Here is a 71,277-nt window from a genome sequence, read left to right on the forward strand (position 1 = left end):
TCGGGCTAAGCCTTGCTGTTCTCGTGCCAGCGGTTTGCTTTTGCCTTTGCCTCTCCCGAAGAGGCCTTGGACGCACATTTCCATGGATTTTATTTCGGATCTTCCAGTCTCTCAGAGAATGTCTGTCATCTGGGTGGTGTGTGATCGTTTTTCCAAAATGGTCCATTTGGTGCCTTTGCCTAAGTTGCCTTCCTCCTCCGATTTGGTTTCTCTATTTTTTCAGAATGTGGTTCGCTTGCATGGCATCCCTGAAAATATTGTGTCTGACAGAGGATCCCAGTTTGTGTCCAGATTTTGGCGGATCTTTTGTGCTAAGATGGGCATTGATTTGTCTTTTTCGTCGGCCTTCCATCCTCAGACGAATGGCCAAACCGAGCGAACTAATCAGACCTTGGAAACTTATTTAAGATGTTTTGTTTCTGCTGATCAGGATGATTGCGTGACTTTTTTGCCATTGGCCGAGTTTGCCCTTAATAATCGGGCTAGTTCTGCTACTTTGGTTTCACCTTTTTTCTGCAATTCTGGTTTTCATCCTCGTTTCTCCTCGGGTCAGGTCGAGCCTTCTGACTGTCCTGGGGTGGATTCTGTGGTGGATAGGTTGCAGCAGATTTGGAACCATGTGGTGGACAATTTGAAGTTGTCACAGGAGAAGGCTCAGCGCTTTGCCAATCGCCGTCGCGGTGTGGGTCCCCGACTTCGTGTTGGGGATTTGGTATGGCTGTCTTCTCGGTATGTTCCTATGAAGGTCTCCTCTCCTAAATTCAAGCCTCGCTTCATCGGTCCTTATAAGATTTTGTAAATCCTTAACCCGGTGTCATTTCGTTTGGACCTCCCAGCGTCATTTGCCATTCATAACGTGTTCCATAGGTCTTTTTTGTGGAGGTATGTGGTGCCTGTGGTTCCTTCTGTTGAGCCCTGTCACGATTCACACCGTGACTGTCAGGATCCCTTAGCCGCTGCCCACAAGATGTCACGGATTGGGGTGACTTTAGACCAGCAGACGGCTATCACATGTGCAGGGGGCTTATCCTAGTTATTCCTCCACTGCCACAATGTGATGAAAAGAACACACACAATGCTATTGACCTCTTAGTTTACAGCAGGGGCTTATTTTAGGTATCCCACTGCTCTTCAATATACCATGAACTGCAGGGATTTGTGTATCCCGCTTACAGTTTCACTCAACACTTGCAGCTCTCTGGCGCCCCCCTCACTCTCAGGTCAGATTAGGTACTGCACCTAGGGTAATTAGTCGCCAGAAAGGCTGCCTGCTATGTACTGGCTATTGGGCGCGCTGCAGCGACGCGACAACTACTCCCACTCAGGCAGGAACAATAATTATCAAGCCGCAGTCGCTGCAATGTCACCCAAAGGCCTGTACACGGTAGTGCCGCCACCAGCTCCGATTAAACGGGGTCCGGAGCTAACCCAAACAGTAGCGTAATTCCCTTCAGAGACAGGGTACGGTTTAGAGCATGGAGAAATAACTGGCATGAAATAATATACCCATAAAGTTTATGCAGTGTTTATCAAAATATTCTACAAAGATGTTATAAATGAGACAATTGCAAATATGTACAAGGTAATTATGAAAATAAAAGGATTAAAGGAAGAAAAGATAACTCACATGTTCTTAGTTCATATCAGTTCAGGCAAACACCATGCTAGGGGGAGGGGCTCCCAAAAATCCCAATGCATGAGGTACAGCTCTTCAGGTCAGACCCACATGTTCTTCCAGCAGCAGACTGACTGCTGGAGTTCGGCCAAAACAGTTATAGCTTAGGTCGGTGACATCACCAAAAGGGCTGGCTATCCCAGACCCTCCTCTCTCTACATTCTGACTAAGTATAAGCTAAATCTTTCTAAGACTTGTAATTCCGCTGCTGAACGTATCATAATCGCACCATACCCCTCATTCATCTCGTATCATCGCCGGCATTCCAGTGAGACCAAACATGTCCCACCTGTCACGCACACTGACAGAGAAATCCCTACCTCTGTACCAGATGGAGCTAGAAACCTGTGTTTCGAGGGATGGGTAGATCCTCCGAGTGTGATTATGACGATATATTTTTGTGTTCGTATTTTAAATCGTTTGCCTAATATCTTTCAAAAACAGAACAAAGGACTTTCATGATTCTAGAATCTTCTCTAACAGTTAAAGCTGAGCACTGTCTACTATAGGAAATGCCGATCGTAAATGCCTTTCGTCAATAAAACTCTCTTCCCCCATGCACAGTGGAAAGGCAGCTCAACTCTGAAGTAAAAGAGAAGGGGGGGTTTCTTAGCCCACATCCTGGGCTGACAAGAGAAACTAAACTTATGATTTTTCATACCATATCGTGACACCTCCCCCTTTTGGCGTGCGCTATGGCGGCAGAACCTCTCGGTATGCCTCCATGCGCACCTCCGTGGGTTCACCCTGGCGGGAGAGTCCATCTGCATTCCCATGCTCCTTGCCCGCTTTGTGTTTAATGGTGAAGTCAAATTGCTGAAGGGCAAGGCTCCAGCGTAGCAACCTGCCATTGGTTCCACACATGGTGCTTAGCCAGCGCAGAGGGTTGTGGTCGGTCACCACCGTGAAGGTGCGACCGTACAAGTAGGGCTGCAAGCGCTGCAGGGCCCAGACTATGGCCAGGCACTCCTTCTCAATGGTGGAGTAGGCCACTTCCCTCGGCAAAAGTTTTCGGCTCAGGTACAACACGGGGTGCTCTTGGTCCTCCGAGTCAACCTGGCTGAGCACAGCACCAAGGCCAAACTCGCTGGCGTCGGTTTGTACCAAGAACGGTCGACTGCTTTCAACACAGGGGCGTTGCACAGTGCGGTCCTCAACGCCTGGAAGGCCCCCTCACAGCCATCTGTCCAGTTGACGATGTGGGGTAGCTTCTTCCTGGTGAGGCCCGTCAAAGGACCCGCCAGGCCACCACAGTGCTGCACGAAGCGCCTATAGTACCCTGCAGCGTCCAGGAAGGACATCACCTGTTTCTTGTTCCTGGGAGTGGGCCAGTTCACGATCACGCCCACTTTGTCAGGCTCTGGCTTTAGGGTGCTTCCACCTACCCGGTGTCCCAGGTAGTGAACCTCCCTCATGCCCATCTGGCACCCTCCCGGCTTGATAGTCAGGCCTGCTTGGTGAATGCGCCTGAGCACCTCCTCGAGATGCTGCAGGCGTTCATCCCAGAAGGGACTGAAGATGGCAATGTCATCTAAGTATGCCACAGCGTACTTCTCCAGTCCCTGAAGCAGGAGATTGACCATCCGCTGGAAAGTGGCAGGGGCATTCTTCATGCCGAAGGGCATGACCGTGGACCTGTACAGTCCAAAGGGGGTGATAAAGGCGGACTTCTCCTGCGCCTCGGGGCTCAGGGGAATCCGCCATTATCCGCGACTCAGATCCATTATTGTCAGGTATTCTGCGCCAGCTAACTTCTCAAGCAGCTCCTCGATGCGCGGCATTGGGTGCGCGTCAGAGGCTGTAATGGCGTTGAGCCCCCTGTAGTCCACGCAGAACCGGGTGGTCCGGTCCTTCTTTGGCACGAGAACCACAGGTGAGGCCCACGCGCTCTTTGACCGTCGAATCACCGATCTCCTGGCGCATAATCTGCTGCACCTGGTCAGAGATTCGATAGGGTGTTCGCCGTAGTGGGGCGTGATTCCCGGTGTCCACCTCGTGGACCGCTAACTCAGTCCTTCCAGGCCGGTTGGAGAACACGACCCGGAAGGGTTCCAGTGTGGTTTGCAACTGCAACCGCTGTGGTTCATCTAGCGAGGCGCTCACCTCCACGTCCTCAATGGACCCACGGGCCTTGGCTTGGGCCAGCATGTCCAGAAGGGTGTCTTCCTCCCCGTCTTCGGGTGCGCTGCAGACCGGTAGGACGAAAGGTTCACGTTCGTGATGAGCCTTCATCATGTTGACGTGAAAGGCCTTTCGCCCACCACGAGTGTGGTCAAGCGTGACCACATAGGTGACCGGGTTGAGCCGTTGGTGGACGACGTACGGGCCCTCCCAGGCTGCCTGAAGCTTATCCGTTGGCACAGGAACCAGCACCCACACCTTTTGACCCACGTGGTAGGTCCGCTCCCGGGCGTTCTGGTCGTACCAGTGCTTCTGATCAGCCTGAGCCCGCGTCATGTTGTCATGCACCAACCGCGTCAAGGTCCGCATCTTGTCACGGAAGTGCATGACATACTCCACTATGGACACTTCAGAAGGGTTCGGCTCCTCTTTCCAGGATTCTCTCACCAACCCAAGGGGTCCCCGGACTCGCCTGCCGTACAGGAGCTCGAAGGGGGAGAACCCCGTCGAGGCCTGCGGAACCTCTCGGTAAGCAAATAGCAGGTGTGGGAGGTACCGCTCCCAGTCGCGCCCTTGTGTCTCAACCAGCATGCGTAGCATCTATTTGAGGGTACCATTGAAGCGTTCACACAAGCCATTGGTCTGTGGGTGATACGCACTCGATACCAGGTGCTTCACCTGCATCCTCTTACAGAGAGCCTCCATTAGGTGAGACATAAATTGGGTCCCTCGATCAGTAAGCATTTCCCTGGGAAATCCTACCCGTGCAAAGATAGCCAACAGGGCATCCGCCACCTTATCTGCCCTAGTTGAAGACAGAGCTACTGCCTCTGGGTACCGGGTAGCGTAGTCTACCACAGTAAGAATAAATCGCTTTCCAGAGCTGCTGGAGACGGCCAGCGGGCCCACAATGTCCACCGCAATCCTCTGGAAAGGCTCCTCTATCACTGGCAAAGGGATCAGGGGAGCCCTAAGAGCAGGCCCCGCCTTCCCCACTCTTTGACAGGTGACACAGGAGCAGCAGTAGTTTGACACATCTGTCCCCATCTTAGCCCAATAGAAGTGTTGAGACAGCCGGGCCTTAGTTTTGCTGATCCCCAAGTGTCCAGCTAGCGGGATCTCATGGGCAATCCGCAACAACTCACCCCGGAATTGCTGCGGGACGACCAGCTGTCTTTCCCTCAACCACTCCTTTTGTGATTCTCCGGGTACTGTCTCCCGGTACAACCTTCCTCCTTCCCAGAACACCTTCTCCTTATCAGTCTCGGAGAATGACGTCCCGGCTAGGGTTGAGCGAAACGGGTCGATCATTTTCAAAAGTCGCCGACTTTTGGCTAAGTCGGCGTCTCATGAAACCCGATCCGACCCCTGTGCTTGTCGGCCATGCGGTACGCGACTTTCGCGCCAAAGTCGCGTTTCAATGACGCGAAAAGCGCCATTTCTCAGCCAATGAAGGTGAACGCAGAGTGTGGGCAGCGTGATGACATAGATCCTGGTCCCCACCATCTTAGAGAAGGGCATTGCAGTGATTGGCTTGCTGTCTGCGGCGTCACAGGGGCTATAAAGGGGCGTTCCCGCCGACCGCCATCTTACTGCTGCTGATCTGAGCTTAGGGACAGGTTGCTGCCGCTTCGTCAGAAGCAGGGAGAGCGTTAGGCAGGGTCCACTAACCACCAAACCGCTTGTGCTGCAGCGATTTCCACTGTCCAACACCACCTTCGGTGTGCAGGGACTGTGGAAGCTATTTTTTTTTTTTTTTCCCCTCAGCGCTGTAGCTCATTGGGCTGCCCTAGAAGGCTCCGTGATAGCTGTATTGCTGTGTGTACGCCACTGTGGAAACCAACTGCTTTTTTCAAAGCACATATCCTCTTGTTCCTTCCTTTCTGCACAGCTATCTTTTTTGTTTGTCCACACTTTTTATTTAATTTGTGCATCAGTCCACTCCTATTGCTGCCTGCCATACCTGGCTTACATTACTGCAGGGAGATAGTAATTGTAGGACAGTTTTTTTTTTTTTTTTGTTTTTTTTTTGTGGGAGATTAAGATTGGCATTTCTGCTACAGTGCCATCCCTGTGTGTGCCATCTCTCACTGAGTGGGCCATAGAAAGCCTATTTATTTTTTCCGTGATTTGTGTTCTAAAATCTACCTCAACACAAAAACACTACATCAATCAGTGGGAGAAAAATATTGGCCTCAGTCAGGGCTTGTGTGCCACTGCTGTGTGTGCTATCTCTCATTCAGTGGGCTATAGCAAGCCTATTTTTTTTTTTTTTTTTTAATATTATTTGGTTTCTAAAGTCTCCCTGAAAAAAAAAAAAAACCTAAAAAAACAGTGGGAGAGTAATATTGCCCTTTCAGCTTGTGTGCCAGTCTTGACTCCTGGGTGTGCCACCTCTCTCCCTCTCATTCAGTGGGCCATAGAAAGCCTATTTTTTTTTTTTTTTAATATTATTTGGTTTCTAAAGTCTCCCTGAAAAAAAAAAAAAAACCTAAAAAAACAGTGGGATAGTAATATTGCCCTTTCAGCTTGTGTGCCAGTCTTGACTCCTGGGTGTGCCACCTCTCTCCCTCTCATTCAGTGGGCCATAGAAAGCCTATTTATTTTTTTTTTTTAATATTATTTGGTTTCTAATTCTCCCTGAAAAAAAAAAAAAAAACCTAAAAAAACAGTGGGAGAATAATATTGCCCTTTCAGCTTGTGTGCCAGTCTTGACTCCTGGGTGTGCCACCTCTCTCCCTCTCATTCAGTGGGCCATAGAAAGCCTATTTATTTTTTTTTTTAAATATTATTGGGTTTCTAAAGTCTCCCTGAAAAAACAAAAAATACATAAAAAAACAGTGGGAGAGTAATATTGCCCTTTCAGCTTGTGTGCCAGTCTTGACTCCTGGGTGTGCCACCTCTCTCCCTTTCATTCAGTGGGCCATAGAAAGCCTATTTATTTTTTCCGTGATTTGTGTTCTAAATTCTACCTCAACACAAAAACACTACATCAATCAGTGGGAGAAAAATATTGGCCTCAGTCAGGGCTTGTGTGCCACTGCTGTGTGTGCTATCTCTCATTCAGTGGGCTATAGCAAGCCTATTTTTTTTTTTTTTTTTTTCTAATATTATTTGGTTTCTAAAGTCTCCCTGAAAAAAAAAAAAAAAACCTAAAAAAACAGTGGGAGAGTAATATTGCCCTTTCAGCTTGTGTGCCAGTCTTGACTCCTGGGTGTGCCACCTCTCTCCCTCTCATTCAGTGGGCCATAGAAAGCCTATTTATTTTTTTTTTTTTTAATATTATTTGGTTTCTAATTCTCCCTGAAAAAAAAAAAAAAAACCTAAAAAAACAGTGGGAGAATAATATTGCCCTTTCAGCTTGTGTGCCAGTCTTGACTCCTGGGTGTGCCACCTCTCTCCCTCTCATTCAGTGGGCCATAGAAAGCCTATTTATTTTTTTTTTTAAATATTATTGGGTTTCTAAAGTCTCCCTGAAAAAACAAAAAATACATAAAAAAACAGTGGGAGAGTAATATTGCCCTTTCAGCTTGTGTGCCAGTCTTGACTCCTGGGTGTGCCACCTCTCTCCCTTTCATTCAGTGGGCCATAGAAAGCCTATTTATTTTTTCCGTGATTTGTGTTCTAAATTCTACCTCAACACAAAAACACTACATCAATCAGTGGGAGAAAAATATTGGCCTCAGTCAGGGCTTGTGTGCCACTGCTGTGTGTGCTATCTCTCATTCAGTGGGCTATAGCAAGCCTATTTTTTTTTTTTTTTTTTTTTTTTAATATTATTTGGTTTCTAAAGTCTCCCTGAAAAAAAAAAAAAAACCTAAAAAAACAGTGGGAGAGTAATATTGCCCTTTCAGCTTGTGTGCCAGTCTTGACTCCTGGGTGTGCCACCTCTCTCCCTCTCATTCAGTGGGCCATAGAAAGCCTTTTTTTTTTTTGGTTTTTTTAATATTATTTGGTTTCTAAAGTCTCCCTGAAAAAAACAAAAAAAACATAAAAAACAGTGGGAGAGTAATATTGCCCTTTCAGCTTGTGCGCCAGTCTTGACTCCTGGTTGTGCCACCTCTCTCTCTCTAATTGTGGGCCATAGAAAGCCTTTTTTTTTTTTTTTTTTTAATATTATTTGGTTTCTAAAGTCTCCCTGAGAAAAAAAAATAAATAAATTAGGTGGGAGATTAATATTGACATTAGTGCTTGAGTGACAGTCCTGCGTGTGTGTCATCTCTGTGATTTTGTGCCACAGAAAACAGAGTGTGTAACATTGTGCCTGATTTTCCTTGTGGTCTCACCAACCTGTTAAGGGATATTGAAATCATACTGAAGTTATAGCTCACCGTGTAAGTTGTTTGACAGCAACAAATAAAGTTACTTTGGTTAAGATTTTAAAACAATGAGGAAGTCTGGTGCAAGAGGTCGTCGTGGGCGTTCATTGTCAGCTGGTAATGATGGTAGTGGTAGTGGAGCATCAGGTGGTCGTGGGGATAAAAATATTCCACCTAAGTCTGGAGCTGTGGAGCCAGTTTCGTCGTCAGGCTACACAAGGCCTCGAACGCTCTCTTTTCTGGGAGTAGGAAAACCGCTTTTAAAGGCGGAGCAGCAACAGCAAGTTTTGGCTTACATTGCAGACTCAGCCTCTAGCTCTTTTGCCTCCTCTTCCGAAACTGGTAAATGTAAAAGCAGCGCGTCGCTTGTGGATGTTCACGGTCAGGGACAAGTCGCTTCCTTGTCCTCCTCAGCAAAAACTACAACAAGAGAGAAGGATGCAGCAGGCGACACAACGGGTCACTCCATGGAGCTCTTTACACATACCGTCCCTGGCTTAGAAAGTGAAACATTTAACAGGCCATGCCCATTACAAGTATATTCTGACATGGAGTGCACTGATGCACAGCCACAGCCAGAGTACTATGCTGCTCCTTTGACTCAGACCACCACATTGCCCTCTCAGGGTACAGATCCACAATCAGACCCTGATGAGACTATGTTGCCCCGCCACGAACGCTATACCACCGACCGACACAGTGACACAGACGAAGTTGCACACGAGCTCGAAGAGGAGGTAATAGATGACCCAGTTATTGACCCCGATTGGCAGCCATTGGGGGAACAGGGTGCAGGCGGCAGTAGTTCAGAAGCGGAGGTGGAGGAGGGGCCGCAGCAGGCATCAACATCGCAACAGGTTCCATCTGCCGGGCCCGTATCTGGACCAAAACGCGTGTCAAAGCCAAAACCTGTTGGAGCACAGCGTTGCCATCCGGTTAAAGCTCAGTCTGCAATCCCTGAAAAGGGATCCGAGTCTAGGAAGAGTGCAGTCTGGCATTTTTTTAAACAACATCCAACTGATCAGCGCAAAGTCATCTGTCAAAAATGTTCAACTAGCTTAAGCAGAGGTCAGAATCTGAAAAGTCTAAATACTAGTTGCATGCATAGACACTTAACCACCATGCATTTTCAAGCCTGGACTAACTACCAAACGTCCCTCAAGGTTGTAGCACCCTCGGCCAATGAAGCTAGTCAGCAACGCAACATCCCTTCCGTCACTGTAAGGCCACCATTTTCCGCACCACCGGCAGTATCTGTGCAGGTTTCTTTGCCAGCCAAAAGCAGTCAGGGTCAGGGAATCACCAGTTTTGTAGGAGGAAATATTGCATCTAGGGCACCGGCGGAAACAATACCGTCTCCAACCGTCTCTCAGTCTGCCATGTACACCGGCACACCCGAAAGTTCCACGATCTCCAGCTCTCCAGTCCAGCTCACCCTACATGAGACTCTGGTTAGAAAAAGGAAGTACTTATCCTCGCATCCGCGTACACAGGGTTTTAACGCCCACATAGCTAGACTAATCTCGTTAGAGATGATGCCCTACCGGTTAGTTGAAAGCGAAGCTTTCAAAGCCCTGATGGAGTACGCTGAACCACGATACGAGCTACCCAGTCGACACTTTTTTTCCAGAAAAGCCATCCCAGCCCTGCACCAGCATGTTAAACAGCGCATCGTCCATGCACTCAGGCAATCTGTGAGTACAAAGGTGCACCTGACTACAGATGCATGGACCAGTAGGCATGGCCAGGGACGTTATGTGTCCATCACGGCACACTGGGTGAATGTGGTGGATGCAGGGTCCACAGGCGACATCAATTTAGGGACAGTTGTGCCTAGCCCACGGTCTAGGAAACAGTTGGCTGTAGGCGTTCGCACCCCCTCCTCCTCCTCCTCCTCCTGCAGAAGCTACAGCTCTTCCACAGAACGCAGTCTGCCAACCACTCCATCGGCAGATGACACTGTTGCACACCAGTTGTCCCATTATGGGCCAGCTACTGCCAAGCGTCAGCAGGCTGTATTGGCTATGAAGTGCTTGGGCGACAATAGACACACCGCGGAAGTTCTGTCCGAGTTCTTGCAACAAGAAACGCAGTCGTGGCTGGGCACAGTAGATCTTGAGGCAGGCAAGGTAGTGAGTGATAACGGAAGGAATTTCATGGCTGCCATCTCCCTTTCCCAACTGAAACACATTCCTTGCCTGGCTCACACCTTAAACCTGGTGGTGCAGTGCTTATTGAAAACTTATCCTGGGTTCTCCGACCTGCTCCTCAAAGTGCGTGCACTTTGCTCACATATCCGACGTTCGCCTGTACACGCCAGCCGTATGCAGACCTATCAGCGGTCTTTGAACCTTCCCCAGCATCGCCTAATCATAGACGTTGCAACAAGGTGGAACTCAACACTGCACATGCTTCAGAGACTGTGCGAACAGAGGCGTGCTGTTATTTATTTGTGGGAGGATACACGGGCAGGCAGTAGGATGGCAGACATGGAGTTGTCAGGTGTGCAGTGGTCTAAGATACAAGACATGTGTCAAGTCCTTCAGTGCTTTGAGGAATGCACACGGCTGGTTAGTGCAGACAACGCCGTAATAAGCATGAGCATCCCCCTAATGCGTCTGCTGATGCAAAGTTTGACGCACATAAAGGAGCAGGCGTCTGCACCAGAGGAAGAGGAAAGCCTTGATGACAGTCAGCCATTGTCTGGTCAGGGCAGTGTACAGGACGAGGTAGCGGGCGAAGAGGAGGTGGAGGACGAGGAGGATGATGGGGATGAGTATATTTTTAATGCCGAACCTTTCCCGGGGGCACAGGAATTTGGTTGCGTGTCACGGCCGGGTTCTGGTTTTTTGAGGGACACAAGTGACGTAGATTTGCCTGCAACTGCCCCTCAACCAATCACAACCGGAGATTTGACAACTGGAACTTTGGCCCACATGGCGGATTATGCCTTACGTATCCTAAAAAGGGACACACGCATTACGAAAATGATGAACGATGACGATTACTGGTTGGCCTGCCTCCTTGATCCACGCTATAAAGGCAAATTGCAAAATATTATGCCACATGAGAACTTGGAACTAATATTAGCAACCAAACAATCAACTCTTGTTGACCGTTTGCTTCAGGCATTCCCAGCACACAGCGCACGTGATCGTTCTCACACGAGCTCCAGGGGGCAGCAGACTAGGAGTGTTAGGGGTGCACACATCAGAAGTGGCGTTGGACAGAGGGGTTTTCTGACCAGGTTGTGGAGTGATTTTGCTATGACCGCAGACAGGACAGGTACTGCTGCATCAATTGAAAGTGACAGGAGACAACATTTGTCCAGTATGGTTACTAACTATTTTTCATCCCTTATCGATGTTCTCCCTCAACCGTCATTCCCATTTGATTACTGGGCCTCCAAATTAGACACCTGGCCAGAATTGGCAGAATATGCATTGCAGGAGCTTGCTTGCCCGGCAGCAAGTGTCCTATCAGAAAGAGTATTCAGTGCTGCAGGTTCAATATTAACCGAAAAAAGGACTCGTCTGGCTACCCAAAATGTTGACGATCTAACATTCATTAAAATGAACCACAACTGGATTTCGAAATCTTTTGCCCCACCTTGCCCGGCCGACACCTAGCTTTCCTATGAAAAGCTCTTGCCTGTGAATTACTTTTCTAATGTCTAATTTGCTGCAGCTGATTGTACAGCATACGACATGTTTACACCTCCCTAAATGGCAAAACTCCCCACACGGGGCCGTGGTATCGCGACTTGGCGCAAGCACCCGTGAGACTGCTGTTTGTCTGAAGAGGTGGGTGTGCTCGCTTTTGGTTGACGGCATTGCTACTGGGTCCCTCATAGTACAATGTAGTGTCTCTGGCGGTGGTGGTGCGCACCCAACGTCAGACACACCGTTGTAACATGAGGGGCCCTGGGGCGGTCCCGCCGGCCTCAAGAGAGTTCCCCCCTACCCCAGCTCAAAATGTGCTCTACCACGTGCAAAATTATGTCGCACAGCTCCACCAATCTTTAGTCTATTCGCTGACATCATTCAATGTCTGGCACTGACAATACAAATTTGTAGACATCTATGATGCAACTTAAAGTAGTCTGTGTCTGTGTCCTATATTGGCACCATTAAATAGTTACTGCCAAATTACTATGTCAGAAACTCAGTAGATGAGCCCACCCCTGTACCTAAGTATGCCACCTTTTTTTTTTGTTTTGGTTGTTTTGCGAGACATTAACATCTATTTATATTTTGGGAGTACTGGGACAGACACTCCTTGCACTACTCCTCCACTCACCACCAAGCTGCCTGTGTATCCATGTAACCGCTGTAAAACTGCCATGAGCCTATTGTTTGTTATTTTAGGCCTTTGATAGCCTGTCTGCGGTCCCTACTTTAAATACTCCTCCACTGACCACCAAGCTGCCTGCCCGTGTATCCATGTAACCGCTGTGAAACTGCCATGAGCCTATTGTTTGTTATGTTAGGCCTTTGATAGCCTGTCTGCGGTCCCTACTTTAAATACTCCTCCACTCACCACCACCAAGCTGCCTGCCCGTGTATCCATGTAACCGCTGTGAAACTGCCATGAGCCTATTGTTTGTTATGTTAGGCCTTTGATAGCCTGTCTGCGGTCCCTACTTTAAATACTCCTCCACTGACCAGACCACTGCTGCCCGTGTACCCCTGGAACCAATTATAAAGTGCCTACAGCCAGCCCATTTTCTTATGTTAGGCCTTTGAAGCCTGTCTGCGGTCCCTACTTTAAATACTCCTCCACTCACCACCACCAAGCTGCCTGCCCGTGTATCCATGTAACCGCTGTGAAACTGCCATGAGCCTATTGTTTGTTATGTTAGGCCTTTGATAGCCTGTCTGCGGTCCCTACTTTAAATACTCCTCCACTGACCAGACCACTGCTGCCCGTGTACCCCTGGAACCAATTATAAAGTGCCTACAGCCAGCCCATTTTCTTATGTTAGGCCTTTGAAGCCTGTCTGCGGTCCCTACTTTAAATACTCCTCCACTGACCAGACCACTGCTGCCCGTGTACCCCTGGAACCAATTATAAAGTGCCTACAGCCAGCCCATTTTCTTATGTTAGGCCTTTGAAGCCTGTCTGCGGTCCCTACTTTAAATACTCCTCCACTCACCACCACCAAGCTGCCTGCCCGTGTATCCATGTAACCGCTGTGAAACTGCCATGAGCCTATTGTTTGTTATGTTAGGCCTTTGATAGCCTGTCTGCGGTCCCTACTTTAAATACTCCTCCACTGACCAGACCACTGCTGCCCGTGTACCCCTGGAACCAATTATAAAGTGCCTACAGCCAGCCCATTTTCTTATGTTAGGCCTTTGAAGCCTGTCTGCGGTCCCTACTTTAAATACTCCTCCACTGACCACCAAGCTGCCTGCCCGTGTATCCATGTAACCGCTGTAAAACTGCCATGAGCCTATTGTTTGTTATTTTAGGCCTTTGAAGCCTGTCTGCGGTCCCTCCTTCCACTAGTCCTCCACTGGCCAGACCACTGCTGCCCGTGTACCCCTGGAACCAATTATAAAGTGCCTACAGCCAGCCCATTTTCTTATGTTAGGCCTTTGAAGCCTGTCTGCGGTCCCTACTTTAAATACTCCTCCACTGACCACCAAGCTGCCTGCCCGTGTATCCATGTAACCGCTGTAAAACTGCCATGAGCCTATTGTTTGTTATTTTAGGCCTTTGAAGCCTGTCTGCGGTCCCTCCTTCCACTAGTCCTCCACTGGCCAGACCACTGCTGCCCGTGTACCCCTGGAACCAATTATAAAGTGCCTACAGCCAGCCCATTTTCTTATGTTAGGCCTTTGAAGCCTGTCTGCGGTCCCTACTTTAAATACTCCTCCACTGACCACCAAGCTGCCTGCCCGTGTATCCATGTAACCGCTGTAAAACTGCCATGAGCCTATTGTTTGTTATGTTAGGCCTTTGATAGCCTGTCTGCGGTCCCTACTTTAAATACTCCTCCACTCACCACCAAGCTGCCTGCCCGTGTATCCATGTAACCGCTGTAAAACTGCCATGAGCCTATTGTTTGTTATTTTAGGCCTTTGATAGCCTGTCTGCGGTCCCTACTTTAAATACTCCTCCACTCACCACCACCAAGTTGCCTGCCCGTGTATCCATGTAACCGCTGTAAAACTGCCATGAGCCTATTGTTTGTTATGTTAGGCCTTTGATAGCCTGTCTGCGGCCCCTACTTGCAATACTCCTCCACTGACCACAATGCTGCCTGGAGTGCCTGCCTGTGTATCCATGTAACCGATGTAAAACTGCCATGACTGCCTACTGTTTGTTATTTTAGGCCTTTGATAGCCTGTCTGCAGCCCCTACTTGCAATACTCCTCCACTGACCACACCAATGCTGCTCGTGTACCCCTGGAACCTATTTAAAAGTTCATAGAGCCTAGTTATATATTTTATTTACTATTAATAAGGCCATGATGGACTACGCTGTACCACGCTACAAGCTAACCAGTCGACACTTCTTTTGCGAGAAAAGCCATCCCAACCCTCCACCAGCATGTAGAAGACCGCATTGTCCATGCACTCTGGCAATCTGTGAGTACAAAGGTGCACCTGACAACAGACGCATGGACCTGTAGGCATGGCCACGGAAGATTACGTGTCCATTACGGCGCAATGGGTTAATGTGGTGGATGCATGGTCCACTGGGGACAGCCTACTAAGTCTGTCTGCAGTCCCTAATTCAAATTGTCCTCCACTGTCTAAATCGGAACTTCCACCTTCTGGCTTTCGGCCTATAGTATCAGAAATTAAACTGCATTTGGCCTTCAACTTTGGTTAGGGCCTACTAACGGCTTCTGCCCCTCCCTGGTGTTGCCCTCAACTAAATAAAGCTGAGCTTCAACCTTCTGCTCCAAATTACCATTTTGAAAAATGCAATAGGCTTTTCAGGCCTACAAAAGGTGTCTGTCTGTGTGCCCCTCCCTGGTGTTGTCCTCAACTAAATAAAGCTGAGCTTCAACCTTCCGGCTCTCATTATGTGGTTTTAAAAAAAAAAATGGTGGTTAGGGCCTACTAACGGCTTCTGCCCCTCCCTGGTGTTGCCCTCAACTAAATAAAGCTGAGCTTCAACCTTCTGCTCCAAATTACCATTTTGAAAAATGCAATAGGCTTTTCAGGCCTACAAAAGGTGTCTGTCTGTGTGCCCCTCCCTGGTGTTGTCCTCAACTAAATAAAGCTGAGCTTCAACCTTCCGGCTCTCATTATGTGGTTTTAAAAAAAAAAATGGTGGTTAGGGCCTACTAACGGCTTCTGCCCCTCCCTGGTGTTGTCCTCAACTAAATAAAGCTGAGCTTCAACCTTCCGGCTCTCATTATGTGGTTTTAAAAAAAAAAATGGTGGTTAGGGCCTACTAACGGCTTCTGCCCCTCCCTGGTGTTGCCCTCAACTAAATAAAGCTGAGCTTCAACCTTCCGGCTCTCATTATGTGGTTTTAAAAAAAAAATGGTGGTTAGGGCCTACTAACGGCTTCTGCCCCTCCCTGGTGTTGCCCTCAACTAAATAAAGCTGAGCTTCAACCTTCTGCTCCAAATTACCATTTTGAAAAATGCAATAGGCTTTTCAGGCCTACAAAAGGTGTCTGTCTGTGTGCCCCTCCCTGGTGTTGTCCTCAACTAAATAAAGCTGAGCTTCAACCTTCCGGCTCTCATTATGTGGTTTTAAAAAAAAAATGGTGGTTAGGGCCTACTAACGGCTTCTGCCCCTCCCTGGTGTTGCCCTCAACTAAATAAAGCTGAGCTTCAACCTTCTGCTCCAAATTACCATTTTGAAAAATGCAATAGGCTTTTCAGGCCTACTAAAGGTGTCTGTCTGTGTGCCCCTGCCTGGTGTTGCCCTCAACTAAATAAAGCTGAGCTTCAACCTTCTGCTCCAAATTACCATTTTAAAAAATGCAATAGGCTTTTCCGGCCTACTAAAGGTGTCTGCCCCTCCCTGGTGTTGTCCTCAACTGAACAAAGCTGAGCTTCCACATTCTGGCTTTCGCCCTATACTATCAGATATTAAACTGCATTTGGCCTACTAGTGTGGTTAGGCCCTTGAAACAGTGTCTGCTGCTCTTGGGTTTGCTACTCCACTGAACAAAGCAATGCCGCCTGTTTAGTCCTGTTACCAATTTTGAACTGCATGTAGCCTACTTTATTCTTTGGCCCTATATCTGTTTCCTCCTCATCCTGCCCATTGCCCAGCCACTGCTAAATGAGTCTGCTGGTACATTGACCTAGACCACTACATTCCCCTTGTACTCTACACAGCCAGAATCTGTCCCTGCTGAAAGTAAGGTTCCCCTTCCCGCATGTTATACCACCTTACACAGGGACAAAGAGGAAGGTGCAGATGAAAGTGCAGGTTCCTTCATCAGGTGGGGGGGCATACTCGTTGGCGACGTCACTGGCACAGGGCCCCTCAGAGTACGCAAAAGTGTCGCTGCTGGTGGGAGGCGCCCCCGCCATGCAAACACACCGCCGTACTTTGAGGGGCCCTGTGCCAGTGGCAATGCGAACGAGTGGGCCCCCCCCCTGCTTGCTCAGGATCACAGCACTTGCAACTTTTAAATACTTACCTTTCCCTGCAACACCGCCGTGACGTAGTCCGCATTTCCTGGGCCCACGAAAAACTTGAGCCAGCCCTACTCCCCCCACAACTTTCCCCCAATTCCCTATGCCCAACTATTATTATACAGTTAATTAAGATTGGCAAGCTTCAGAAACAAGAATGGATGTTTTTGGCATTAAAATGGGCACTGTAGGTGTTTTCCTGGCCTCCACTCACTGCCGACTATGCTTCCCCATTGACTTGCATTGGGTTTCGTGTTTCGGTCGATCCCCGACTTTTAGCGATAATCGGCCGACTGCACTCGACTCGACTCTGGACAAAATCGGGTTTCCCAAAACCCTACTCGATCTTAAAAAAATGAAAGTCGCTCAACCCTAGTCCCGGCGAGTTGTCTCAAACTCTCTAGGCTCGCATCTGTGTGCAGAGCGGCCTGAAACTCCTGGCTAGGGGAAGCCAGAAGCGACGTCAGGGTCCCTTTCCCCACGGGAGCCCTCTGGGACCTGCTCTGGTTCAGTCACACTGATGACTGAGGAGGGTCCGGGAGGCAGACAGTTATCTGCGTTCCGGGCACTCTGACTGCGGGTGACAGCAGCTACGTAGGCTGTCTCCCCGGGGATTTCTACAGACCCATCAGCTGATGCTGCTATGGGCTCTACCTCCCCATCCACCCCCGTTACCTCAGGAGCATTGCTACTTATGGGCCAGTTACCTTCCTCGGTGGCACTGGTCAATTGCATGGCATCACCTTCCTCACGGTTCCCATGTATCTCCCCATTTCCGGTAGCACCGACACTTGCCCCTGCTAGGGGTTCCTCAGCCGTCTCACTCCGCAGAGCGACGTGGCTGAGCACTCCTGTACCTATGGACACATCAACTTTCACAGAAACATCATTATCAGATACAGTTGGCACAGGTACAACATTTCCACCATCAATCTTAGGGAAAAAATGGTTATCAGATGCAACATTACAAGATAAAGCATGGTCAGGTAACACATGCGATTTCCCATCATCATCATCATCAGGGTTAACTTTACCCTCATTAGTAGATTGGGGAGGAGGGTCATCCACGAAGTATGCAACCAACCTCCCCAAATCAGTCCCCAACAAAACATCAGTGGGCAAATTATCAGACAGCCCCACTTCCTTCACCCCGCTCCCGGCACCCCAATTAATAAAAACCCGGGCCATTGGCAAGGGACAGCTGATGCCCCCAATCCCAGTGACAGTTAGGGTTTTCCCCGGAATGATTTCTTCAGGGGCCGCCAGTTCGGGTCGGATGAGGGTTCGTTCAGCCCCGGTGTCCTTGAGGCCTGTAGCAACATGACCTCCCACAATGACCTGCTGTACGTTATCACACCCCCTCCCAGCCACACCACCCACCAAAAGAACTGCTGCATTAGGCCCTGGGATGAGGGGTTCTTCTGCTTGGCTGGACATCGGTGACTGAGGTGTCCAGTCTGCCTGCAGTGGTAACACTGGCGAAGTTCGGTGGTTGGTCTGGTGCTGTTGGCCACGGGGACAGGACCTCTGGGGGGTTGGCTGGCAGGGGTACTGGCGTTGGCTGCAGGCTTACCCCCTCTCCAGCTGGTGGTGACTGGCTTCCGCACTTCCGATCTACGGTTGGCCTCATAGGCATCGGCAATCTGCGCTGCTTTCGTCACGTCTTTGGGTTCTCTGTCCATCACGAACTGTCGCACCTCAGTTGGGCAAAGATGGAAGAACTGGTCTTTGATCATCAGGTCTCGCAGCTGTGCAAAGGTGGTCACTGCCAGTCCTTGGGTCCACTGGTCAAAGTGGGTCCCCAGTCCATGCACCACATCACTGTAACTGTCGTGTGGGCCACGTTGGAGGGTCCGAAACTTTTTACGGTACACCTCGGGTGTAAGCTGGTACTTAGCTATGAGAGCCTGCTTGATGGCCTCATAGTCACCATCTTGTTCTTGAGGGAGGGCAGCAAACGCCTCCAGAGCTTTGCCTCTCAGCCCTGGTGTCAGGTATCGTGCCCATTCTTGTGTAGGCAGCTGGTACTGTCTGCAGGCTTTCTCAAAGGCCCGCAGAAAAGTGTCCAAGTCCCCATCCTTTTCCATAACAGGAAAGTGGTCGGGCCGGGGCTTTGGTGTCTGAGCGCTGCTGGGCTCACGGCTCTGGGACGACCCCTGCATTTGCAGTCGAGCCATCTGAAGCTGGTGCTCCCGCTCCTGGTATTGCTGGATCAGCTGCCGACGTCCATCACGGTCATCAGCGGGGAGTAGTTCCAAGACCGCCAGCAGGTGGGGGTCCAATCCACCCTGATGTTTAATCGGGCCGGCATTCAGTGGGTGGACCCCTGCTGCAGCACCATGTTCGCTGGTGCCGGCTTCTGTGGCCTGGCTTGGTCTGCTTCACATTGCACCAGTTCAGCGACCATTTGAGCCTTGGTTTTGTTTGTACAGTCAATCTGCTGTGACATGCACAAGGCCATAAGAGTGTCCTTGGACTGCTTCTTATAAAAGGTTTCTCCCAGCACAACCATGGTTGCCAAATAAAAGATAGGATAGAAAAACGAAGAGAAAGGGAAGGGATAATTACCAGTACACAATTGTCTCTCTCACAACTAATAAACACTGAGTTCGTTCTCCAAACTTATTTGCGCAGTTCTCGCAAGAACTTTCTGCAAGTTTTTAGTGAGAGGAATGATTGCTCAAACCAAATCACTAATGCTCTAATATCCCACCGCCTTGCCACCAATATGTCACGATTCACACCGTGACTGTCAGGATCCCTTAGCCGCTGCCCACAAGATGTCACGGATTGGGGTGACTTTAGACCAGCAGACGGCTATCACATGTGCAGGGGGCTTATCCTAGTTATTCCTCCACTGCCACAATGTGATGAAAAGAACACACACAATGCTATTGACCTCTTAGTTTACAGCAGGGGCTTATTTTAGGTATCCCACTGCTCTTCAATATACCATGAACTGCAGGGATTTGTGTATCCCGCTTACAGTTTCACTCAACACTTGCAGCTCTCTGGCGCCCCCCTCACTCTCAGGTCAGATTAGGTACTGCACCTAGGGTAATTAGTCGCCAGAAAGGCTGCCTGCTATGTACTGGCTATTGGGCGCGCTGCAGCGACGCGACAACTACTCCCACTCAGGCAGGAACAATAATTATCAAGCCGCAGTCGCTGCAATGTTCGTATTTTAAATCGTTTGCCTAATATCTTTCAAAAACAGAACAAAGGACTTTCATGATTCTAGAATCTTCTCTAACAGTTAAAGCTGAGCACTGTCTACTACAGGAAATGCCGATCGTAAATGCCTTTCGTCAATAAAACTCTCTTCCCCCATGCACAGTGGAAAGGCAGCTCAACTCTGAAGTAAAAGAGAAGGGGGGGTTTCTTAGCCCACATCCTGGGCTGACAAGAGAAACTAAACTTATGATATTTCATACCATATCGTGACAAGCCCCCTGCCCCGGTGCTGGTTGAGGGCGAATTGGAGTACGTGGTGGAGAAGATCTTGGATTCTCGTGTTTCTAGACGGAGGCTTCAGTATTTGGTTAAGTGGAAGGGCTATGGTCAGGAGGATAATTCCTGGGTTGTCGCCTCTGATGTTCATGCGGCCGATTTGGTTCGTGCCTTCCATCCTGATCGCCCTGGGGGTTTTGATGAGGGTTCGGTGACCCCTCCTCAAGGGGGGGGGGTACTGTTGTGAACTCTGTTTTTGGGCTCCCTCTTGTGGTCACAAGTGGTACTGTGTGAGTGCTGTCTTTGGGCTCCCTCTGGTGGCTCTTTGTGTCATTCTGCAGGTCTGAGGCTGGTTCAGCTGTCTCGTTATCTGTTAGCTGGTTCCTATTTAGCTCACCTGGATTTTCAGTGGTTGCCTGCTGTCGATGTATTCAGTGCTATTTTGATCTCTCCTGAATCCCTTCGTTATCAGTCTCGCCGAGAGAAGCTAAGTTTCTGTTTGGTTATTTTTTGCTCATCAGTGTTCAATATGTTTCTTGGTTATTTATTTGTCCTTGTCCAGCTTGCTAATATGTGATTTCCTTGCTTGCTGGTAGCTCTAGGGGGCTGAGTTTCTCCCCTCACACCGTTAGTTGGTGTGGGGGTTCTTGTATTCTCAGCGTGGATATTTTGTATAGGGTTTTTTACTGACCGCACAGTTTCCTGCCTGTCTTCTGCTATCTAGTATTAGTGGGCCTCATTTGCTGAATCTGTTTTCATTTCTACGTTTTGTATTTTCCCCTTACCTCACCGTTATTATTTGTTGGGGGCTTCCTATATCTTTGGGGTCATTTCTCTGAGGCAAGTGAGGTCTTACTTTCTCTATAGGGGTAGCAAGTTTCTCAGGCTGCGTCGAGACGTCCAGGAATTTAGGCACGTTCACCGGCTACCTTCAGTGTGTTTGGTTAGGATCAGGTTTTGCGGTCAGTCCAGTTACCACCTCCCTAGAGCTCGTTCAATGTTCAGTAACTTAGCTAGTTCTTTCTGTGATCCTCAGCCACTAAGGATCATAACAGGAGGCCAATCTAGCTAGATAGATAGAACAGGACAGAATACTGTGCGGTCAGTATTAAAAACTAGAAAAATCCACCACAGAAAATACAAAAATCTCCACACCTGACTAAAGGTGTGGAGGGTAAATCTGCTACCTAGAGCTTCCAGCTTAACTGAATAAATCCATAGTGACAAGCTGGACAAGAAAAAACATAGAATGTGCAGAACGATTAAGTCCACAATATGTGGACAGCAAAAGAACAAGCAAGGACTTATCTTTGCTGAACTGGTCAGAATATCAGGGAAATCCAAGCAGAGATGTGAATCCAAGCAGGAACCATTGACAACTGGCACTGGCTGAAGGACAGAGCCAGGATAAATAGCCGAGCCAGAATAGACGATCAGTGGAAGCAGCTGCTGACTGCTAAATCCAAGGAGCAACAGTTCCACTTAAATCCACCGGAGGGAGCCCAAGAGCAGAACTCACAAAAGTGCCACTTACAACCACCGGAGGGAGCCAAAGAGCGGAATTCACAACAGTACCCCCCCTTGAGGAGGGGTCACCGAACCCTCACCAGAGCCCCCAGGCCGATCAGGACGAGCCAAGTGAAAGGCACGAACCAAATTGGCGGCATGGACATCGGAGGCAACAACCCAAGAATTATCCTCCTGGCCATAACCCTTCCACTTGACAAGATACTGAAGCCTCCGCCTCGAAAAATGAGAATCCAAAATTTTCTCCACCACATATTCCAACTCCCCCTCAACCAACACCGGGGCAGGAGGATCAACCGAGGTGACAACGGGCACCACATATCTCCGCAACAAAGATCTATGGAAAACATTATGGATGGCAAAAGAGGCTGGAAGGGCCAAACGAAAAGACACCGGATTGATAATCTCAGAAATCTTATAAGGACCAATAAACCGAGGCTTGAACTTAGGGGAAGAAACCTTCATAGGAACATGACAAGAGGATAACCAGACCAAATCCCCCACACGAAGCCGGGGACCAACACACCGACGGCGGTTAGCAAAACGTTGAGCCTTTTCCTGAGACGTCAAATTGTCTACCACATGAGTCCAAATCTGCTGTAACCTGTCCACCACAGAATCCACACCAGGACAATCAGAAGGCTCAACCCTGCCCCGAAGAAAAACGAGGATGAAAACCAAAATTACAAAAGAAAGGCGAAACCAAAGTAGCCGAACTAGCCCGATTATTAAGAGCAAACTCGGCCAACGGCAAGAAAGCCACCCAATCATCCAGACACAAAGCATCTCAAATAGGTTTCCAAGGTCTGATTAGATCGCTCAGTTTGGCCATTTGTCTGAGGATGGAACGCCGAAGAAAAAGACAAATCAATGCCCATCCTAGCACAAAAGGCCCGCCAAAACCTAGAAACAAACTGGGAACCTCTGTCGGACACAATATTCTCTGGAATGCCATGCAAACGAACCACATGCTGAAAAAACAATAGAACCAAGTCAGAGGAGGAAGGCAATTTAGGCAAAGGTACCAAATGAACCATTTTAGAGAACCGGTCACAAACCACCCAGATAACAGACATCTTCTGGGAAACAGGAAGATCCGAAATAAAATCCATGGAAATATGCGTCCAGGGCCTCTCAGGGACCGGCAAGGGCAAAAGCAACCCACTAGCGCGGGAACAGCAAGGCTTGGCCCGGGCACAAGTCCCACAGGACTGCACAAAAGAACGCACATCCCGCGACAAGGAAGGCCACCAAAAGGACCTAGCAACCAAATCTCTGGTACCAAAAATCCCAGGATGACCAGCCAACACTGAACAATGAACCTCAGAAATTACCTTACTAGTCCATCTATCAGGAACAAACAGCTTCCCCACTGGACAGCGGTCAGGTTTATCAGCCTGAAATTCCTGAAGCACCCGCCGCAAATCAGGGGAGATGGCAGATAGAATCACCCCTTCTTTAAGAATGCCAACCGGCTCAAGGACTCCAGGAGAATCAGGCAAAAAACTCCTAGAGAGGGCATCAGCATTAACATTCTTAGATCCTGGAAGATACGAGACCACAAAATCAAAACGGGAGAAAAACAGGTACCATCGAGCCTGTCTAGGGTTCAGCCGCTTGGCCGACTCGAGGTAAATCAGATTCTTATGATCGGTCAAGACCACAAAGCGGTGCTTGGCTCCCTCAAGCCAATGTCGCCATTCCTCAAATGCCCACTTGATAGCCAACAACTCCCGATTGCCAACGTCATAATTGCGCTCCGCAGGCGAAAACTTTCTGGAAAAAAAGGCACACGGTTTCATCAAAGAACCATCAGAATTCCTCTGAGACAAAACGGCCCCTGCCCCAATCTCAGAAGCGTCAACCTCAACCTGAAAAGGAAGAGAAACATCCGGCTGATGCAACACAGGGGCAGAAGTAAATCGGCGTTTAAGCTCCTGAAAGGCCTCAACAGCCGCAGAGGACCAATTCGTCACATCAGCGCCTTTCTTCGTCAAATCAGTCAGGGGCTTAACCACACTGGAAAAGTTGGCAATGAAACGGCGATAAAAATTAGCAAAGCCCAAAAATTTCTGAAGGCTCTTCACCGATGTGGGTTGAATCCAGTCATGAATGGCTTGGACCTTAACAGGATCCATTTCTATAGACGAGGGAGAAAAAATAAACCCCAAAAAAGAGACCTTCTGAACTCCAAATAGGCACTTAGACCCCTTCACAAATAAAGCATTATCACGAAGGATCTGGAATACCATCCTGACCTGCTTCACATGAGACTCCCAATCATCGGAAAAAATCAAAATATCATCCAAATACACAATCATGAATTTATCAAGATCATTGCGGAAAATATCATGCATGAAGGACTGAAATACAGAAGGAGCATTAGAAAGCCCGAAAGGCATCACAAGGTATTCAAAATGGCCTTCGGGCGTATTAAATGCAGTTTTCCATTCGTCACTCTGTTTAATACGAACAAGATTATATGCCCCTCGAAGGTCAATCTTAGTAAACCAACTAGCCCCCTTAATCCGAGCAAACAAATCAGAAAGCAAAGGTAAAGGGTATTGGAATTTGACCGTGATCTTATTAAGAAGGCGATAATCAATGCAGGGTCTCAAGGAGCCATCCTTCTTGGCAACAAAAAAGAACCACGCTCCCAATGGTGACGAAGACGGCCGAATATGCCCCTTCTCCAAAGACTCCTTGACATAACTCCGTATGGCGGCATGCTCTGGCACAGACAGATTGAAAAGTCGGCCCTTAGGGAACTTACAGCCAGGAATCAAGTTAATAGCACAATCACAGTCCCTATGTGGAGGAAGGGAACTGGACTTGGGCTCCTTAAATACATCCTGGAAATCCGACAAAAACTCAGGGACTTCAGAAGAGGGGGAAGAGGAAATTGACATCAAAGGAACGTCACAATGTACCCCTTGACAACCCCAACTAGTCACAGACATAGATTTCCAATCCAGCACCGGATTATGTTCCTGTAACCATGGGAAACCCAGCACAATAGCATCATGCAAATTATGCAACACCAGAAAACGGCAATCTTCCTGATGTGCTGGAGCCATGCACATGGTCAGCTGAGTCCAATACTGAGGTTTATTCTTGGCCAACGGTGTAGAATCAATGCCCCTCAAAGGAATAGGGCTCTGCAAAGGCTGCAAGGAAAAACCACAGCGCCTGGCGAATTCCAAGTCCATTAAGTTCAGGGCAGCGCCTGAATCCACAAATGCCATGACAGAAAAGGACGATAATGAGCAAATCAGGGTCACAGATAAAAGAAATTTAGGCTGTACAGTACTGATGGTAACAGACCTAGCGACCCTCTTAGTACGCTTAGGGCAATCAGAAATAACATGAGCAGAATCACCACAGTAAAAACACAGCCTATTCTGACGTCTGAATCCCTGCCGTACTGCTCTAGTCAAAATCCTATCACATTGCATAGGCTCAGGACTCTGCTCAGAGGACACTGCCATATGGTGCACAACTTTGCGCTCGCGCAGGCGCCGATCAATCTGAATGGCTAGAGACATAGATTCGCTCAAACCAGCAGGCGTGGGGAACCCCACCATAACATCTTTAAGGGCTTCAGAAAGACCCTTTCTGAAAATTGCTGCCAGAGCATCCTCATTCCATTTAGTGAGCACAGACCATTTTCTAAATTTCTGGCAGTATAATTCTGCCGCTTCCTGACCCTGACATAGGGCCAACAAGGTTTTTTCTGCATGATCCACAGAATTAGGTTCGTCATACAATAATCCGAGCGCTTGAAAAAATGCGTCTACATTAAGCAATGCCGGATCCCCTGATTCAAGGGAGAATGCCCAGTCCTGAGGATCACCACGCAGCAGAGAAATAACAATCTTAACCTGCTGAATGGAATCACCAGAGGAACGGGGTTTCAAAGTAAAAAACAATTTGCAGTTATTTTTGAAGTTCAAAAACTTGGATCTGTCCCCAAAAAACAAATCAGGAGTAGGAATTTTAGGCTCTAAAGCTGGAGTCTGGACAACATAATCTTGGATACTGTGTACTCTTGCAGCAAGTTGATCCACACGAGAAAACAAACCCTGAACATCCATGCCAGCGCCAAAATCCTGAACCACCCAGAGATTAAGAGGAAAAAAAAGACAAAACAGACTGCAGAAAAAAAAATGGTTCAGAACTTTTTTTTTCCTTCTTTTGAGATGCATTTAATTCATTTTTGGCCAGTTGTACTGTTATGAACTGGTGGTTTAGGTGGATTCCGCGAGTGCGCAGATGGAGATCGCGGCGGCCATTTTCCTAAAGCCCCGGGCAGCAGAGCGCTCCATCTGCGCACGCGCGGCCACAGGAAAGATGGCCGCGCCCACCGGTAAACGGCGAATAGCGAAGACCGCGCTGTTTTGAATCTCCTGGGCAGTGGATCTTCGCTTTGGACATGCGCACACCACTACACCACCAACGTAATGATGAGCAGGTTTCTGGGGGAGAAACAGCGCTGTCACCACGCCCATATGACCAGACCAGCGTGAGTGACAGCAGAAAACGGCGACTTTACAAAGGTATTTCGGCAGCTTAGGTAGGTTATAAAGGCACACAAAAGACACTAATGTAACGCCCAGCTCTGCCCCTATTTAACGGTATTTTTAGCTCATCTTCAAAAAACGGGGTGACAGGTGCCCTTTAAGTCCACAATATGTGGACAGCAAAAGAACAAGCAAGGTCTTATCTTTGCTGAACTGGTCAGAATATCAGGGAAATCCAAGCAGAGATGTGAATCCAAGCAGGAACCATTGACAACTGGCACTGGCTGAAGGACAGAGCCAGGATAAATAGCCGAGCCAGAATAGACGATCAGTGGAAGCAGCTGCTGACTGCTAAATCCAAGGAACAGCAGTTCCACTTAAATCCACCGGAGGGAGCCCAAGAGCAGAACTCACAAAAGTGTCACTTACAACCACCGGAGGGAGCCAAAGAGCGGAATTCACAACAGCCTGCGCCAGATCCGCAGCGTGAATACAAGAAAAGGATGTCATCGTAAGAAGATGGGAGGCCCCGGACCGCGACGCCCATCGGACCAGAACAGAACCGCCCCTGGGTGAGTATAATATAACCTCTTTTTCTAATTTTCAGGATACATCGGGGGCTTATCTACAGCATTACAGAATGCTGTAGATAAGCCCCTGATGCCGGTGGGCTTAGCTCACCTTCGATTTTCGGGGTGACAGGTTCCCTTTAACCCACGAAGCTTTTCTCGGTTTTGCATTTTCGCTCCCCTCTTTCCCAGAGCCATAACTTTTTTATTTTTCCATCAATATAGCCATATGAGGGCTTATTTTTTGCGAGAGGAGTTGCACTTTTGGACGACACCATTGGTTTTACTATGTCGTGTAACAGAAAAAGGGAAAAAAATTCCAAGTACGGTGAAATTGAAAAAAAAACGCAATCCCACACTGTTTTTTTGTTGGGCTTTTTTGCTAGGTTAACTAAATGCTAAAACTGACCAGCCATTATGATTCTCCAGCTCATTATCAGTTTACAGACACCAAACATGTCTGGGTTCTTTTTGATCTAGATGGTAAAAAAAAAATCCAAACTTTGCTAAATAAATGCTCTTCTTGGCGGTCCTGATGCTGATCACACGGCGCCGTCCTGCGCTCTTCTTGGCGGTCCTTATGTTGCTCACACGGCACCGTCCTGCGCTCTTCTTGGCGGTCCTGATGCTGCTCACACGGCGCCGTCCTGGGCTCTTCTTGGCAGTCCTGATGATGCTCACACGGTGCCGTCCTGCGCTCTTAGTGGTCCTGATGCTGCTCACACGGCGCCGTCCTGCGCTCTTCCTGGCGGTCCTGATGCTGCTCACACGGCGCCATCCTGCGCTCTTCCTGGCGGTTCTGATGCTGCTCACATGGCGCCGTCCTGCGCTCTTCCTGGCGGTCCTGATGCTGCTCAGACGGCGCCATCTGTTATGACCCCAATGGCAGAGGGTCTCAGGAATAAATACCAAGTCTGCAAACACAAAAAACCAGCTCATAGGGCAGTGGTAAGGCTACGTTCACATTTGCGGCCAGCGCAGCAGCGTCGGGCGCCGCAGCGGCGCATGCGTCATGCGCCCCTATATTTAACATGGGGGCGCATGGACATGCGGCGCACTTGCGTTTTGCGCCGCATGCGTCGCTGCGGCGCCCGCGTCGGGTCGCAGAGGACGCAGCAAGTTGCATTTTTGCTGCGTCCAAATTCAATGAAAAAAACGACGCATGCGGCGCAAAACGCAGCGTTGTGCATGCGTTTTGCTGCGTTTTTGTTTGCGTTGTGCGCTGCGGCGCCGACGCTGCGGCGCACAACGCAAATGTGAACGTAGCCTTTACTGGGCTGACCATATATCTAATCCTAGCACCACAAATAGAAGTAGCCGGGGAACGTGCCTATGTTGGTTCTAGACTTCTCGCGCCAGCCGGAGAACTAACTAACCCTAGAAGGGAAAAGAAAGACCTTTCTTGCCTCCAGAGAAAAGACCCCAAAAGTTGGATACAAGCCCCCAACAAATAATAACGGTGAGGTAAGAGGAAAAGACAAACATAAGAATGAGCTAGGTATTTAGCAAAGAGAGGCCCACTAGCTAATAGCAGAATATAGTAAGATGACTTATATGGTCAGCAAAAACCCTATTAAAATATCCACGCTGGATATTCAAGAACCCCCGAACCGTCTAACGGCCGGGGGGAGAACACCAGCCCCCTAGAGCTTCCAGCAAGGTCAGAAATCACATTTAGTACAAGCTGGACAAAAATAGTAGCAAGCAAGTAACTCAAAAAACAAAGAAGCAAGACTTAGCTTAATTTTGCAAGAGCCAGGACCAGCAGACAGGAGCAACAGAAGGATCTGATTACAACGATGCCAGGCACTGGACTAAGGATCCAGGAAGTTAATATAGCGACACCCCTGGACTAACGACCCAGGTGAGTGCCAAACAGAAAAAAAGACAATCCCAGAGTCATACCACTAGAGACCACAAAAGTCTAATTCACAACAGCCATCCTGCGCTCTTCCTGGCGGTCCTGATGCTGCTCACACGGCGCCATCCTGCGCTCTTCCTGGCAGTTCTGATGCTGCTCACACGGCGCCGTCCTGCGCTCTTCCTGGCGGTCCTGATGCTGCTCACACGGCGCCATCCTGCGCTCTTCCTGGCGGTCCTGATGCTGCTCACACGGCGCCGTCCTGCGCTCTTCCTGGCGGTCCTGATGCTGCTCACACGGCGCCGTCCTGCGCTCTTCCTGGTGGTCCTGATGCTGCTCACACGGCGCCGTCCTGGGCTCTTCTTGGCGGTCCTGATGATGCTCACACGGTGCCGTCCTGCGCTCTTCTTAGCGGTCCTGATGCTGCTCACACGGCGCCATCCTGCGCTCTTCCTGGCGGTCCTGATGCTGCTCACAAGGCGCCGTCCTGCGCTCTTCCTGGTGGTCCTGATGATGCTCACACGGCGCCGTCCTGCGCTCTTCCTGGCGGTCCTGATGCTGCTCACACGGCGCCATCCTGCGCTCTTCCTGGCGGTCCTGATGCTGCTCACATGGCGCCGTCCTGCGCTCTTCTTGGCGGTCCTGATGCTGCTCACACGGCGCCGTCCTGCGCTCTTCCTGGCGGTCCTGATGCTGCTCACACGGCGCCGTCCTGCGCTCTTCTTGGCGGTCCTGATGCTGCTCACACGGCGCCGTCCTGCGTTCTTCCTGGCGGTCCTGATGCTGCTCACACGGCGCCGTCCTGCGCTCTTCTTGGCGGTCCTGATGCTGCTCACACGGCGCCGTCCTGCGCTCTTCCTGGCGGTCCTGATGCTGCTCACACGGCGCCGTCCTGCGCTCTTCTTGGCGGTCCTGATGCTGCTCACACGGCGCCGTCCTGCGTTCTTCCTGGCGGTCCTGATGCTGCTCACACGGCGCCGTCCTGCGCTCTTCTTGGAGGTCCTGATGCTGCTCACACGGCGCCGTCCTGCGCTGTTCCTGGAGGTCCTGATGCTGCTCACACGGCGCCGTCCTGCGCTCTTCTTGGGGGTCCTGATGCTGCTCACACGGCGCCGTCCTGCGCTCTTCCTGGCGGTCCTGATGCTGCTCACACGGCGCCGTCCTGCGCTCTTCCTGGCGGTCCTGATGCTGCTCACACGGCGCCGTCCTGCGCTCTTCCTGGTGGTCCTGATGCTGCTCACACGGCGCCGTCCTGCGCTCTTCCTGGCGGTCCTGATGCTGCTCACACGGCGCCGTCCTGCGCTCTTCCTGGTGGTCCTGATGCTGCTCACACGGCGCTGTCCTGCGCTCTTCCTGGCGGTCCTGATGCTGCTCACACGGCGCCGTCCTGCGCTCTTCCTGGCGGTCCTGATGCTGCTCACACGGCGCCGTCCGGCGCTCTTCCTGGTGGTCCTGATGCTGCTCACACGGCGCCGTCCTGCGCTCTTCCTGGCGGTCCTGATGCTGCTCACATGGCGCCGTCCTGCGCTCTTCTTGGCGGTCCTGATGCTGCTCACACGGCGCCGTCCTGCGCTCTTCTTGGCGGTCCTGATGCTGCTCACACGGCGCCGTCCTGCGTTCTTCCTGGCGGTCCTGATGCTGCTCACACGGCGCCGTCCTGCGCTCTTCCTGGTGGTCCTGATGCTGCTCACACGGCGCCGTCCTGCGCTCTTCCTGGCGGTCCTGATGCTGCTCACACGGCGCCGTCCTGCGCTCTTCCTGGTGGTCCTGATGCTGCTCACACGGCGCTGTCCTGCGCTCTTCCTGGCGGTCCTGATGCTGCTCACACGGCGCCGTCCTGCGCTCTTCCTGGCGGTCCTGATGCTGCTCACACGGCGCCGTCCTGCGCTCTTCCTGGCGGTCCTGATGCTGCTCACACGGCGCCGTCCTGCGCTCTTCCTGGCGGTCCTGATGCTGCTCACACGGCGCTGTCCTGCGCTCTTCCTGGCGGTCCTGATGCTGCTCACACGGCGCCGTCCTGCGCTCTTCCTGGCGGTCCTGATGCTGCTCACACGGCGCCGTCCTGCGCTCTTCCTGGCGGTCCTGATGCTGCTCACACGGCGCCGTCCTGCGCTCTTCCTGGTGGTCCTGATGCTGCTCACACGGCGCTGTCCTGCGCTCTTCCTGGCGGTCCTGATGCTGCTCACACGGCGCCGTCCTGCGCTCTTCCTGGCGGTCCTGATGCTGCTCACACGGCGCCGTCCTGCGCTCTTCCTGGCGGTCCTGATGCTGCTCACACGGCGCCGTCCTGCGCTCTTCCTGGCGGTCCTGATGCTGCTCACACGGCGCCATCCTGTGCTCTTCCTGGCGGTCCTGATGCTGCTCACACGGCGCCGTCCTGCGCTCTTCCTGGCGGTCCTGATGCTGCTCACACGGCGCCGTCCTGCGCTCTTCCTGGCGGTCCTGATGCTGCTCACACGGCGCCGTCCTGCGCTCTTCCTGGCGGTCCTGATGCTGCTCACACGGCGCCGTCCTGCGCTCTTCCTGGTGGTCCTGATGCTGCTCACATGGCGCCGTCCTGCGCTCTTCCTGGTGGTCCTGATGCTGCTCACACGGCGCCGTCCTGCGCTCTTCCTGGCGGTTCTGATGCTGCTCACACGGCTCCGTTCTGCGCTCTTCCTGGCGGTCCTGATGCTGCTCACACGGCGCCGTCCTGCGCTCTTCCTGGCGGTCCTGATGCTGCTCACATGGCGCCGTCCTGCGCTCTTCCTGGCGGTCCTGATGCTGCTCACACGGCGCCGTCCTGCGCTCTTCCTGGCGGTCCTGATGCTGCTCACACGGCGCCGTCCTGCGCTCTTCCTGGCGGTCCTGATGCTGCTCACACGGCGCCGTCCTGCGCTCTTCCTGGCGGTCCTGATGCTGCTCACACGGCGCCGTCCTGCGCTCTTCCTGGCGGTCCTGATGCTGCTCACACGGCGCCGTCCTGCGCTCTTCCTGGCGGTCCTGATGCTGCTCACACGGCTCCGTCCTGCGCTCTTCCTGGCGGTCCTGATGCTGCTCACACGGCGCCGTCCTGCGCTCTTCCTGGCGGTCCTGATGCTGCTCACATGGCGCCGTCCTGCGCTCTTCCTGGCGGTCCTGATGCTGCTCACATGGCGCCGTCCTGCGCTCTTCCTGGCGGTCCTGATGCTGCTCACACGGTGCCGTCCTGCGCTCTTCCTGGTGGTCCTGATGCTGCTCACACGGCGCCGTCCTGCGCTCTTCCTGGCGGTCCTGATGCTGCTCACACGGCGCCGTCCTGCGCTCTTCCTGGTGGTCCTGATGCTGCTCACACGGCGCCGTCCTGCGCTCTTCCTGGCGGTCCTGATGCTGCTCACACGGCGCTGTCCTGCGCTCTTCCTGGCGGTCCTGATGCTGCTCACATGGCGCCGTCCTGCGCTCTTCCTGGCGGTCCTGATGCTGCTCACATGGCGCCGTCCTGCGCTCTTCCTGGCGGTCCTGATGTTGCTCACACGGCGCCGTCCTGCGCTCTTCCTGGCGGTCCTGATGCTGCTCACATGGCGCCGTCCTGCGCTCTTCCTGGCGGTCCTGATGCTGCTCACACGGCGCCGTCCTGCGCTCTTCCTGGCGGTTCTGATGCTGCTCACACGGCGCCGTCCTGCGCTCTTCCTGGCGGTCCTGATGCTGCTCACATGGCGCCGTCCTGCGCTCTTCCTGGCGGTCCTGATGTTGCTCACACGGCGCCGTCCTGCGCTCTTCCTGGCGGTTCTGATGCTGCTCACACGGCGCCGTCCTGCGCTCTTCCTGGCGGTCCTGATGCTGCTCACATGGCGCCGTCCTGCGCTCTTCCTGGCGGTCCTGATGCTGCTCACACGGCGCCGTCCTGCGCTCTTCCTGGCGGTTCTGATGCTGCTCACACGGCGCCGTCCTGCGCTCTTCCTGGCGGTCCTGATGCTGCTCACATGGCGCCGTCCTGCGCTCTTCCTGGCGGTCCTGATGTTGCTCACACGGCGCCGTCCTGCGCTCTTCCTGGTGGTCCTGATGCTGCTCACACGGCGCGGACAGTGAAGTTTCAGTGTAATATATGATATCGTCTGCGCTCCTTCTATCCCCCAGTTGCTCTCATGTATCCCACACAGTAGTGATGTGTCGTCGGACTGCCCATCACTACCACACAGCGGGGACAGCAACACGTCACGTGACTGCCTTCTATGGGGCCACTGACCGGTCACCGCCCCATTTACCTGTCACCGATTTTACCAGCATCTGATTCTTTTCTCCGCAATTATCTGACTCCGATTATCGGCCGATTATTAGTGGTGAGGAAACGGCAACGGTCACAGTCACTGTGTTTACATTTCACATATCAATAAAGTTATTGAATTGAAGTTTCACTTCTCTCGTCTGTCTGCCCCGCCTTCCTACTCTGATTGGCCACTCTCGGTTATGAACTGCAAGCTGATTGGTTGTGGCTCCACCCTTTCTAGGAGAGTGCAGCTTCCTTTTCCTTGTTCCGGGCCCGACCCCAAAGGACGCCGGACGGCTCTTGCAGCTGATTGGCCGGCTTCTCACGGCTCTGCCCAATCCCTTCCTTTGACTTTGTACTCACGCGTTTAGTGTTTTATCGTGCGCTCTGATTGGTTAATGTTTACGGCTCGCTCTTTTCCGGCTTATTGCTGATTGGCTGTCTGCTCTCCAACTTCTGGTTCCTATTGGTCTCTGGTTCTCCTGTCAGTACGGGCCGGTGAGCGCCTCAGCCGCCGGCCTGCTTGATTCAGCAGCTCCTAAACATGGAGCCACCGCCAGGGGCCCGCATCTCCACCCCGGGGCCACCGCCAGGGGCCCGCATCTCCACCCCGGGGCCACCGCCAGGGGCCCGCATCTCCACCCCGGGGCAACAGCCAGGGTCCTGCTCCTCCACCCCGGGGCCACCGCCAGGGGCCCGCATCTCCACCCCGGGGCCACCGCCAGGGGCCCGCATCTCCACCCCGGGGCCACCGCCAGGGGCCCGCATCTCCACCCCGGGGCCACCGCCAGGGTCTTGCTCCTCCACCCCGGGGCCACAGCCAGGGTCCTGCTCCTCTCCGGGGCCCCGGCCAGTGCCACCTCCCCGCAAAGGCTCCATGGAGCGCCGACCCCTGAGTCCTCATATGGGGGCCTGGGATGCTGCCGGCGATGTGAGTGTTCGGGGGAGCCAACCTGGGAGCCCCGAGAAGACCACAGTCACCCAGAGAGTGCTGATAGTGATGCAGAGCCATGGCAGCCCCCAACATGCTGCGGAGCCCGGCCGCGGAGCTTCTGACCCTGCGGAGCCCGGCCGCGGAGCTTCTGACCCTGCGGGGCCCGGCCGCGGAGCTTCTGACCCTGCGGAGCCCGGCCGCGGAGCTTCTGACCCTGCGGAGCCCGGCCGCGGAGCTTCTGACCCTGCGGGGCCCGGCCGCGGAGCTTCTGACCCTGCGGAGCCCGGCCGCGGAGCTTCTGACCCTACGGAGCCCGGCCGCGGAGCTGCTCACCCTGTGGAGCCCGGCCGCGGAGCTTCTGACCCTGCGGGGCCCGGCCGCGGAGCTTCTGACCCTGCGGAGCCCGGCCGCGGAGCTGCTCACCCTGCGGAGCCCGGCCGCGGAGCTTCTGACCCTGCGGAGCCCGGCCGCGGAGCCTCTCTTTCTGCGGAATCCAGCCAAGTAACCTCTTTTTCTGTGGAGCACAACTATGGAGCCTCCCATCTGGAGTACACCTCAACAAACTTGGGGGTGTCGCCCAGAACCTCAAAATTGGAGCATGAGACATCACCTTCAGAGAGCATCCCTAGAACATCTGTGTCACAGCCCACACCGAGCGCTCCAGCGCAGGACCGGAGTGCAGCACCAAGACTGAGCGCTGCAGGGCACGACCGGAGTGCAGCACCACCCCCGAGCACTGCAGGGCACGACCGGAGTGCAACACCAAGACCGAGCGCTGCAGGGCAGGACCGGAGTACAGCACCACCACCGAGTGCTCCAGGGCAGGACAGGAGTACCGCACCACCACCGAGCGCTCCAGGGTGGAACCAAGGGGAAAAAACACAGGACACACTGATAACAAATGCAAGGAAATCTATTCAGGCTCCAATAAATGGCACTCCAGAAGAGAAGCACGGGGTGCAGCCTTCGCATGCCATGATACAGGACTGGGGAGCATCTTCACCACCAATGCAGAATCAACTGACTGCGCTGCAACATTCAGCCACACAGGACACTGAAAGTGGTGGGAAGTCACCCCTGCCTGACATGTTCAGGCACGGTTTGATGGAAATGCCAAATTTTACAGGGGCCCAAGACTGTGCTACGAGCCATGAAGAAGGTACCCCACTGCAGGCAGACATGAGGGCAAAGGGTGACATTGTCGATGGTGCTTCACAGAGTACTACTCTTTCACATCTGCAGAACATTACCACCAGTATTCAAACATTTTACCCAGAAGACATCAAGTCGTGTACCACAAGGCCAGAAGACGCGCGGGTCGCCCCGTCCGCAGGGCCGGAAGACGCGCGGGTCGCCCCGTCCGCAGGGCCGGAAGACGCGCGGGTCGCCCCGTCCGCAGGGCCGGAAGACGCGCGGGTCGCCCCGTCCGCAGGGCCGGAAGACGTGCGGGTCGCCCCGTCCGCAGGGCCGGAAGACGCGCGGGTCGCCCCGTCCGCAGGGCCGGAAGACGCGCGGGTCGCCCCGTCCGCAGGGCCGGAAGACGCGCGGGTCGCCCCGTCCGCAGGGCCGGAAGACGCGCGGGTCGCCCCGTCCGCAGGGCCGGAAGACGCGCGGGTCGCCCCGTCCGCAGGGCCGGAAGACGCGCGGGTCGCCCCGTCCGCAGGGCCGGAAGACGCGCGGGTCGCCCCGTCCGCAGGGCCGGAAGACGCGCGGGTCGCCCCGTCCGCAGGGCCGGAAGACGCGCGGGTCGCCCCGTCCGCAGGGCCGGAAGACGCGCGGGTCGCCCCGTCCGCAGGGCCGGAAGACGCGCGGGGTGTCCCGTCCGCAGGGCCAGAAGTCACACAGAGCATTACCATTATTTCACCTATCTCAAATAAACAAGAAGCACAGCAGAGGCAAGATGGAGGTGCAGCGATGGGTAACTTGAACTCCACTTCTCAGAGTCAGATGTCCAGTCTTCCTGCACAGCCAAGTCTTGGGAGGCCATCACTATCCCCAATTCGTGTGCTGGACCCTTCAAGCCCACACAGGAACATGTCCTCTAAACCACCTCTTCCTATTCCCTCTCGATCCAACCTGTACCCTGGCCATCCTCCCCGTGAGCAGGACACTTCGACCAGTCATGAGACAGTCTCACTGGCCAGTTTCAAGTCTAAGACCCCGGCCCCAGACACGCTCAGTTATCTGGACTCTGTCAGTTTGATGTCAGGCACCATGGAGTCCCTCACACTGCTGGACGATGCCAGCTCTCTAGGCTCTGACTCGGAGATTAACGGCATGCCTTACAGGAAGACCGACAAATATGGCTTTCTTGGAGGAAACCAGTTCAGTGGTAACAGGTCAGTGCCATCACTATTACTGCCTGACTGAGGCGTGATGCGGGACTGTGACGAGGTGTGTGGTGGGTGATACTGGGGGTGTGATGAGGCGCATGGCGGTGACACGGGATGTGTGACATGAAACAGGATGTGTGACAAGGCGCATGGCGGCATTGGATGTGTGACGAGGCGCATGGCGGCACCGGATGTGTGACGAGGGGCTTGGATGTGGCATCTGATTTGTGACGAGGGGCGTGACGCTGTCACCGGATGTGCGACGTGGCGCTGGCACTGGATACGGGGCGGTGGCACCGGATGTGTGAAGTGGTGCTCGGCAGTGACAGGGAGGCATGGATTTAGTCGCTTCTCTTCTTTTTGCAGCGAGACTGCCATTCCCGTGGAAATTGCTCGACAGCGAGAACTGAAGTGGTTAGATATGTTCAGTAATTGGGACAAATGGCTGACGAGGCGATTCCAGAAGGTGAGATGATGGGATGTGGATGATGGGCTGTGGAGTACGGGGAGACTGCCTTCCTGGGGCAGGCTCTCGCTTTACGGCTGCTGCTGCTCGATATATAGTCCCCTCGTTTGTTTCACTGTAGATCTTTGTCCACAGGTGAAGCTGAGATGCAGGAAGGGGATCCCCTCGTCCCTCAGAGCCAAAGCCTGGCAGTATCTCTCGAACAGCCATGAACTTCTGATAAGAAATCCTGGGAAATTTGAGGTGAGTGGCGCCATGACGGTGTGGTGGAGGGCGGCCGTTCCTGTTTGGTTGTTTCTGCCCGGGATTTGACGCTTTTACTTACAATTGTAGGAAATGGAGCGACAACAAGGAGACCCCAAGTGGCTGGACGTCATCGAGAAGGATCTTCATCGGCAATTTCCTTTTCATGAGATGTTTGCAGCACGAGGAGGACATGGGTGAGATGGGGGTAGGATGTGGAGGGAAACGGTTAGGATGAGGGCAGGATGCGGGTGAGACGGGGCAGGATGGAGGGCACACGGGTGAGATGGGGCAGGATGTGGGAGGGCACATGGGTGAGATGGGGCAGGATGTGGGAGGGCAGACGGGTGAGATGGGGCAGGATGTGGGAGGGCAGACGGGTGAGATGGGGCAGGATGTGGGAGGGCAGATGGGTGAGATGGGGCAGGATGTGGGAGGGCAGACGGGTGAGATGGGGCAGGATGTGGGAGGGCAGACGGGTGAGATGGGGCAGGATGTGGGAGGGCAGACGGGTGAGATGGGGCAGGATGTGGGAGGGCAGACGGGTGAGATGGGGCAGGATGTGGGAGGGCAGACGGGTGAGATGGGGCAGGATGTGGGAGGGCAGACGGGTGAGATGGGGCAGGATGTGGGAGGGCAGACGGGTGAGATGGGGCAGGATGTGGGAGGGCACATGGGTGAGATGGGGCAGGATGTGGGAGGGCACACGGGTGAGATGGGGCAGGATGTGGGGGATCACATGGGTGAGATGGGGCAGGATGTGGGAAGGCACACGGGTGAGATGGGGCAGGATGTGGGAGGGCACACGGGTGAGATGGGGCAGGATGTGGGGGATCACATGGGTGAGATGGGGCAGGATGTGGGAAGGCACACGGGTGAGATGGGGCAGGATGTGGGAGGGCACACGGGTGAGATGGGGCAGGATGTGGGGGATCACATGGGTGAGATGGGGCAGGATGTGGGAGGGCACACGGGTGAGATGGGGCAGGATGTGGGAGGGCACACGGGTGAGATGGGGCAGGATGTGGGAGGGCACATGGGTGAGATGGGGCAGGATGTGGGAGGGCACACGGGTGAGATGGGGCAGGATGTGGGGGATCACATGGGTGAGATGGGGCAGGATGTGGGAGGGCACACGGGTGAGATGGGGCAGGATGTGGGGGGATCACATGGGTGAGATGGGGCAGGATGTGGGGTCTATGAAGTCGTTGCTGTGCAGCAGGCTAGGTATTGGCACATACACACCTTTGCATCCTCCTGGAGAAGCTGCTGGTGACGTGTAGGTGGACTTTGTCCAGTGTCCTTTCTCTGTTCTTCAATGGCAGGCAGCAAGATTTGTACCGCATACTGAAGGCGTATACAGTATACCGACCAGAAGAAGGATACTGCCAGGCACAGGCTCCGGTGGCAGCGGTGCTCCTCATGCACATGCCGGCTGAGGTAACTTCTTACCAGTGACCCTGTATGAGGCTGGGGCTATGGAGGAGAGGGGCTGGATAAGGTGGAAACAGAGCTCCTCTCCATGTATTGCAGGATAACCAGATGGATTTGCTGTGGGGTGGTGCGGCCCGGCCGAAGTGGGGGTGGCCCGGCCTTTTTAGTTGTGGAACAGCTGTAGTGGGGGTGACCCGGCCATTGCAGTTGTGGCCCAGCTGTGGTGGGTTGGATTGGTCGTAGCAGGGGTAGACTTGCAGTACTGAAGGTAGTATACTGCTTGCTGCACTCTCATTGTCTCTGATTGTGTTGCCCTCAGCAAGCGTTCTGGTGCCTAGTTCAGATCTGTGACAAGTATCTACCGGGATATTACAGCGCCGGTCTGGTGAGTCCCATCCTTCATCATTACACTGCCTGTATCTACATACATATGTGCTATCAGTCCTGCTTTTCCTATGTATCGGCGCCAGTCAGTCCTTTGCCCGTCCCGCAGGTCGGCACCCTTACGTGCCTTGCTTGTCCCGCAGGTCGGCACCCTTACCGTCCCTTGCCCGTCCCGCATGTTGGCACCTCTTGGTTCCTTGCCCGTCCCGCAGGTCGGCACCCTTACGTGCCTTGCCCATCCCGCAGGTCGGCACCCTTACCGTCCCTTGCCCATCCCGCATGTCGGCACCCTTACTGTCCCTTGCCCATCCCGCATGTTGGCACCTCGTGGTTCCTTGCCCGACCCGCAGGTCGGCACCCTTACGTGCCTTGCCCGTCCCGCAGGTCGGCACCCTTACGTCCCTTGCCCGTCCCGCAGGTCGGCACCCTTACGTCCCTTTCCCGTCCTGCAGGTCGGCACCCTTACGTGCCTTGCCCGTCCCGCAGGTCGGCACCTCTTGGTTCCTTGCCCGTCCCGCATGTCGTCACCCTTACCGTCCCTTGCCCATCCCGCATGTCGGCAGTGGCCTTCTTCATGCCAGGCTCAGTTTTCGTCTTGCTGTTCTCCTTTAGGAAGCCATACAGCTGGATGGAGAGATTTTCTTTGCCCTGTTGCGCAGGGTTTGCCCCATGGCTTACAGACACCTGAAGAAGTTTAAGATTGATCCCATCCTGTATATGACGGAGTGGTTCATGTGCATCTTCTCCCGCACGTTACCCTGGGTCTCTGTGCTGCGTGTGTGGGACATGTTCTTCTGTGAAGGTATGAGGGCATGATATAGTACGGGAGGGTCTCGTTCTACATCACTCTATTAATGTATATCTTATTGAAGGGGTGAAGATCGTATTTCGTGTGGGGTTGGTGTTACTGCGACACACTCTGGGCTCGGTGGACAAGCTGCGCAGTTGTCAAGGGATGTACGAGACTATGGAGAAGCTGCGTAGTCTTCCGGTTTACTGTATGCAGGAGGAGGTCCTGCTCCCTGAGGTGAGCTCTGCACCACCAGTACCTTCTCATTGAGGGGCCCTTATTTTAGGGAGGTCTTCACAGCAATTTCTGTTTTCACAGGTGAGTTCCCTTCCTGTCACCGATTCATTAATCGAGAGAGAGAGCAACACTCAGTTGCGGAAATGGAGGGAGAATCGAGGCGAGTTACAGTACCGACCCTCTCGACGTTTACATGGAACCAGGCAGATCCATGAAGAGAAGCTGCGTCTCAATCCCACCCTCAGTGGCAGCCGGCTTAGCCTGTCTAGCATTCGACGACCTTCCCCGCCAGCCACACCAGCACTCGCTGCCCAGCCCGAATCGTTGGTGGTATCTGAAGGACTGCGCCCTGCACTTCCATCTCCCACCTCCAATCAGGCTCCTCTCGGACCACCCAAAGAAGCTACTAAGAAGGGCAAGGAGAAGCAAGAGAAAAAAAGGGAGAAAGAAGACCGTGAGCAAGAAAAGAAGAGAGAAAAAGAGGAACGAGAAGAGCGGAAGAAGGAGAAAGAGCGGGAAAAACAGAAAGAAAAGGAGGAAAAGCGAGTGCAGAAAGAACGAGAGAAAGCAGAGTCCCGACAGAAGAAGGAACGGAAATTCTCCTTCAGGCGTAAAGAATCTTCAGCAGCAGATTCCCCACGAAACAGTGGCTCTGGGGCCACAGACGGTAGTGCAGCTCATGACACTTACTTCTGAGGAGCGCTTGTTGGTCATTCTAGAGTCTTATGGACTGTGGTCATGTGGATCTTTGGTCTGCTGTGCCAACAAGGAGAATGGTAAACCCTTGCATTTTGTCATAGGAAACCTCGAAACTGGAAATCCTTCACTCCGAGGCACTTTTTTTTTTTTTTGCACAACTTGATCTCCAAACATAGCTTCCTCCATTGCTCTCTGTCCTCTGTATATAGACGTGTGGGACAGTAGCCCTGAGTCCTCAATGACATCTCAACAGTGTGCTTTGTTCAAGAGGAGAAAATGGCTTAAGACCTTATTTCCTGCATGCCTTTTATCTCTCTGGCACCTGCATTATACCGCAATGAGCTGGCCCCTGTGATGTGCCCATGGCGGTGCCTTGTGGACAAGCAGGAAGCAGTTGCCATGTTTTGCACTCCACATGGAAATGAATGGAAGGTCCTCGTTTACATCCTTTCTAGGGGTAGCACTGGATTATAGTCCCTGTATTGAGATGCATGATGCCTCCTCCCCACATTTCACTTTTTTTGTATATATTTTGGTTGCGTCGCCTTCTGTTTTTACGTGATTCTTTGATTGTTCTGTCCTCGTACAGACTGAGCTCTGATGAACAAGGGACAAAGATGGTCCTAACACTTGTGTACATACGTGTATATTTATCTTCGTCTATAAGGTGAGACGTGATCTGTGCTGAGGTTGATAATGTAATGCATTCACTCGTTGCATGTCCTACACTTCTGCTCCATGTTAGCCTCCGTTATAATGATCGCCTCTGTCTGCTGCACCCCCTATAATAAGCTGCTCCCTCTGCTTCACCCCTGCAATGAGCTCCTCCCTCCGATCCATCCCTATAATGAGCGCTTGACTGATCACTCCTATAATGAGCTCCTCCCTCCGATCCATCCCATAATGAGCTCCTCCCTTTGCTCCATCCCATAATGAGCTCCTCCCTCCGATCCATCGCTATAATGAGCGCTTGACTGATCACCCCTATAATGAGCTCCTCCCTCTGCTCCACCCCAGCATCAGCTCCTCCCTCTGCTCCACGGCCTATAAGCTTCTCCCTTTGCTCCATCCCATAATGAGCTTCTCCCTCCGATCCATTCCATAATGAGCTCCTCCCTTTGCTCCATCCCATAATGAGCTCCACCCCCATAATGAGCTCCTCCTTTTGCTCCACAGCCTATAATAAGCTTTCTTTGCTCCATCCCATAATGAACTTTTCCCTCCGATCCACCCCTATAATGAGCTCCTCCTTTTGCTCCACCCCTATAATGAGCTCATCTCTCCGATCCACCCCATAATGAGGTCCCTCTGATCCACCCCATAATGAGCTCCTTACTCTGCTCCATCCCCATAATGAGCTCCTTACTCTGCTCCATCCCCATAATGAGCTCCTTCCTCTGCGCCATCCCCATAATGAGCTCCTCCCTCTGCTCACCCCTATGAAGAACTCCCTCCGCCCCACCCCCATAATGAGCTCCTCCCTCTGCTCACCCCTATGAAGAACTCCCTCCGCCCCACCCCTATAATGAGCTCCTCCCTCTGCCCCACCCCTATAATGAGCTCCTCCCTCTGCTCCATCCCCATAATGAGCTCCTCCCTCTGCTCACCCCTATGAAGAACTCCCTCCGCCCCACCCCCTATAATGAGTTCCTCCCTCTGCCCCACCCCTATAATGAGCTCCTCCCTCTGCCCCACCCCTATAATGAGCTCCTCCCTCTGCCCCACCCCCTATAATGAGCCCCACCTCCTATAATGAGCTCCTCCCTCTGCCCCACCCCCTATAATGGGCTCCTCCCTCTGCCCCACCCCCTTTCAGGACAGCTTTACCAGGCTCTGCGTCTGTCCCGGACTGGCCATTCCGCCTGTAGTGGCGACTTCCTTTACATTCTGCATGATACATTTCATTACGCCGCTGACGTCGTCTCCTGCACTGAAGACTGGAACTGGATTATATTTAATATTATGAATCTGAGAATTTGGGGTACAGTTTGGAATTGAGGTGATTGTTGTTCTTGACCTCTGTGACATCATTACACCATTGTAACCCTGATCAGTGTGATCTGTGCCGTGTTAGTGCCGGGTAATCTGCGAGACTGTCAGATGAGCGGGGGCCATTCACGTCAGGGAAGATAATGACATGTCCTTACATGTCGGCTGTGTCTGTCCCTGCCGCGTCAGCACTGTCGGTCTCTGGGGGTCCCGGGCTGTCTCCCCTCATCAGGCGCTGGGGACGGGGGCGCACGGTTTCTGCCTTCTGCTACATTTCGTTGATCCTGGAAAATGCATTTTAAAGGGACCTGTTGGGATTAAGAAGATTTAGGTCATAAAAGTGAAGTTTCTTGTTTGTGGGATGGGCCTTTTCCATTGAACACATGCCCCTTTGTGCAGCTGCCAGGCATCTATCCCAGCCAGATCTCTGCTCCCTATTCCATCCATGGAGAGGCTGGAGGACCTGCATGTCACAAGACACGGTATCAGGGGACACAGGCAAGGTGGATACTTCTGTGGGGTATCCTACTGCATGCGGGGGGTACTTTAACAACCACGGAAGGGGTACCATACTGTGCAGAAAAACTAATGGACTTCATTAGGAGAATCTTTCTGTGGGCACATGTAAAGCACTGGGCGAGGTGAGGGAAGGGGCTTAGTGTATAAGTTGCTGCTCGCATGCTACACTGTAGGCTTAATGTTCAGGTCCTGCGAACTCACAGAGCAGGCTGTGTACGGGCAGCACTGTATGATCACTATCGAAGGCTGGTTTCACACTAGCGTCGGTACGGGGCCGTCGCGCTGCGTCGGCCCCATGTACCGACGCATACTGTGAAGAAAATGCCCGATGTGCGCAGCGGAAGCAGTCTTGTCAGTCTTCTGCTGCCCCATTGCAAGGGCCGGGGAGTAGGGGGCGGAGTTTTGGCCGCTCATGCGCGGTCGAAAATGGCGGTCTCGACGCACAAAAAAAGTTACATGCAATGTTTTTTTGTGGCGGCGGTGCGCCAAAACACGGCGCAACCGTCGCGTGACGTGTGGCAGTGCGTCACTAATAAGTCTATGGAAAAAAAACGCATCCTGCGGGCAACTTTGCAGGATGCGTTTTTTCTCCACAACGACACATTGCGACGTGCAGTGCCCGACGCTAGTGTGAAAGCCTAATGCGCCACCCCCATTATCCTCCACAGGCTTCAGTGGTGGTCTAATGGAGGTAGCACAGGCTTCAGTGGTGGTCTAATGGAGGTAGCACAGGCTTCAGTGGTGGTCTAATGGAGGTAGCACAGGCTTCAGTGGTGGTCTAATGGAGGTAGCACAGGCTTCAGTGGTGGTCTAATGGAGGTAGCACAGGCTTCAGTGGTGGTCTAATGGAGGTAGCACAGGCTTCAGTGGTGGTCTAATGGAGGTAGCACAGGCTTCAGTGGTGGTCTAATGGAGGTAGCACAGGCTTCAGTGGTGGTCTAATGGAGGTAGCACAGGCTTCAGTGGTGGTCTAATGGAGGTAGCACAGGCTTCAGTGGTGGTCTAATGGAGGTAGCACAGGCTTCAGTGGTGGTCTAATGGAGGTAGCACAGGCTTCAGTGGTGGTCTAATGGAGGTAGCACAGGCTTCAGCGGTGGTCTAATGGAGGTAGCACAGGCTTCAGTGGTGGTCTAATGGAGGTAGCACAGGCTTCAGCGGTGGTCTAATGGAGGTAGCACAGGCTTCAGTGGTGGTCTAATGGAGGTAGCACAGGCTTCAGTGGTGGTCTAATGGAGGTAGCACAGGCTTCAGTGGTGGTCTAATGGAGGTAGCACAGGCTTCAGTGGTGGTCTAATGGAGGTAGCACAGGCTTCAGCGGTGGTCTAATGGAGGTAGCACAGGCTTCAGCGGTGGTCTAATGGAGGTAGCACAGGCTTCAGTGGTGGTCTAATGGAGGTAGCACAGGCTTCAGTGGTGGTCTAATGGAGGTAGCACAGGCTTCAGTGGTGGTCTAATGGAGGTAGCACAGGCTTCAGCGGTGGTCTAATGGAGGTAGCACAGGCTTCAGCGGTGGTCTAATGGAGGTAGCACAGGCTTCAGTGGTGGTCTAATGGAGGTAGCACAGGCTTCAGTGGTGGTCTAATGGATGTAGCACAGGCTTCAGTGGTGGTCTAATGGAGGTAGCACAGGCTTCAGTGGTGGTCTAATGGAGGTAGCACAGGCTTCAGTGGTGGTCTAATGGAGGTAGCACAGGCTTCAGTGGTGGTCTAATGGAGGTAGCACAGGCTTCAGTGGTGGTCTAATGGAGGTAGCACAGGCTTCAGTGGTGGTCTAATGGATGTAGCACAGGCTTCAGTGGTGGTCTAATGGAGGTAGCACAGGCTTCAGTGGTGGTCTAATGGAGGTAGCACAGGTTTCAGCGGTGGCGTGACAGTGGCAGTACAGGCTTTAGCGGTGGCCTATTATGGACAGCACAGACTTCAGCGATGGCCTAATGGAGGCAACATGGGCTTCAGCGGTGGCCTATACAAAAATGCCCAGACTCCTATTAATCAGTAAGCCAAGCGCCATCACCTAGCTCCCTGTATACCACTCCATTACTATATACTAACAAAGGAGAAACAGGAGTTTTATGGTAGAAAAACTTATGACAAATCTTTATTAATACAATCACACATATTTTGACAAACAATTTTTTTAAAAGAATATATATGATGGTAAAGGACACCAATGAGCAACATACAGCACCATATAAATATGAACGACCAACGAAAAGGACTAAAAGTATATAAGGTCAATAGCCCTACCCAATAGTGTGTCCAAACCTATCCCCTCAAGACCTCTAGGGGGCGCACAGCACAAGTTCTGTCCCAGTGGTTAATGCATGGTAATGTCCTCAGTTCATAATAGCTCCGTCTCACACGCCACCATGTAGGTACAAAGTTATAACATAGGTATTAGACAGAATAAGGGTTAACCTTACCGGTGCCGTAATGCACAACTGGACGCACCCCGACGTACGTTTCACCGCTTTACAGCATGGCTTTCTCAAGGGGAGGTGGCCTAGTAGAGGCGGCACAGGCTTCAGTGGTCTAGTGGAGGCAGCACAGGCTTCAACAGTGGCCTATTAGGGACAGCACAGGGCTTCAGCGGTGGTCTAATGGAGGCAAATCAGGCTTCAGCAGTGGCCTATTGGAGGCAGCACAGGCTTCAATGGTGGCCTAGTGGAGGAAGCACAGGCTTCAGTGCTGGTCTAATGGAGGCAGCACAGGCTTCTGCGGTGGCCTAGGGGAGGCAGCACAGGCTTCAGCAGTGGCCTACTAGGGACAGCACAGGCTTCAGTAGTGGCTTAGTGGAGGCAGCCCAGGGTTTGATCAGTGGTCTAATGGAGGGAATACAAGCTTCAGCAATGGTCTAGTGGAGGCAGCACAGGCTTCAGCCGTGGCCAATTAGGGACAGCACAGGTTTAAATGTTGGCCTAGTGGAGGCAGCACAGGCTTAAAGGGAACCTGTCACCCCCCCCCCAGGCGTTTGTAACTAAAAGAGCCACCTTGTGCTGCACTAATGCTGCATTTTGACAAGGTGGCTCTTTTTAGTTCTTGTTCCTGGCACTGCTGCAATAATCGCTTTTGAAATTTGTCCCTCATACCTGTGAAATCGCCAGGGGGCAGGTCTTTCCCTCCGAATCCAGACGCCTCACAGCCGTCAATCATGGCCTCTGTGCGCCGGGAGCAATCTCCTCTTCCTTCATTAGCGTTCCTGGCGCCTGCGCTGTAAGTGACAGGGACCCGAACTAAAAGAGCCACCTTGTCAGAATTCAGCGTAAGTGCAGCACAAGGTGGCTCTTTTAGTTTCAAACGCCTGGTTGACAGGTTCCCTTTAAATGTTAGTCTAGTGGAGGCAGCACAGGCTACAGCGGTGGTCTAACGGAGGCAATACAGGCTTCAGCAATGGTCTAGTGGAGCCAGCACAGGCTTCAGTGGAGGCCAATTAGGGACAGCACAGGCTTAAATGAAAAGCATTAGTGCGCATGCGCCAGCGCACTATGTCCCGGAAGTATTTCGCTGTGTTTCCTGGGACATAGTGCGCCGGCGCATGCACACTAATGCTTTTCGGCTTTGCCCACAGTTGGGCAAAGCATACTGCGCGTGCGCAAGGCAAGATTGCCTTGCGCAGGCGTGTACTACGGAGGACAGCGAATGAACTTCAAGCCAATATTGCGGCCAGCATACAGCCAGCGGGAAAGGAAAGGGTGAATCAAACACCCGAAAACACCACCCATCGGACCGAAAACCGGTCCCGCCAAATTCAGGTGACAGGTTCCCTTTAACTCTGGTGGTCATCTTGGGTCTTGCTTGGCGTAGTGGTAAGTCACCATCGGACGTGACATTAAGGTGTCTCCTGGACATGGAAGTCACATACCCTTAGGGGCCACCATGATACCTGTTGAGACCCTCTATAACGTGTATTGATTAGTGACAGAAAACCTCTGGCCGTTGGCTACGTTAGAGTCAAAAGTAGCAGAGGCGGCTGGGCACTGTTGGCCATAGACCTGCAAGCTAGGAAACCTATGGCTGTGGAGGACTGGGAATTGTCCTGTTGAAACTAGCTGAGAATCATGCAAGAATTGGGGACACTCCGACTGCCAGATGCAACAAAAGACATCCATTGCCAGCAAACTGGTAAGAAGACCACGAAGAGATAAGGAACCGCTTTAACCCCCGGGGCTTTTTCGGTTTTCGCTCACCTTCTTTCCATAACTTTTTTATTTTTCAGTCAATATGGCCAGGTGAGGGCTTGTTTTTTGCGGGACGAGTTGTACTTTTGACCAACACCATTGGTTTTACCATGTCCTGTAACAAAACGGGTAAAAAAAAATCCAAGTGCAGTGAAATTGCAAAAAAAGTGCAATCCCACACTTGTTTTTTGTTTGGCTTTTTTGCTAGGTTCACTAAATGCTAAAACCGACCTGCCATTGTGATTCTCCAGGTCATTACAAGTTCATACACGCCAAACATGTCTAGGTTCTTTTTTATCTAAGTGGTGAAATTTTTTTCCAAAATTTGCTAAAAAACAAATAAAATTGAGCCATATTCCGATACCCATAGAGTCTCCATTTTTTCGTGATCTGGGGTCAGGTGAGGCCTTATTTTTTGCGTGCTGAGCTGTCGTTTTTAATGATAGCATTTTTGTGCAGATACGATCTTTTGATCGCCCGTTATTGCATTTTAATGCAATGTCGCAGCAACCAAAAGAACGTAATTTGGGCGTTTTTACTTTTTTTCTCGCTACTCCTTTTAGCGATCAGGTTAATTTTTTTTTATTGATCGGGCGATTCTGAATGTGGCGATACAGGTTTATCTGTTTGATTTTATTTTTATTTTATTTTGAATGGGGCGAAAGGGGGGTAATTTGAACTTTCATTTTTTTTCATATTTTTAAAATCATTTTTTTTTACTTTTGGCATGCTTCAATAGTCTCCCTGGGAGACTAGAAGCTGGCATAGCCTGATCAGTTCAGCTACATAGAGGCGATGCTCAGGTCTACAGGGTGGCGCTCATAGCAATCCTGCATCAACAACCAAAGAGGTCTCAAGGAGACCTCTGGTTGTCATGCCGACACACCAGTGACCCGCGATCACGTGACGCAGGTCACCGGTGTGCGCATTTCTGGCCCGATGGCCGTAAGCGCTTGTTAAATGCCTCTGTCAGTTTGACAGCGGCATTTAGCTAGTTAATAGCTGCGGGTGGGCACATGTCAGCTGTTCAAAACGGCTGGCATGTCCCGGCTTTGAGGTGGGCTCACCGCTGGAGCCACATCAAAGCGGGGGATCCTGCCATCGGCGTAATAGTACATCCGATGGCAGTGAGGGGTTAATGAGTCTGTGAACCATTTGCACTGAGCTCTGTAATACTGTGCTTTAAACTGGTACAATTTCTAATGGCTTCCTGGTCAATTACTGGGATCACAGCGACACCTCAAGGTTTGTCAAACAGTCAATCTAAATCTTTGTGGGAAAATCCACCGAGTCACAACTCTTATAGCGAAGACGAAATCTGTGCAACATCTGTAGAGTTGGAAAAAATCCTCTCTTAGAAGGCAGGACATTTATCTGTAAAGACAATGTAACACAAAAACGGCTGCCCTCGTGCCGTGCTCCATCCCACCTTAATCACATTTTCGGAATTAATATTTCTGCCCTTCGGATGGACAAATATCTAACAACACCAGCTGAAATGTCGACACGCATACAAGGAGCAACACGACCCACAACCAAGTGTCCAACCAAAGATCACAAGCAGGGAATCAAAACTCAGAATTGTAAGGGTATGTGCACACGCTGCGGATTTTACTGCGGATTTGACGCTGTGGATCCGCAGCAGTTTTCCCAAAGCTTACAGTACCATGTAAACCTATGGGAAAAAAAACCCGCTGTGCACATGCTGCGGAAAAATCCGCACGGAAACGCAGCGGATTATTTTCCGCAGCATGTCAATTCTTTGTGCGGATTCCGCAGCGGTTTTCAACCTGCACCAATAGGAAAGTGCAGATGAAAAACCGCAAAGGAATCCGCAGAAGAAACCGCGAGAAAATCCGCAGTGAAAACCGCAGTAGTTTTGCACTGTGGATTTTCCAAATATGCTGCGGAAAAATCCGCAGCAGAATCCGCAACGTGTGCGCATACCCTTAAAGTGCACAAAGTAACCGGCTTCTCCACTGATGCCTCCACCAGAGTCAGAAAGGGAAGGGTGGTCACTCCACCACAGCGCTGGCCACAAGTTCACCCATTAGGGCCATCAGAACACCATGCTGTCCTGGAGGCCTCCCCACTGATGGTTCCACTAGAGAAAGGGAAGAAACATCACTCCGCCACAGCTCTGTCCACAAGCTCACCCATCAGACCACCATGCTGTGCAGGCAGCATCTCCGCTGATGACTCCACTAGCGTCAGAAAGGGAAGAAACAACACTCCAACACAGTTCTGTCCTGTCTACAAGCTTACCCATCAAAGCCTTCAGACCACCATGCTTGTCCAGGCCTCTCCACTGATGCCTCCCCAGAGTCAGAAAGGGAAGGGACATCACTCCACCACAGCTCTCCACAAGCTCAGCCATCAGGGCCATCAGAAAACCATGCTGTGCAGGTGGCCTCTCCGCTGATGGCTCCACCAGAGTCAGAAAGGGAAGGGACATCACTCCACCACAGCTCTGTCCACAAGCTCAGCCATCAGGGCTATTAGGGTGCCTGCACAGCATGGTGTTCTCTCCGCTGATGGCTCCACCAGAGTCAGAAAGAGGCCCAATGATGACAACAAGGGACCTTGGGCTGGAACCACCAAATCTGACCAAAGCCAATAACCACAGGTAACTGTGCCCGGTTATTTCTAAATACACATATTGGGCAACAAAAGAAGTAGTGTTGAGAACTACTAAACAACAGAGAGATCTGTTTGTCAAGGAGAATCAGCCCTGATATTTCAGGACTATTCTGTGGCTCAGACATGTAAAGTGTTCTCGATGATTTCCCGCCTGCTCTATAAAGAACATCAAAGTTCCAGCTCCTATATCCAGCAAAATGGAAAGTTCGGGATGGTGCCCAAACCTTAACATATAAAAACCCTGAAAACGGCAAACTGAAGGTCCGCCTGCATGATCACTGTCCAGGATGCTGAGGACTCAACACATGTTGCTTGTAAATGACATGTTCGGGTTACTGGTTTATGGGTGTATACTGCGTTAAGCTGCTGGGAATAACCTCCAGCATTACTGTGGTTAATATTCTGTGAAAGGACTCTCACATGTCTTCACGTTGACCTTTGGATGGATGGCTGTGTGGACCTCACCTCCAAGGCCACCACAACCAATAGCTGACCTCTGTGGCTCGCTGGGACCATAGGAAGGGGAAATATGTTAGAAGATCTCAAGACCGCTTACCTGGATACAAGGTGAGCACTTAACCCACACAAACCTCAGGTACCACACAACCTCAAAGATAAAATTCCAATCCTGGAATGTGCTGAGCCTTAACACCCCCCAAAAAAGATAAAAAGTTATAAATCAAGAGAAAGCGAGGAAGCTGTGCGCTGGGGAACATGACAAGGCATCTCACTCATCTTCACAAGTAGCAACCATATAGCTAAAAAAAAATCTGTAGGTTCTAAAAGTCCCACGGAGTGACCCCAGGGGAAATAGCTGATCTTAAAATTACCAAGCTCAAGTCAACCATATCTGTTGGTGAATGACTATACCCCTACCCATGATCATCCATGTCTTCTATATGTCCACCCTGCTGACACTATTCAAGTATCAACCATGTAGGGTATATAGGAAGGGCCTGCAGCCAGGAGCAATGCTCAAGATGGTACCCAGCCCACCATCAACCCTGAGCCGTCACTAATCCTCAACCAACTTAATGGAACGACTTGTGTGATGCCCGTAGAGAGGCACATTTGGAAGAATATGATACTTGCCACCCTTGGCCCATCAAAACGTTTTCCCAGGACAGACATTTCTTAATATCTACAAGATTGTTTGACCGTCAATAATACATGGAATAATGAACTCAGACTACACTCCCATCTCACCGGGCTGCTACTAATAACCCCAAGGAAGTATGGAAATTCCCGTCTTCTATGGCCGAATCTGAGGGGTTTCTATCTTTCCTTAGGGCTGACCACTTAGATGACAATGATAATGTACCATGATTGTAGGCAGTGATGAGGGCATGTCACCAACTATGTGTCACGGAGGAGGACTCAACAGGAAAACAAAGAGGCTTCTAAAGGCCCAAAGTGACGCTTCTAAAGGCCCAAGGTGACGCTCCCAATAACTTCCCTGGAGACACAGGAGAGCACCCCATAACCCAGCAGGGGCTGCATGTGTTCATCTACAACCAAGCACATTGGCAAAGCAAAACTTCCCACAACTTCCAGAAACGTGGAACTAAAACCGGAAACTATTGGCGCCATTATCCGGGCAGAATCCAACCTATTCTATCCTCCGGGGATCCTTAGAATGGTGTAGGGATAAATACAATAGCGCCCACCCAAAAAAGGGGGAAGCAGCAAAACACATAGAGACAAGTGTGAGAAATCTGTGAGGAGAGACGAAAAGATGATAAAGAAATCTGTTGTGCTAAACACTCCGAGCAAAGGAAGCGCTAGACCAATGTACAGTATCATCTGTAACAATGTATCATACGTAACAATGTATCCTCTGCAACAATGTATCCTCTGTAACAATGTATCATATGTAACAATGTATCCTCTGCAACAATGTATCCTCTGTAACAATGTATCATACGTAACAATGTATCCTCTGTAACAATGTATCATCTGCAACAATGTATCATGCATAACAATGCATCCTCTGTAACAATGTATCCTCTGTAACAATGTATCCTCTGTAACAATGTATCATCTGCAACAATGTATCATGCATAACAATGTATCATCCACAACAATGTATCCTCTGTAACAATGTATCCTCTGCAACAATGTATCATACGTAACAATGTATCCTCTGTAACAATGTATCCTCTGTAGCAATGTATCATACATAACAATGTATCCTCTGTAGCAATGTATCATACATAACAATGCATCATATGTACCAGTGTATCATATGTAACAATCTATCATACATAACAATGTATCATACGTAACAATGTATCCTCTGCAACAATGTATCCTCTGTAACAATGTATCATCTGTAACAATGTATCATACGAAAAAATGTATCATCCACAACAATGTATCCTCTGTAACAATGTATCATCTGCAACAATGTATCATCCACAACAACGTATCCTCTGTAACAATGTATCCTCTGTAACAATGTATCATACGTAACAATGCATCATCTGCAACAATGTATCCTCTGTAATAATGTATCATCTGTAACAATGTATCATCTACAACAATGTATCCTCTGTAACAATGTATCATCTGCAACAATGTATCCTCTGTAACAATGTATCATCTGCAACAATGTATCATCTGTAACAATGTATCATACGTAACAATGTATCATCTGCAACAATGTATCATACGTAACAATGTATCATACGTAACAATGTATCATCCACAACAATGTATCCGCTGTAACAATGTATCATCCACAACAATGTATCCTCTGTAACAATATATCATCTGCAACAATGTATCCTCTGTAACAATGTATCATACATAACAATGTATCATCCACAACAATGTATCCGCTGTAACAATGTATCATCCACAACAATGTATCCTCTGTAACAATATATCATCTGCAACAATGTATCCTCTGTAACAATGTATCATACGTAACAATGTATCATCCACAACAATGTATCCTCTGTAACAATGTATCATACGTAACAATGTATCATCCACAACAATGTATCCTCTGTAACAATGTATCCTCTGCAACAATGTATCATACGTAACAATGTATCCTCTGTAACAATGTATCCTCTGTAGCAATGTATCATACATAACAATGCATCATATGTACCAGTGTATCATACGTAACAATGTATCATATGTAACAATCTATCATACATAACAATGTATCATACGTAACAATGTATCCTCTGCAACAATGTATCCTCTGTAACAATGTATCCTCTGTAACAATGTATCATCTGTAACAATGTATCATCTGTAGCAATGTATCATCCACAACAATGTATCCTCTGTAACAATGTATCATCTGCAACAATGTATCCTCTGTAACAATGTATCATCTGCAACAATGTATCCTCTGTAACAATGTATCATCTGCAACAATGTATCCTCTGTAACAATGTATCATCTGCAACAATGTATCCTCTGTAACAATGTATCATACGTAACAATGCATCATCTGCGACAATGTATCCTCTGTAATAATGTATCATCTGTAACAATGTAACATACGTAACAATGTATCATCCACAACAATGTATCATCTGTAACAATGTATCATCTACAACAATGTATCCTCTGTGACAATGTATCATCTGCAACAATGTATCATCTGTAACAATGTATCATACATAACAATGTATCATCTGCAACAATGTATCCTCTGTAACAATGTATCATACGTAACAATGTATCATCCACAACAATGTATCCGCTGTAACAATGTATCATCCACAACAATGTATCCTCTGTAACAATGTATCATCTGCAACAATGTATCATCTGTAACAATGTATCATACGTAACAATGTATCATCTGCAACAATGTATCATACGTAACAATGTATCATACGTAACAATGTATCATCCACAACAATGTATCCGCTGTAACAATGTATCATCCACAACAATGTATCCTCTGTAACAATATATCATCTGCAACAATGTATCATACATAACAATGTATCATACGTAACAATGTATCATCCACAACAATGTATCCGCTGTAACAATGTATCATCCACAACAATGTATCCTCTGTAACAATGTATCATCTGCAACAATGTATCCTCTGTAACAATGTATCATACGTAACAATGTATCATCTGCAACAATGTATCATACGTAACAATGTATCATACGTAACAATGTATCATCCACAACAATGTATCCGCTGTAACAATGTATCATCCACAACAATGTATCCTCTGTAACAATATATCATCTGCAACAATGTATCCTCTGTAACAATGTATCCTCTGTAATAATGTATCATCTGTAACAATGTATCATCTACAACAATGTATCCTCTGTAACAATGTATCATCTGCAACAATGTATCCTCTGTAACAATGTATCATCTGTAACAATGTATCCTCTGTAACAATGTATCATACGTAACAATGTATCATACGTAACAATGTATCCTCTGTAACAATGTATCATCTGTAACAATGTATCCTCTGTAACAATGTATCCTCTGTAACAATGTATCATACAGAACAATGTGTCATATGTAACAATGTATCATATGTACCAATGTATCCTATGTAATTTATCATACGTAACAATGTATCATACATAACAATGTATCATATGTAACAATGTATCATATGTACCAATGTATCCTATGTAATTTATCATACGTAACAATGTATCATACACAAACCTGCTTAGGTGATGCAGAAATCTGCGCAGCCATGGACCATCCACAGAGAGTAAACTGTGCGGTCAGGAAGGATGGCTGCCGCTGCTGATGAACACTTGATGTTTATAGGGGTCTCTGGAAACTTTGCTAAAGGCCACTTGAAAGTGTTTGTAGTGGCTTATAGTACAGAACTGTGCCGAAATAGTTGTGGATACATGTAGCTACATTTCCAGGTAAAGTCCATAAGCATTATATTGACTATTACAGTGGTTTGCGAAAATATTCACCCCCTTGGCATTCTTTGTGCTTTGCTACCTCACAACCTGCAATTTCACTGTTTGAGGGATTACATCAGTTCATGTAGAGAACATGCCGACAAGTGCCAAAAGTGGCCGGTGCTGGTCCCTGGTCAAAGCTTTGGCAAAACGTGCGTTGTGGCCAGCGGTGAGAGCGGGTAGGCAGCATAGTCCTTTGCCGCAGCACCTTATATAACAATACAAGTATTCATTCCATCTTTTTTCATCACCGGCCACTTTTGGCACTTGTCACTTTGTATCGTAGCAGATACCTAATGAATTATGTCTTTACCACTACAGATTATTATACGGCGTTCCATTAATCAGTGGTTTTATTTGAGGCACTGATTCTCTGAATACAGCCATCGCCACATATTGCCTCCTTGGGGTACACGGTTGCCTGGTGCCATCTCTTCACGTTACCCAGATATCATCCTTATATATGGTGCTGCTTTATCACCGTCCTTTTCATCGGTATTTATCTATTATTTATGACCCTAATATTATTCATGTTATATTATTATTAATTGTTGTGTTTCTATAACAATTGCATTTGGCTGAAGTCTGGCATTTACTACAGATGGCTTCTGTGATGTTGCAGTGCATCGGTCTGTGGACACATTATTATATTCATTGCCCCCCTCCTGCTCCTTTTCTTTTCCCGCTGAGTCTGTGATTTGTTATCTTGTTATATAAATAATTAAACGCTATTTGTAGTGGTGTTTTGTATTGATGTTATATATTCCGAGCGGTCACACTCCTAATATATAAATAACACTGAAAGAATAGAGAATAAACTAGCACACAAATAGATGGGAGGACGAGGCAGCGCTACCGGTCACCGCCTCGGCGTACGTCCGCATACAGAGAATGGCGCCAATGTAAGACTGGACAACTCGGAAGCTGATCGTGTCGGACTGGTTACACGGACCCTCTGGCTGCACCACCGGGGTCGGGGGGATTCCTTGGTGAACCTCCATTTTAGTTATGACAGATTACCACTAGTAATAAAAATGAATCCTTTATTACTACCTGGAAGGTGAGGAGCACAATTTCCCCCAATTACGAGTATCCGACAGTCAGACGCTTCTAATGCGATGTCATGAGGACAAATATCACTGAATGATTTCATCGTGTCTCCACTGACAACATGGAGGATGGACGTCCCGAATGCAACATCATCCAATATATCAACTTCTGTGCTCCAAGGACAAGAATGTCTCCCATCCTCCCACCACTAAGAATCGGATCATAGCCCGCACCCTCAGAGGGACGCAGGGTGGGCCGAAGCCCCGCTACACAATGAGCAGTTAGACATGTCTATGAAAACTAGGAATCTTTCATCAACAAGATGCAGAAAAACACGTAAAAGATGTCTCAGTCCAACTGTGCGCCATATGGGAAGAGCTGGCAATGGCGGGTTCACGCGGTCCGTCCCGGTAGAGGATGTCTTCTCTCCAATCTCTACCACAATCAAAAAATGTGAAAAAATAAGAGGAGGGAGCTCGGCTTATCTACATGGATGAGAAGAATATCATGGGATAGTTGTAGGCCTTACCCATGGGATAGTTGTAGGCCTGACACATGGGGTAGTTGTAGGCCTGACACATGGGGTAGTTGTAGGCCTGACACATGGGGTAGTTGTAGGCCTGACACATGGGGTAGTTGTAGGCCTGACACATGGGGTAGTTGTAGGCCTGACACATGGGGTAGTTGTAGGCCTGACCCATGGGATAGTTGTAGGCCTGACACATGGGGTAGGTGTAGGCCTGACACATGGGGTAGTTGTAAGCCTGACCCATGGGATAGTTGTAGGCCTGACACATGGGGTAGTTGTAGGCCTGACACATGGGGTAGTTGTAGGCCTGACACATGGGATAGTTGTAGGCCTGACCCATGGGATAGTTGTAGGCCTGACACATGGGGTAGTTGTAGGCCTGACACATGGGGTAGTTGTAGGCCTGACACATGGGGTAGTTGTAGGCCTGACACATGGGGTAGGTGTAGGCCTGACACATGGGGTAGTTGTAGGCCTGACCCATGGGATAGTTGTAGGCCTGACCCATGGGATAGTTGTAGGCCTGACACATGGGGTAGTTCTCCCTCCTCCATCTCCGGCTCCTGCCTCGCGAACATTTCTGAGGGCATCAGAAGGCGAATACTTGAGGTCATTGTCACATTCACATTGGAGCTTGCAACGTACCAGGAGATATCGGATTTTCCTGAGGGGATGGATCCCTCTACTTTATTGTTTCTCCTGTTCACCTTACCCATTTTTATCGTGAATTTACATTCGTTCATATGTTTTTTCTTTTCCAAAATACAAAAATACTTTAATAAAAACAAACATATGAGGGTCCGAGGTTTGTATGTAATGGGAGGTCCCGTAATGAAGGGATGGGTCAGGATTCTTCAGTGTGGGGGGGGAGGACGCCGCTAAACTCATTTACATCTGTGTTGTCAATACAAAGAATGGGCAGCTTCTCACCAAGACCAGCGGACATCTATAACATCTGCAGGAGGCATCAGTATAGGAAAGAGATCTTTACAATAATTTCAGTAGACTATGGCCCCCTGGACCTGACAACACCTGATTCCAAGGCGACCACGTTTCATCGGAGAAATCCACTTCTCTGCTTCACTTTCAATTCACGGGTAAAATGTGTCTTCAGTAAATACAGACTTTCCAATTATTGTGATTGGATACAACAGTTGATGCTCATGAATTTCTATGGAGAAATATGATCTAATTTCTGAAGAACTTATAGAACATCTTTGTCTCTAGCTCCTCCCCCTTTGTGGCTTCCTCTAACTTCACCACCTTGGTCTGCCCCTAGTTCCTCCCCCTTTGTGGCTTCCTCTAACTTCACCACCTTGGTCTGCCCCTAGTTCCTCTCCCTTTGCGGCTTCCTCTAACTCCAACACCTTGGTCTGCCCCTAGTTCCTCCCCCTTTGTGGCTTCCTCTAACTCCACCACCTTGGTCTGCTCCTCTTTTTCCCCCCTTTGTGGCTTCCTCTAACTCCACCACCTTCATATGCTCCTCTTTTCCTTCCCTTTGTGGCTTCCTCTAACTCCATCACCTTGGTCTGCCTCTAGTTCCTCCCCCTTTGCAGCTTCCTCTAACTCCACCACCATGGTCTGCTCCTCTTTCCCCCCCTTTGTGGCTTCCTCTAACTCCACCACCTTGGTCTGCCCCTAGTTCCTCCCCCTTTGTGGCTTCCTCTAACTCCACCACCTTGGTCTGCTCCTCTTCCCCCCCCCCCCCTTTGTGGCTTCCTCTAACTCCAACACCTTGGTCTGCCCCTAGTTCCTACCCCTTTGTGGCTTCCTCTAACTCCACCACCTTGGTCTGCTCCTCTTTTCCCCCCTTTGTGGCTTCCTCTAACTCCACCACCATGGTCTACCCCTAGTTCCTCTCCCTTTGTGGCTTCTTCTAACTCCACCACCTTGGTCTGCCCCTAGTTCCTCCCATTTTGTGGCTTCATCTAACTCCACCACCTTGGTCTGCCCCTAGTTCCCCCCACTTTGTGGCTGCCTCTAACTCTATACACTCTATCTGCCTCTAGCTCCTCCTCTGTGGCTGCCTCTAACTCCGCCACCACTACTTTTCTCTAGCTCCTCCCTCTCTGCCTGTCTCTAGCTCCTCCCTCTCTGCCTGTCTCTAGCCCCTCCCTCCCTATAGCTGCCTCTTGTTCCTCCCCTTCATAGAATTTTAAGAGTACCAACTGTCATCTCTCTCAGTAATAGAAAAATCTGGATGACATGAGCCAAGATATGACCCCAGCACCTAGAGTAAAGCAGATGTCTCAAAAGAGGCAGATGACAGTTGCTTATTTTGATGGATTTTTTTGATTTATGAAATGAAAACGCAGGTGACTCTCACCTGTGTCCATATAGAAGCCAATGATCGAGAAGGACTGGAGTCAAGGGGGCGGTGTCTTTTTGGACTATGGTTATCACCTGTATTTTACTGGGAAAGAAGGGTCATTGATTGCTGGGCCACAGGTGAGCGACCTCTGCTCACACTTTCCATCAGAAGTCCATGAGGCTGTTGGGCCTCAGACGGGTGACCTCCTCTCCCAGCCACTGGTGCAGGACTCCAAACTCCGCGCCCCATTGCAGCTCGTCACAGGCCTGATCTGTTTGGCTTCTTGCTGAGGGTTTGGCAGGTTCCTGTGTGAGGCTCATGTACTGACTCCGCAGCTCACCCACAAGGGCCTTGGTGTAGCCCAGATTGGCACTGAGCAATGCCCGCACCCACAGCTCCAGTTCTCGTTGGCTTTCGGCTGCCATTTTGTAAACACGAGAGACAGAACAGAGGCAGAAGGCGAACTCCAGCTTGGAGCTTCTCAGAGTGACGGTGCTCCCCTCCAGCAATATGAGTCCCAGAGGCTGGGGGTCTCCTTGCCGTTCCCAGTACAGAAGCAAGTTTCCACACAGCATAAACCAGCGGCGGTGGTAGGATGCGTGGCGGCCGCCTTTCTTCAGCAGGTAGCCTTCTTTCTCTGGGGAGCAACAAGCAAGTCGAGAACTGGTCTCCAGCTTCATTGAGGCTCCTGGAAGCAACAAAGTTGGCGTCTTAGAAAGTCTGAGGAGACAGAGCTGCACCCTGAGCTTTCATGGCAGACGGGCGAGGCCGCACTGAGGCCACAATGTAATAATGTACCGGGGCGGCAAAGATGAATGGAAAGGCACCAGAATAATAAGGCTCGGACCCCGCTCAGGACCATACAGTGGGTACGGAAAGTATTCACACCCCTTTACAATTTTCACTCTGTTTCATTGCAGCCATTTGGTAAATTCAAAAAAAGTTCATTTTTTCTCATTAATGTTCACTCTGCACCCCATCTAAACTGAAAAAACACAGAAATGTAGAAATTTTTGCAAATTTAATAAAAAAGAAAAACTGAAGAGTGAAAAATTTAAAGGGGTCTGAATACTTTCCGTACCCACTGTATGGTCCTGACCGGGGTCCGAGCGACAGGACCGTCTGACTGGTACCAGGATCAGGACGATCTCCTTGGCACCGGGATCACAACCATCTCATTGGCACCGGGGTCAGGACCATCTCCCTGGTACCGGGTCAGGACCATCTCTCCAGCAACGGGGTCAGGACCATCTCCCTGGTACCGGGTCAGGACCATCTCTCCAGCAACGGGGTCAGGACCATCTCCCTGGTACCGGGTCAGGACCATCTCTCCAGCAACGGGGTCAGGACCATCTCCCTGGTACCGGGTCAGGACCATCTCTCCAGCAACGGGGTCAGGACCATCTCCCTGGTACCGGGTCAGGACCATCTCTCCAGCAACGGGGTCAGGACCATCTCCCTGGTACCGGGTCAGGACCATCTCTCCAGCAACGGAGTCAGGACCATCTCTCCAGCAACGGGGTCAGGACCATCTCCCTGGCACCGGAGTCAGAACCAATTCACTGGCATTGGGTTGAGGACCATCACAAAGCCTTCGGGGTCAGGATCATCTCCCTGGTTCCTGGATCAGGACAATCTTACTAGTATCGGGGGTTAGGACCATCTCCCTGGCACCAGGATTACAACCATCTCATTGGCACCGGGGTCAGGACCATCTCTCTCACACCAGGATCAGGACCATTTCACTGGTACCGGGTCAGGCCCATCTCTCAGCACCATCTCCCTGGCACCAGGGTCAGAACTAATTCACTGGTATCAGGGTTAGGGCCATCACAAAGGTACCGAGATCAGAACCATCTCCATGGCACTAGGGTCAGGACCATCTCACTGGTATCGGGTCAGGGCCATCTCCCTAGCACCGGGGTCAGGACCATCTCCCTGGTACCTGGGTTAGGACCATCTCCCTGACACCAGGGTCAGGACCATCTCACTGGCACCGGGGTCAGGCTTGTCTCACTGGTACCGGGTCAGGACAATCTCACTAGTATCGGGGTTAGGACCATCTCCCTGGCACCAGGATTACAACCATCTCACTGGTACCGGGTCAGGGCCATCTCCCTAGCAACGGGGTCTGGACCATCTCCCTGGTACCTGGGTTAGGACCTTCTCCCTGGCACCGGGGTCAGGAACATCTCACTGGTATCGGCATCAGGACCATCTCCCTAGCACCGGGATCTGGACCATCTCCCTGGTACCTAGGTTAGGACCATCTCCCTGGCACCGAGATCAGAACCATCTCCATGGCACCGGGGTCAAGACCATCTCACTGTTATCGGGATCAGGACCATCTCCCTGGCACAGGGGTCAGAACCAATTCATTGGCACAGGGGTCAGGACCAATTCACTGGCACCGGGGATCAGGACCAATTCGCTGGCACCGGGGTCAGGACCATCTCACTCCTATCAGGGTCAGGATCATCTCACTGGTTCCGGGTCAGGACCAATTCACTGGGATTGGGGTCAGCATCACTCCATAGGGAGCAGCATTATACTGTTGTGTCTGATCTTTGGGGTCCAGCTGTCACTTTCTGTCCATCTTCAGCGCTGACAAGAACTTACCAGTTCTAGGGTCTCTGTTTCTTGTGTCTGATCTCTCTCTGGCTGTCTCTTTTGTTGGGGGCTGCTCTCTCACTGGCTGCCTTTGGTACAGCTGCCTCACCTGTGTCTGCTCTCTCTTGCTGTCTCTTTTGTTGGGGGCTGACCTCTCTCCGGCTGTCTTTCTCCGGCTGCCTCACCTGTGTCTGCTCTCTCTCCGGCTGTCTCTCTTGTTGGGGGCTGACCTCTCTCCGGCTGTCTTTCTCCGGCTGCCTCACCTGTGTCTGCTCTCTCTCGCTGTCTCTCTTGTTGGGGGCTGACCTCTCTCCGGCTGTCTTTCTCCGGCTGCCTCACCTGTGTCTGCTCTCTCTCCGGCTGTCTCTCTTGTTGGGGGCTGACCTCTCTCCGGCTGTCTTTCTCCGGCTGCCTCACCTGTGTCTGCTCTCTCTCCGGCTGTCTCTCTTGTTGGGGGCTGACCTCTCTCCGGCTGTCTTTCTCCGGCTGCCTCACCTGTGTCTGCTCTCTCTCGCTGTCTCTTTTGTTGGGGGCTGACCTCTCTCCGGCTGTCTTTCTCCGGCTGCCTCACCTGTGTCTGCTCTCTCTCTGTCTCTCTTGTTGGGGGCTGACCTCTCTCCGGCTGTCTTTCTCCGGCTGCCTCACCTGTGTCTGCTCTCTCTCCGGCTGTCTCTCTTGTTGGGGGCTGACCTCTCTCCGGCTGTCTTTCTCCGGCTGCCTCACCTGTGTCTGCTCTCTCTCCGGCTGTCTCTCTTGTTGGGGGCTGACCTCTCTCCGGCTGTCTTTCTCCGGCTGCCTCACCTGTGTCTGCTCTCTCTCGCTGTCTCTTTTGTTGGGGGCTGACCTCTCTCCGGCTGCCTCACCTGTGTCTGCTCTCTCTCGCTGTCTCTTTTGTTGGGGGCTGACCTCTCTCCGGCTGTCTTTCTCCGGCTGCCTCACCTGTGTCTGCTCTCTCTCCGGCTGTCTCTTTTGTTGGGGGCTGACCTCTCTCCGGCTGCCTCACCTGTGTCTGCTCTCTCTCCGGCTGTCTCTCTTGTTGGGGGCTGACCTCTCTCCGGCTGCCTCACCTGTGTCTGCTCTCTCTCCGGCTGTCTCTCTTGTTGGGGGCTGACCTCTCTCCGGCTGCCTCACCTGTGTCTGCTCTCTCTCCGGCTGTCTCTCTTGTTGGGGGCTGACCTCTCTCCGGCTGCCTCACCTGTGTCTGCTCTCTCTCCGGCTGTCTCTCTTGTTGGGGGCTGACCTCTCTCCGGCTGCCTCACCTGTGTCTGCTCTCTCCGGCTGTCTCTCTTGTTGGGGGCTGACCTCTCTCCGGCTGCCTCACCTGTGTCTGCTCTCTCTCCAGCTGTCTCTCTTGTTGGGGGCTGACCTCTCTCCGGCTGCCTCACCTGTGTCTGCTCTCTCTCGCTGTCTCTTTTGTTGGGGGCTGACCTCTCTCCGGCTGTCTTTCTCCGGCTGCCTCACCTGTGTCTGCTCTCTCTCCGGCTGTCTCTCTTGTTGGGGGCTGACCTCTCTCCGGCTGCCTCACCTGTGTCTGCTCTCTCTCCGGCTGTCTCTCTTGTTGGGGGCTGACCTCTCTCCGGCTGTCTTTCTCCGGCTGCCTCACCTGTGTCTGCTCTCTCTCGCTGTCTCTTTTGTTGGGGGCTGACCTCTCTCCGGCTGCCTCACCTGTGTCTGCTCTCTCTCGCTGTCTCTTTTGTTGGGGGCTGACCTCTCTCCGGCTGTCTTTCTCCGGCTGCCTCACCTGTGTCTGCTCTCTCTCCGGCTGTCTCTTTTGTTGGGGGCTGACCTCTCTCCGGCTGCCTCACCTGTGTCTGCTCTCTCTCCGGCTGTCTCTCTTGTTGGGGGCTGACCTCTCTCCGGCTGCCTCACCTGTGTCTGCTCTCTCTCCGGCTGTCTCTCTTGTTGGGGGCTGACCTCTCTCCGGCTGCCTCACCTGTGTCTGCTCTCTCTCCGGCTGTCTCTCTTGTTGGGGGCTGACCTCTCTCTGGCTGCCTCACCTGTGTCTGCTCTCTCGCTGTCTCTCTTGTTGGGGGCTGACCTCTCTCCGGCTGTCTTTCTCCGGCTGCCTCACCTGTGTCTGCTCTCTCTCCGGCTGTCTCTTTTGTTGGGGGCTGACCTCTCTCCGGCTGCCTCACCTGTGTCTGCTCTCTCTCCGGCTGTCTCTCTTGTTGGGGGCTGACCTCTCTCCGGCTGCCTCACCTGTGTCTGCTCTCTCTCCGGCTGTCTCTCTTGTTGGGGGCTGACCTCTCTCCGGCTGCCTCACCTGTGTCTGCTCTCTCTCCGGCTGTCTCTCTTGTTGGGGGCTGACCTCTCTCCGGCTGCCTCACCTGTGTCTGCTCTCTCTCCGGCTGTCTCTCTTGTTGGGGGCTGACCTCTCTCCGGCTGCCTCACCTGTGTCTGCTCTCTCCGGCTGTCTCTCTTGTTGGGGGCTGACCTCTCTCCGGCTGTCTTTCTCCGGCTGCCTCACCTGTGTCTGCTCTCTCTCCGGCTGTCTCTCTTGTTGGGGGCTGACCTCTCTCCGGCTGCCTCACCTGTGTCTGCTCTCTCTCCGGCTGTCTCTCTTGTTGGGGGCTGACCTCTCTCCGGCTGCCTCACCTGTGTCTGCTCTCTCTCCGGCTGTCTCTCTTGTTGGGGGCTGACCTCTCTCCGGCTGCCTCACCTGTGTCTGCTCTCTCTCCGGCTGTCTCTTCTGTTGGGGGCTGACCTCTCTCCGGCTGTCTCTCCGGCTGCCTCACCTGTGTCTGCTCTCTCTCCGGCTGTCTCTCTTGTTGGGGGCTGACCTCTCTCCGGCTGTCTCTCCGGCTGCCTCACCTGTGTCTGCTCTCTCTCCGGCTGTCTCTTTTGTTGGGGGCTGACCTCTCTCCGGCTGTCTTTCTCCGGCTGCCTCACCTGTGTCTGCTCTCTCTCCGGCTGTCTCTTTTGTTGGGGGCTGACCTCTCTCCGGCTGCCTCACCTGTGTCTGCTCTCTCTCCGGCTGTCTCTCTTGTTGGGGGCTGACCTCTCTCCGGCTGCCTCACCTGTGTCTGCTCTCTCTCCGGCTGTCTCTCTTGTTGGGGGCTGACCTTTCTCCGGCTGCCTCACCTGTGTCTGCTCTCTCTCCGGCTGTCTCTCTTGTTGGGGGCTGACCTCTCTCCGGCTGTCTTTCTCCGGCTGCCTCACCTGTGTCTGCTCTCTCTCCGGCTGTCTCTCTTGTTGGGGGCTGACCTCTCTCCGGCTGTCTCTCCGGCTGTTCCTTGTGTGGTATGTCACTTCCTCATTGCAGTTGTCACATGGAGTCTATCTGGGGGTGGGGAGAGTACATTTCCCACCTGCACTGACGGCTGGGTGCGCTCTCCTCCTGTACCTGCAGTCTCCTGTTACCTGAGGAAGAGCTGAACTGTGCAAAGCCGGGTTCTTAAAGACACAGCACAGCTCTGATGGGGACAGGTGTGGGTGTAGCAGGGGGACGGAGGACAATGTTGTGTGTGGGGGGAAACAATGTTGTGCCGGGGAGGGGGCTGACGTCACAGGGGGGGCAATGTTGTGCTGGGGGTAACATCACAGGGGAAGTGATGGGGGCTGGCGTTTTGTGTAAGAGAATGGGGCTGATGTTGAACTGTATAGAACAGGAAAGGGATACAAAAAGATATCCAAGGAGTTGATAATGCCGGTCAGCAGCGTTCACACTGTGATTGACACATGGAAAATCAGGGGCTCTGTAAAAACACAACCACGGCCAGGTAGACCAACAAATGTCATCCACGACTGCCAGGAAAATTGTTCAGGATGCAAAGAAAAACCCACAAATAACATCAGCTGAAATACAGGACTCTCTGAAAACTAGCGGTGCGGCTGTTTCAGGATGCACAATAAGGAGGCACTTGAAGAAAATTGGTCTGCATGGTCGAGTCACCAGAAGAAAGCCATTATTGCACAAATGCCACAAAGTATCTCACCTACAATACACAAAACAGCACAGAGACAAGCCACAAAACTTCTGGAACAAGGTAATTTGGAGTGATGAGACCAAAATTAAACTTTCTGGCCACAATCATAAACGTTACATTTGGAGAGAGATCAACAAGGCCTATGATGAAAGGAACACCATTCCTACTGTAAAGCATGGAGGTGGATCGATGAGGTTTTGGGGATGTGTGAGGTACAAAGGCACAGCAGACTTGGTCAAAGTTGAAGGAAAGATGAATGCAGCACATTATCAGCAAATACTGGAGGCAAATTTACAATCATCAGCCCGGAAGCTGCACATGGGACGTACTTGGACGTTCCAACATGACAACGATCCAAAACACAAGGCCAAGTCGACCTGTCATTGGCTACAGCAGAGCAAAGTGAAGGTTCTGGAGTGGCCATCTCAGTCTCCTGACTCCTGACAGTTCATGCTAGACAGCCCAGGAATTTACAGGAACTGGAGGATTTTCTCCAAGAAGAGTGGGCAGCTTTACCATCTGAGAAAATAAAGAACCTCATCCACAACTACCACAAAAGACTTCAAGCTGTCATTGATGTTAGAGGGACCAATACACGGTATTAAGAAATGGGGTGTGTGAACTTTTCATCAGGGTCATGTGGATGTTTTGGGCTGTCATTATGATTTAAAAAGAGAAAACACAGTAGTCTGACAATAAATGGCTTCACCCAACCACTGACCATGAGTGGACAAAAATTTTCTGCCTGGGTATGCAAACTTTTGAGCACAACTGTAAATTAAAAATTCAACATATAGATAACAGTCTATTCATCCAGGCTTACTGAAAACAGATGACTGGTTAATTAGGATAAAATGCTGTGTCGTTACATTTCTCCCCATCTTAATTAGCCCGACATGATAGAGAATCCAATAATCCACTCTGGCAAAAGTCCTGGGTCCAGAAAATTCTTATCTTCTCTCGCTGACAACTTTCTCTTTCAAAACATAGAAGAGAGAACAAGAGGATCTGTAATCTTGGACCTAATTCTTACCAACAAGGAAGAAATGGTTGAGGAAGTAAATGTGGCTGGGAATTCAGGAGGCAGCGATCACGCTATCCACGAATTTTGGATTACAAGAGGAGGAAGATCAGCGAGAACTCAGACTTTAAGGGTGGACTTCAGAAAGGCAGACTTTAATGGACTCAGAAAGGGGGTAGGAAAGGTCCAATGGCCGGATATTCTAAAGGACAGAAATGTCCAAGAAGGACGGGAGGTTTTACTAAATGAAATTCTCACTGCACAATCGGTAACAATCCCGAAAAGAAGGAACAATTGGAAGCATTTAGAGATACCTGGGTGGATGGACACAGAATGTATCACTTGTAAAATAGGAAAAAAGAAATGTTTATCAAATGGAAAGAGGGGGCATATCTACAGAAGAATATAATGCTGTCTGCAGGGAATGCAGGGCAAGAGTCAGAAGAGCTAAAGCCAGTAATGAAGTGAGGCTTGTAAGGGAGACCAATAACAACAGAAAAAAAAATTTGTGTGCACGTCAAAAGCAAAAGAAAAGGCAAACATGCTATATGATTTTTACAGGATGAAAAGGGTGAAGTGGTCAAAAATGATGTTGAGGAGGCGAACTTTTACTTTCCTATTTTGCATCTGTCTTCTCTAAAAAAACAATTGTAACCTCAACTATTGTTCACGGTGCCATCAAAGGAATAAAATAATCCACTCTATGCAGAAACAGAGAGATGGTGAGGGTACAATGAGCCCATTTACATGAATTTAAATCTCCTGGTCCTGATTAATTACATCCTAGGGTACTGAAAGAGAAAGCATAGGAAATTGCAGAAGCACCAGCCGGAATCTTTGAAAAATCATGGAGAGCAGGAGAAGTCCCAAAAAACTGGAGAAGGGCAAATGGTGTTCCTGTCTTCAAAAAAAGGAAAGAAGACGGAGCCAGGAAATTATAGGCCAATGAGCCTTACTTTTATACCAGGAAATTACAAGCCAGTGAACCTTACTTCTATACCAGGAAAGATGTGTGAACAAATCGTTAAACAGCATGCATGTAAGTACTTGGATAAGAATACAGTTATTAACCAGAGCCAGCATGGGTTCGTAGCAAAAAAATTCATGGCAGGCTAATCTAATTTCCTTCTATGATGGAATCACTGACTGGGTGGATCAGGGAAATGCGGTAGATATAGTATATCTCGACTTCAGCAAAGCATTTGATAAAGTATCTCGAAAATGACCAAGTATGGGACTGACAAGGCTATGGTTAAGTGAATTCATAACTGGCTTGGTGATCGTACACAAATAGTGGTAAATGGTTGCACATCCAATTGGAAAAGTATTCAAGTGGGATACAACAAGGCTCTGTCCTGGCCCCAGTGCTACAAGTGGGGTACAACAAGGCTCTGTCCTGGCCTCAGTGTTACAAGTGGGCCCACAAGGCTCTGCCTGGCCCCAGTGTTACATGTGGGGTACCACAGTGCTCTGTCCTGGCCCCAGTGTTACAAGTGGGGTACCACAAGGCTTTGTCCTGGCCCCAGTGTTACAAGTGGCCCCACAAGGTTCTGTCCTGGCCCCAGTGTTACAGGTGGGTCCACAGTGCTCTGTCCTGGCCCCGGTGTTACAAGTGGGTCCACAATGCTCTGTCCTGGCCCTAGTGTTACAAGTGGGCCCACAAGGCTCTGCCTGGCCCCAGTGTTACATGTGAGGTACCACAGTGCTCTGTCCTGGCCCCAGTGTTACAAGTGGGGTACCACAAGGCTTTGTCCTGGCCCCAGTGTTACAGGTGGCCCCACAAGGCTCTGTCCTGGCCCCAGTGTTACAAGGGGGCCAACAAGGCTCTGTCCTGGCTCCAGTGTTACATGTGAGGTACCACTATGCTCTGTCCTGGCCCCAGTGTTACAAGAGGGGTACCACAAGGCTTTGTCCTGGCCCCAGTGTTACAGGTGGCCCCACAAGGCTCTGTCCTGGCCCCAGTGTTACAAGGGGGCCAACAAGGCTCTGTCCTGGCCCCAGTGTTACATGTGAGGTACCACTATGCTCTGTCCTGGCCCCAGTGTTACAAGTGGGGTACCACAAGGCTTTGTCCTGGCCCCAGTGTTACAGGTGGCCCCACAAGGTTCTGTCCTGGCCCCAGTGTTACAAGTAGGGTACCACAACGCTGTTTTTGCCCCAGTGCTACAAGTGGGGTACCACAAGGCTCTGTCCTGGCCCCAGTGTTACAAGTGGGCCCACAAGGCTCTGTCCTGGCCCCAGTGTTACATGTGGGGTAGCACAGTGCTCTGTCCTGGCCCCAGTTGTCATGATCTCCATGGCCAGAGAACTAGCATAAGCCTCTATAGGAACAAGCTCTTGGAAGATGTAACTGTACTGACCATGAACTAAACCTACCGCATCATCTAGAAGTAGCCAGGTAGCATGTCCTACTTTTTATCCCTATATGCCCAGCGCCGGCCGGAGAACTAAATAATGCTAGCAGAGGGAAATATAAGACCTGACTCACCTCTAGAGAAATACCCAAAAAGGAGACAGAGGCCCCCCACATATATTGGCGGTGATATGAGATGAAACAACAAACGCAGCAGGAAAATAGTTTTAGCAAATTTGAGGTCCGCTTTCTAGATAGCAGAAGACAGAAAGCATACTTTCATGGTCAGTAGAAAACCCTAACAAAACACATCCAGAAATTACTTTAGGACTCTGGCATTAACTCATAATACCAGAGTGGCAATTCCTGATCAACAAGAGCTTTCCAGACACAGTAACGAAACTGCAGCTGTGAACTGGAACCAAAATACAAAAACAAAACATGGACGAATGTCCAACTTATCTAGTAGATGTCTGGGAGCAGGAACAAGCACAGAGAGGCTTCTGATAACATTGTTGACCGGCAAGCATCTAACAGAGAAGCCAGGTTATATAGCGACACCCAGATCTAATCAGAACAGGTGAACAGGGAAGATGATGTCACAAGTTCAATTCCACCAGTAGCCACCGGGGGAGCCCAGAATCCAAATTCACAACAGTACCCCCCCCTCAAGGAGGGGGCACCGAACCCTCACCAGAACCACCAGGGCGATCAGGATGGGCCCTATGAAAGGCACGAACCAGATCAGAGGCATGAACATCAGATGCAGTGACCCAAGAATTATCCTCCTGGCCGTATCCCTTCCACTTGACCAGATACTGGAGTCTCCGTCTGGAAACACGGGAGTCTAGGATTTTTTCCACAACGTACTCCAACTCACCCTCAACCAACACCGGAGCAGGAGGCTCAACGGAAGGCACAACCGGTGCCTCATACCTGCGCAATAACGACCGATGAAAAACGTTATGAATAGAAAAGGATGCAGGGAGGTCCAAACGGAAGGAAACAGGGTTAAGAATCTCCAATATTTTATACGGACCGATGAACCGAGGCTTAAACTTAGGAGATGAGACCCTCATAGGGACAAAACGAGAAGACAACCACACCAAATCTCCAACACAAAGCCGAGGACCAACACGACGGTGACGGTTGGCAAAAAGCTGAGTCTTCTCCTGGGACAACTTTAAATTGTCCATCACCTGCCCCCAGATATGATGCAATCTCTCCACCACCGCATCCACTCCAGGACAATCCGAGGATTCCATCTGACCGGAGGAAAATCGAGGGTGGAACCCCGAATTACAGAAAAACGGGGACACCAAAGTGGCAGAGCTGGCCCGATTATTGAGGGCGAACTCCGCCAATGGCAAAAAAGCAACCCAATCATCCTGGTCAGCAGACACAAAACACCTCAGATATGTCTCCAGGGTCTGATTAGTCCGCTCGGTCTGGCCATTAGTCTGAGGGTGAAAAGCAGACGAAAAAGACAAATCTATGCCCATCCTAGCACAGAATGCCCGCCAAAATCTAGACACAAATTGGGTTCCTCTGTCAGAAACGATATTCTCAGGAATACCATGCAAACGAACAACATTTTGAAAAAACAGGGGCACCAACTCGGAAGAAGAAGGCAATTTGGGCAGGGGAACCAAATGGACCATCTTAGAAAAACGGTCACACACCACCCAGATGACAGACATCTTCTGAGAAACAGGCAGATCTGAAATAAAATCCATCGAGATGTGTGTCCAAGGCCTCTTAGGAATAGGCAAGGGCAACAATAATCCACTAGCCCGAGAACAACAAGGCTTGGCCCGAGCACAAACGTCACAAGACTGCACAAAGCCTCGCACATCTCGTGACAGGGAAGGCCACCAGAAGGATCTTGCCACCAAATCCCTGGTACCAAAAATTCCAGGATGACCTGCCAATGCAGAAGAATGTACCTCAGAGATGACTCTACTGGTCCAATCATCAGGAACAAACAACCTATCAGGCGGACAACGATCCGGTCTATCCGCCTGAAACTCCTGCAAGGCCCGCCGCAGGTCTGGAGAAACGGCTGACAAGATAACTCCCTCCTTAAGAATACCTGTGGGGTCAGAGTTGCCGGGTGAATCAGGCTCAAAACTCCTAGAAAGGGCATCCGCCTTAACATTCTTAGAACCCGGTAGGTACGATACCACAAAATTAAACCGAGAGAAAAATAATGACCAGCGCGCCTGTCTAGGATTCAGGCGCCTGGCGGTCTCCAGATAGATCAAATTTTTGTGGTCAGTCAATACCACCACCTGATGTCTGGCCCCCTCGAGCCAATGGCGCCACTCCTCAAACGCCCACTTCATGGCCAAAAGCTCCCGATTCCCAACATCATAATTCCGCTCAGCGGGCGAAAATTTACGGGAAAAGAAGGCACAAGGCCTCATCACGGCGCAGTCAGAACTTTTCTGCGACAACACTGCCCCAGCCCCGATCTCAGAAGCGTCGACCTCAACCTGAAAAGGAAGAGTCACATCAGGCTGACGCAACACAGGGGCAGAAGAAAAACGGCGCTTAAGCTCCTGAAAGGCCTCCACAGCATCAGGGGACCAATTAGCAACATCAGCACCCTGTCTAGTCAAATCGGTCAATGGCTTAACGACATCCGAAAAACCAGAAATAAATCGACGATAAAAGTTGGCAAAGCCCAAAAATTTCTGAAGACTTTTAAGAGAAGAGGGTTGCGTCCAATCACAAATAGCTTGAACCTTGACAGGATCCATCTCAATGGAAGAGGGAGAAAAAATATATCCCAAAAAGGAAATTCTCTGAACCC

General features: G+C 50.9%; 2 protein-coding genes across 5 annotated transcripts; one reads left to right on the top strand and one right to left on the bottom strand.

The window, feature by feature from the left end:
- The first annotated feature begins 33,353 nt into the window (after nucleotides 1-33,353).
- On the top strand, nucleotides 33,354-42,455 carry TBC1D10B (TBC1 domain family member 10B). Its single transcript, XM_077273633.1, has 9 exons — nucleotides 33,354-36,158; nucleotides 36,519-36,618; nucleotides 36,754-36,861; nucleotides 36,952-37,058; nucleotides 38,187-38,301; nucleotides 38,615-38,680; nucleotides 39,292-39,481; nucleotides 39,552-39,706; nucleotides 39,788-42,455. Exons 1-9 carry the CDS (start codon nucleotides 33,430-33,432, stop codon nucleotides 40,400-40,402), a joined length of 4,185 nt encoding a protein of 1,394 aa, XP_077129748.1. The 5' UTR covers nucleotides 33,354-33,429; the 3' UTR covers nucleotides 40,403-42,455.
- A 14,440-nt stretch (nucleotides 42,456-56,895) lies between these two features.
- On the bottom strand, nucleotides 56,896-62,452 carry LOC143785000 (sesquipedalian-1-like). Of its 4 annotated transcripts, none has more exons than XM_077273636.1 (2): nucleotides 62,422-62,452; nucleotides 56,896-59,240 (listed from the first exon to the last, which is right to left on the bottom strand). In XM_077273636.1, exon 2 carries the CDS (start codon nucleotides 59,230-59,232, stop codon nucleotides 58,717-58,719), a length of 516 nt encoding a protein of 171 aa, XP_077129751.1. In that variant the 5' UTR covers nucleotides 59,233-59,240; nucleotides 62,422-62,452; the 3' UTR covers nucleotides 56,896-58,716. The 4 variants fall into 4 exon arrangements, with proteins under 4 accessions (XP_077129751.1, XP_077129750.1, XP_077129749.1 ...); XM_077273635.1 differs by lacking the exon at nucleotides 62,422-62,452 and adding an exon at nucleotides 61,426-61,481; XM_077273634.1 differs by lacking the exon at nucleotides 62,422-62,452 and adding an exon at nucleotides 61,348-61,405.
- Between the last annotated feature and the right edge of the window lie 8,825 nt (nucleotides 62,453-71,277).

This window comes from Ranitomeya variabilis, chromosome 7 (assembly GCF_051348905.1).
Source record: "Ranitomeya variabilis isolate aRanVar5 chromosome 7, aRanVar5.hap1, whole genome shotgun sequence".
Classification (NCBI taxonomy): domain Eukaryota; kingdom Metazoa; phylum Chordata; class Amphibia; order Anura; family Dendrobatidae; genus Ranitomeya; species Ranitomeya variabilis.

Coding starts and splice junctions, on each gene's coding strand:
- LOC143785000 (XM_077273636.1), bottom strand. CDS start 59,232: ATGAAGCTGGAGACCAGTTCTCGACTTGCTTGTTGCTCCCCAGAGAAA.
- TBC1D10B (XM_077273633.1), top strand. CDS start 33,430: ATGGAGCCACCGCCAGGGGCCCGCATCTCCACCCCGGGGCCACCGCCA. Junction 36,862..36,951: donor GAAATCCTGGGAAATTTGAG/GTGAGTGGCGCC, acceptor TTACAATTGTAG/GAAATGGAGCGACAACAAGG. Junction 38,681..39,291: donor GATATTACAGCGCCGGTCTG/GTGAGTCCCATC, acceptor GTTCTCCTTTAG/GAAGCCATACAGCTGGATGG.